At 35.7% G+C, this 72,089-nt stretch overlaps 1 long non-coding RNA gene across 1 annotated transcript; it reads left to right on the forward strand.

Moving 5' to 3' along the window:
- The first annotated feature begins 21,471 nt into the window (after nucleotides 1–21,471).
- Nucleotides 21,472–51,250, forward strand: LOC118891991. Its single transcript, XR_005019217.1, has 3 exons — nucleotides 21,472–21,558; nucleotides 39,113–39,233; nucleotides 51,159–51,250. It is a non-coding gene; the product is annotated as an uncharacterized LOC118891991 (long non-coding RNA).
- Nucleotides 51,251–72,089: the final 20,839 nt, after the last annotated feature.

Genomic DNA, 72,089 nt, shown 5'->3' on the forward strand with positions numbered 1-72,089 from the left:
TTAGTGGAATCATGCACTATTTGTCCTTTCGTGACTCGCTTTTTTCACTTAACATAATGTCCTCCAGGCTCATCTATGTTGCTGCAAATGGCAGGATTATCTTCTTTCTTAGGGCTGAATAATATTCCATTGTATGTATATACCACATTTTCTTTATCCATTCATTTGTTGATGGATATTTGTGTTGTTTCCACATTTTGGCTATCATGAATAAGCTGCGATAAGTATAGGAGTGCACATATATCTTTGAGATTCTGATTTCAGTTCTTTTGGAAATATACCCAGAAGGGGGTTACTGGACTGTATAGTAATTCTATTTTTAATTTAAAGTGGCCCAATAGGACCCACAGTCTTTGGCACTTGGTAAACTCTATGTAGAGACTTTTTTTTAGGTAGAAAGTGAGCTCTCACTATCTTCTTGTTTGTCTTGGAGAAAAGAATGTGGATACAGGAGGTTGAGGAGTTTTTTCCATACCATGTATATTTCTGAATCAGAACTATCTAATATCCCTAATCACACAAAAATAAGGGGGCATCTTATTCAAGCATGTTAATCTTTCCCTGGTTTTTTAACCAGCTGATTTTAGAGGTTGTATCACTCTAGTACAACCAGAAAACTGTTTTAGTCAACATCTAATTAAGCTTTAAAAGCTTCAAGGTGACACTCAAAAAATCTGGTTTACGTACTTAAAATAGCTTAAAAATAAAAAGCTTTTACAAAATTCCTTTTTTCCTGTCTTCTATCCTTACTTTCTACCTCCCTTTCTCTTTCATGATAGACATTCATTCTAACATGTTTAATGAGTTTCTTTTGGTTTATATGTGTTCTTGCTAAATAGGTGTTGTTGCTTTATATGCATTATTTTTGATTCATATAAAAGTAATTGGGTTACATTAAAAAATTTTGGCATTGTAAATTACTATATAATCTCCAGCTATGTTTGTCTATAAAGTGACAAACTGCAGTTAAACAAAAAAAAGATTTCCACCTTATTGAGGTGCAGTGAAGCTTAAACAATTAATCTTTATAAGAAGTTTTGACATTTTTCAATAGATTCATGGTCTTTAAAGAAAACTTTAATTTCTTCCATAACTTTCCCTTTCTTCAGAAAAGCATAATTGAATAAGCCCTAAATTTTTAGAAATCAGCTATTTTTCAAGTTTCTCTCTATTGATTTTAGAGTGAACATGTCTAGACTGCTAAATATATTAAATGCATATAAAAAATATGTAAAAAATTCACATAAGGGATTTTTTTCCTTTAAAGTCTCATAAAATAGGTCACTCAAATATTTGGATCTATGTACTAAAATGACAGGCAATAAGTTTAAAGATAAAGTAGAATTTAAATTTAATGTTCACTTGCTCTTAATTATTAATTTTAGTTCACTCATTCATTTCATAAGTGAAAATACTTAGATATAAAAATAGACATACTGTCAGACCATGCTGCCTAATGGATAATTATTACTCTGGAGGTATAATGAAAGATTTCCCCTGTGTCTTTACATGAACATTTTCTCTCAGTGACAGCACATATTCTGTCTTTAACATTCCATTTTTTGACTGTCATTTTTGCTGTCTTTTTTTTCCCCTCTGGTTCTAAAACACTCTGTCAAACATGGTTTCCCAAAAAAAGGACATGATCTTCTAGAAATAGAGAAGAGTGTAGTAAAAAAGGGAAATGAAGCATAATAGGAAATAAGCAAGGCAACACTGAAACATAAAATTGTAGAATAAGCTCACTTTGGAATATGGGTATAAATATACTGGATAAGTTATTCTCAGAGGGAATTTAACAGTATAAGACACAATTCTTTGTGACTTAGTTGGTTTTACCTCAGGAATGTAAGGTTGGTTTAACATCTGTGTGTTGAATCACATCAATAAAACAGAACAAAATTATTTTGGTGTTACTAAACATCATTAGAGAAAATTAAATACACATTCCTGAAAACACACATAAACATATTAAACTCCCTCTAGAAGGATTTTTAAGGTTAATAAGTAGTTTTCTCTATTAAATCAAATGAAAACATTAAATATAACAAACACTAGAGATATTCCTACAAATATAAGAACTAAATAAAGATCCCTACTATTAATATATTATGGAAGATTGTTTTAAAAATGCTAGCCTATATAATGAGACAAGAAAATTGAATAATAAGTAAACATATTGTGAAGGAGCTAAATATCATCTTTTTTGATGATAAAATTAGCGTCAGTGTGATTTTCATCCAGATGAATACATCCTTTCTCAAGTGTATTCCTAAGATGATGACAGGTAAAAGAATGAGACAATGACGAAATGCAGCTGCATGATTTTAACCACTGATTTGGCCAGGTATACTGGAAAAGATAATTTGATACTACCCCAGGTGCTCACTTTAAATGTTTTTATTTTATTTTATTTTAATTAATTTATTTTTTTAGTCTTCTTTCTCTCATAGTCTCACTTTGAGGAACTAATTGTTCCAAATTCTTCCGTACACTCTCTCCCACGTGATTCTGACTAGATTACATTTGGCTTTGTAACTACTTATTGCCATGACTCTATGAGGGTGGTGAGTGGGATATTGCAAGGAAATTGAGTGTACATATGCATCTCAGCCTTAACTGCAAACTTAACCCCATGGTTATTAACCTCTGTGTCTTCAACTTTCCTTATTCTTGTGTTTCAAATAATGCATTGCATTCTAATATTCTGAAGGATTCTCCCTATTTTATTTTTCCTCAAGATCTTGGTAGCATGCACACAGCCCCCAGATTTCATGGATTTTACATTCTCTTTCTTCTGCCTATGCCCAAGTACTTTACATTTGCTTCTAAAACACATTCCTATTTAGATAAATATTGCCCAGTCAACAACAAAGAGCCTCAGTGTACTGTATTATCTACCTCCTTCAAGCCCAGAGACTTCACATTACATTTCCTATTCTTCTAGCTTGATATCGTTTCCCTTTCAATATCGTGGCTTTGTACAGAATGAATAAAACTATGACTTGACAAAAACACTTAATACAATTCCAGACAATGTGAAATGGAAACTTTTTAGTTGGCATTGTAAATGTATCGATGTTATAACATATATTTATTTGTCTAAACATATTGAAATAGGTTTAAATAAACTCTCTGTCCCTTTCTCTGGGGGGTGAATGGGAGGGGAAAATAGAGGAAGGTGGACAAAGAGTACAAACTTCTGGTTATAAGATGAATAAGTTCTGGGGATGTAATGTACAGCATGGTGATTGTAGTTAACAGTACTGGGTTGTATATTTGAAAGTTACTAAGAGAGTATATTTAAAAAGTTCTGACCGTAACGCACCCCCCCCTCAAATTTTAACTATGTGAAGTGATGTATGTGTTAACTAACCTTATTGTGGTAACCATTTTACAATATATACATATTTAAAATCACTATATTTGTACACCTTAAACTCACACATTGTTATTTGGCAGCATATCTCAATAAAGCTAGAAAAATGTTGCTGAAATTGGTTAACATGGTAAGCAGTGGTAACAAGTAACATCAAATTTAAGAACTTCTTTATGTAGAAATTCAAGACTGATAGTTGTTTTTTTTTTTTTAATGATAAAGTGAAGAGTGAAAGAGACAGAGGTGGGAATAGTTGATGGATCAAGTTCTAAGAGATAATTGTAAGAGAAGAACATTTCTATTTCTAAACAAGAAGAGAAGTAAAAAGTAGATCTTAAAGGAAGATGTATTAAGAAGAAAGGAGCAATAGGAAGAGTAGCTTGTCAATTCAACTAAAATGTTACACAAAAATAGTAGTCGATTTAAGATACACACACACACACTCATATACACATTTGTACATTCTGAGTTTAGTCATAGATTCAAGCAAGTGATATCATTGTGTTCTCTATAGAGATGTTCAAGGTTCAAGTTGTTCTTTGTTGTACTCTAGGACTCCATGAATATCCAAAGATGTGCTAGGAAGGAGAGAGACAGAGACAGAGAGACAGAAAAGAAAGAAACAGAAGGGTTGAGGGTTAGCGAGTTTTCTCTGCATCAAGAGTAGTTCTTTCTTCTTACACACTGAGTTGCTTGTAAAATAGTTACTTTGAAAAAAGTTATCATTTCAAAAAGCGATGGGATAAACATTGTTCATTGTTCTTGGTTAATAGTTTCCAGGAAGATCATCAGGAGCTGGTAGTTGATTCATAGGATAAGAAAAAACCCTAATATAATAATATAGAATTATGATAAAGGTTCAGACATGTTATCACTGACAGTTCTTTCTGATACTTGCGGGTCTGGAATAATATGAAGTGGAGTCATACGAAGAAATATTTAGAACCCAGTCAAGGCAGATTATTATCATCCTATTGTCAGCAATTAAAGGAGAGAGACCCAGAGAAGATCTTAAAAGATGATGGCTCTTTGGCTCATTGTCATGGCATTAGCAAAGAGTGTACTTTTCACCCAATAGGGAGAAATAGCTCAGTTCCTCTGGTCTACAGTGGCCTCCCTACAATGGACTCCATTAAGCCAGTGGTTAATAAAGACCACAGCTGTGATCAGATGCACAGATACTGCCTTCGGTAGCTGTGAAATGATGCCGTATCTCACTATCTCTAGCACTGTTTTACACTCAGTTTAGGGTCTCTGAATAAGTGAATTTGGGCAGTCATTCAGGTCCTAAAGCAGAAGTCTTCATCTAGCAGCTCATTAGCTAGGTCTGGCCTGAAAGTTTAGTGTGACACACAAAATATATTTTAAATATGTGAATTCATTACTGGCATTTAAAAGTCAAGAAATTCACAGTCTACATTTCTTTATTCCTGTGGGAAAAAAAAATGTCAAAATACTGCAGTACCAGACCCTATTCCTACATGGCGGGCATCAACTATAGGTTAGAAGTTGCTGTTACCTGTCTGAACCTGCAGACTTTGAAGAGAGTGACCTCTGACTTTATGAGTGGCCCTAGTTGTGTTTCTGTCCTGAGACAGAAGTAAATTGAATCTGAATATGACTGACTATTTTTCTATACCGGGAAATCTCAAGAAGTTCCCTTGGGCAATTCTGTTCTTAGGCAGGAACAATTCTTTGTACAAAAATAAGTTATGACTAGAAGTGCTCACATATGCTTCACTGAGAGAATCAGAAAGTATACTGCATGAAATGTCTCCTGGATTTTTTTTTTTCCTTTTTGCTCAAAAACTGCAGTAGCTTTCCTGCAGAGAAAAATCACTTAAGTAGCATCGTTGTGATTATGCCTTGACTGTTCTTAATAATTATATCTCAAGACAGATGAACAAGGGTTTGAAAGTAAGAAAATAGTTGGAAATCCAGTTGTAATGGGATATTAATGTTCTGTGCTGGTGGCCTGAAACTCTGAGAACATTTGTTACCAAGAGATACATTAAAACTAAAACCCTAATAGAAACTGGAAGCAAAGGGTAGAGTAGGAATAAAAAGTGCTTCTTATACTAGGCCTTTACTTAGAAAAATTTACAAAGATCACTTTTATTTAACACAGTGGCATTGGAGTTTCCTGCACTAGTTAGTTCTCCTGAAGAAGGGCGTTAAGGTGGGAATAAAGCTATTAAGCCATTAATCTTAAATAGCCCAGTGGGACAGCTGTCAGAAAATCTAATTACCTGGCCTGAGACCAAATATTAGGGTACATGCAACTTAGGCTAAATCTACAGCCACAAATTATTTTGACAGATTCAACCAGGTGAATCAGCTTCATCAAAAACACAGTCAAATCACCTTTCAAGTTGTCTGCTAAAGAGCACCAAACTATTTTGAATGGAAATGGGGAAATAGTGTTGATAATGCTAATAGCTGGTGTTTACTGAAAAATGTGCTAAGCACTTTGCATATGTATCTTATTGAATAGTATCAACCACCCAATGACATAGGTTCACCACCCAATGACATAGGTTCTTATATTATTCCCATTTGAAATGTGAGAAACCAAAGTTTAGAAAAACTAAATAAATTGTCTGAGGTCATGTGGATAGTCAGAAAGAGATAAATCTGAGATTTCGAACTTATATATAAGTGTATGTGTGTGTGTAATATTTTGCTCTGTCATGTAGACATAGCCTGTGGTACTTACCTACAGTTGAGTTAATAAATACTAGAATTTTAAAATCATTGCTAATAAAATACGTTTTCCAAGTATGGGTTTTAGTCACCAACCACCATCACACAGAATGTGAAAAATGTGATGAACTTCGCATGCTTGCTCAGCAAACTTTTTAAGTAACTTTGACTTCTCACCCTAGTAGTAGAAAATAGCTCACCTTGTAGCACTGACGTCATCTCCTGTTGATAACTTATTTTTATCCAAAACAAATGTTAAGATCTTTTCTTATCAATGTAAGCATCTTACTTTTGCTGACACTGAGTTCTTCAATAGGCATTTTGCAAAGTGAGGCTCATTTGCGTTCAACCAGACATCACTCTGCACGGTGTAATTTGAATTTCTGATCTTGAGTATAATTTTCCATTTACTTTGTTGCAACATAGAACATAGTACTGATATTACTTTAACTTTACTTTTAATATAGGGCATAATTTAAAAAACCAATCCAAATTTCTATCTGAGTCTTGTGAACTGCTTTTTTTATAGGCATTCAGTTCTGTTATTTACTAGCTGCAGAATTAAAATAATTTATTCTCAAATCAGACAGACTTGTGTTTATGTCTCAGTCTTGATACTTACAAAATGTATCACATTAGGCAAGCAACTTAAATACGCTGAACTTCAGATTTCTTCTCTGTAGAATAAGCACACTAACAGATTCATGGCATAGGGATTTTGTGAGGATTAAATGAAATAATACACAAAAAGTACTTTTCCTAATAGTTGGCACATAGAAAATACTGAACACAGTCAGTTTGTTTCCTCTTTTTTTTCCAGCTGCAATTTTAATTTTCCTCTTGTTTTCTTGATTATTCCATCATTACTTTAGTTATTTTCACATTTTATATTAGAGAGGATTATTTTATGGACATAGACATGAATCCTGGAAATGGTCAGGGGACTTTGGCAGAGGAATCAGGTAACAGATCTCCTTGAGCACGGGAGAGTTCGTGGAGGAAAAAAGGGGCAATGGAGCCTCTGATCATCCCCAAGAATTATACCATTTGCACTGGCACTTTCACGGAATATTACTGATAATTGATGATACGGTATATTTCAGTTTACCTGTGACTAAAAATTAAAAGAACAAAAACAAAAAACAGGAGCTGACCTGGGTATGATGACACTGGTGATTTAGTTCCAGAGCCCATAGTTCTACTAGTGGTGGGGATTAAAATGAATGATCAGTAGTCAGGATGGTATTAGTCAGATGGTCAGGGAGAAAGCACAGAAACTCCCATATGAGGAAATATGAATGTGTTTCAGTTTTGGAAGATATCTAAGTGGACTTCAGAGAAGGTTCTTGTCTTGGGTATAGAATTAAGTAGGGTTACTTTGAGGTGCATGAATCTAGAAGAAATTTGCTTTGAGAGACATGAGTCCTGAAAACTACATAGTCTGGATAGAAGAAAGATTCATCACAATGAAAGCAGGCTAGACTCAATACTGGAGTAGATAGGACATGAGAATAAATTTCAGAAACGTCTTCTATTGTTTCCTGCTCTTCCATCCATTATAACGTACATGACTTATGCAATTAATACGACAAAAATAACAGGGTTTGTAAAAGTTGATATTAAGTATACATCTAGTTTACATAGGAAAACTTGAAAAGTGTTGTTACTACCATTATTGAAAATTATGAGGTAATCAGGAGTGTAGACACTGAAACCGGAATGTCTGAGTTTAAACCTTGTGCCACCACTTACTAGCTATGTGACTTTAAAAAAAAAAAAAAATTTATTTATTTTTTGGCTGCATCAGGTCTTAGTTGTGGCATGTGGGATCTTTCGTTGTGGCGCGCAGGCTTCTCTCTAGTTGTGGCATGCAGGCTTCTCTCTAGTTGTGGCACATGGGCTCCAGAGTGAGTGGGCTCAGTAGTTGCGGTGCACGGGCTTAGTTGCCCCGTGGCATGTGGAATCTTAGTTCCCTGACCAGGGATCGAATCGGCATCCCTTGAGTTGCAGGACAGATTCTTAACCACTGGACCACCAGGGAAGTCCCTTTTTTACTTCTTTGTATCTGTTTCATCTATAACATAGGGATAATCAGACTACCTACTTCATAGGCTTTCTGAGAGGATTAAGTGAGTTAATACATATAACATAGCTTAGAACAGAACCCAAGTGCCCTGTATTGACTTAATGTTAGCTATTACATCACTGAGTAAAGTGGTGCAAGTCATTCTTTATATTGCCATTTTTATTAATGCTATGATATAATATGTACCATATATTAAAAATTCCCCAAATATGTTATTTATTCCTAAAACTAGAGCTAAGAACATAGCAGAGAGATGCTCAGGATGTGTTTTTTGGGTTAATAAAGACCCATCTGAATGGTTATAATTTGAATCATACCTAGTAAGGAAATTTAATTTTTTTATTTAATGTGCATCTTATATATAGTCCTATTTATGACAGAATAATCCATTTTTTGGAGATTTGTGAGATACATTAAAATGAATCTCTTCTTCTGGTTTGCTGAGAAGGTCCCAAGTACTAGAAATAATTTTTAAATATACAGCTGACAAATTCTGAGCCACATCATCATCATGATCAATCCAATCAATGTATCATTCTGATGACAGTGGCAGAGAGGCACTGTGAAGGCAGGCAGCAGAAACCAAAATAAGGAAACAGTGTCCTATGCTGAGACAATCACATAACTCCAAGTATCACTGAAACTGACTGGATGGATCCCAAATTCACTCCAAAAATGCAGCATGCATTTTTAAAATAGTCATACAAGTAACCCATTTGCATACAGTGACCTTTCTGATGGAAATCATATTTAAAATTTGCAGTGAAAACATGTCCTTACTTGTCATTTTATAGCTTAATTTTCAGATGAAGAGTAGCGTACATTAAAAAGTTTGGTGCCTCCTGCCTGTTATCCTACTGTTAGCAGGTAATAATAAGAATTATTATTACGATGATATTTATTGGGTGTTCACCATAGACTAGTCACCATACTAAAGCTCACCTGTTATTATTCATTTAAACTTCCCAATAATGCTATCAATTATACACATTTATTATCTTCAGTTATCCTTAGGAGACTGTGGCTTAAATTAGTTATTTATCCAAGGGTACCCAGCTAATATGTGGCAGACCAGGTTTGAACTCAGGACTCCATTCTCAACCTCTGTGTAATCCTGCCCATATATGGTACGATAGATAGTAAGCCTATTCGTTGAAATTTAGTGAGAAACATGGTTTTTTCCAACATCTGAATATAAGGTATCATCTAATAGTTCTAAGCATATGGGATGCTCAACTCGGACAATATAAGAGAGTTTTAAGTGGTTTAGAGCAGTGGTCCCCAGCCTTTTTGGCACCAGAGACTGGTTTCATGGAAGACAATTTTTCCACGGACGGGGGCGGGGGCTGTGTGTGTCGGGGGTCATGGTTAGTTCAGGCGGTGATGGGGAGTGATGGGGAGCGATGGGGAGCAGCAGATGAAGCTTGCTTCCTTCCTTCCTCCCTCCCTCCCTCCCTCCCTCCTTCCTACCTTCCTTCATCACCTTGAGGAAAGGGAAAAAGCACTGTCCCTGCATCAGATCTCCTTATGGATTACCATCATGCCAGGCTCCTTTTAAGTCTCATGTCATGTCCCTTGCTCATTGCCTTCTCCTGACGTTTTGCAAGCATCAAGGCTGGCCCTTGAGATCATTTACTCTGACTCACCTGGTTTGGTTTCCTTCACAGTAGCTCTAAACCCAACAGAGTTTTCCTTTCCTGTCTTTTTTTTTTTGCATGCAAAGCCTTACCTTCTTGCTCAAATTGTGTTCTCTCTTCTTTCCTCTTTGCAATGATGAAGCATCACCGGAAAATGGAGGAGACTGAATAATTGCTGCATAAGCTTTCTAGTGCATGGAAAAACATTGAAGTCATTATTGTAAGGCGCATTGTGAATTTTAAGAAGGACTGTATGATATCTCATTCCTCCTCTAATTATCTCCAGCAAATAGTAACATGGGTAATGAGAATTGGAATTTTGGCCACAGGCAAGATATTAATGTGAACTTGCACTTTCATTTAAATAGTGATTAATAAAAAGGTATTTTAAAGGGAAATTAAGCATTTAGTCAATGTAAAAAAGTTAATATCACCAAGCAATTTTAAAATGTGTATTTTAATAGATGCCAAATTAAAGTTTGATTTAAAGCTGCCAGAAACATTTCTCTGTGTAAAGATTATTTAAATAACTTCAACGAAATGCATTATTTTTTCCACAAAAAACAGGCACAATAAACATCATATTTTTTTTATTTGTAAAGGCAAGTTCTTACCATTATGTTTTTTTTTTTTTTTTTTTTTTGTTTTTTTTTTTTTTTTTTTTTTTTTTAAAATTAATTAATTAATTTATTTATTTATTTTTGGCTGTGTTGGGTCTTCGTTTCTGTGCGAGGGCTTTCTCTAGTTGCGGCAAGTGGGGGCCACTCTTCATCGCGGTGCGCGGGCCTCTCTCGTTGCGGAGCACAGGCTCCAGACGCGCAGGCTCAGTAGTTGTGGCTCACGGGCCTAGTTGCTCCGCGGCATGTGGGATCTTCCCAGACCAGGGCTCGAAACCCGTATCTCCTGCATTGGCAGGCAGATTCTCAACCACTGCGCCACCAGGGAAGCCCTACCATTATGTTTTAAATTTCCATTGCAATTTTTTTTTTTTTCTTGAAAGCTTCTCTGAGGAAAATCTGATGAAGCTGTGATAAAAATTACTGCTTAAATTACACATGAAAGAGTTGGAAACTTTTCAAAATTTGAATAAGAACTATTTTATGATTCCAATACAGTTCTCTGACCTGTATTTTATTTTGTTTCTCTAAGTGATAGCATTTATTCTTATATAATTTCCAAAGCTGTTATCTGATTAGCTCTATTGAAAGTAATGTCTTTATAGATAGTGATGCCTGATTTTTAGGATTTAAGATACACGATGTCAGTTGGAGGAAATAAAAGAGATATGCCTTTGGGATTTAGTATCCATCATCTTTTTGGAAAATTTTCATTGCTCTGCATTAGCCAATGATATGAAACAAAATGTGAAGTGGAAGTCATAAGGTCTGCTGTAGTATTACAGGTTGGTTTGTGCTAATTACAGCATAAATGCCACATTGGTTTTCAGCAATTCATTCGCTAGACAGTTCTTCAAGCAGCCCGAGAAAGATGCTAGAGACCGTTTCGGCAGTGCTGAGACTCTTTAATTAAACTCTGGCTGATGTCCCATAACCTCTCTTCAGAGCCTGGGGGAATAATAATGTTTATTTACAAGGCACCTCTTACCCTAAGGCTTTCAGCTCTCCTAGAAAGGAAAACCAAGCATTCCGTTTGCATTTATAACACTTTTGTGCAAATGTGAATTTCATTGATTAACGTATTCCAGATTCCATTTTGTCTTTGATACCCATCAAAATAATTCTTTCTTTAAAAATGTAATGAGGAAAAAAATAGGACCCTTGCCGTTCCTGACTAGCTCTCACCCAAGCTCTCTTCATATGACTGTATAATTACAAATCTGATTTGGTAAACTAAAAATGCTCTTGAGAGAATTTAATTAATTTTCCCCAGTTTTTAATCCCATTTCTTGCATATTTAACTATTTACATGTAACTATAATTTTTCTCTCTCGTCCAACTCCCCAAACTTATTTCGTGAATATTTAGTGGCTTATTAGAAGGCATATAATAAAGAATGAATACACTTAAAACCAGGCTAAAAATTGAGGCAAAATAAGATATGGAAATAACATAGGGCCAGGTATTAAAATACTGTGTAAAATAAATGCCCTTTAACCTCACACACGACTTCACCAAAGAATATACATATATGGCAAATAAGCAAATGAAAAGATATTCAACACCATTAGCCATTAGGGAAGTAAAAATTAAAACCACGATGCAATACCATTTCATACTCATTAAAATGTCTAACATAGCCAATATCCGATATCTGTGAGAATATAGAGCAACTGGCACTTTCACATGCTGGTGGGAATACAAAATGTCACCAAAAAACAGTTTGGCAGTTTTTTACATAGTTGAACATACACTTTACTTATGACCCAGTGATTCGTTTCTTGGTGTTTACCCTAGACAAATGAGGTTATAATCACACAAAACCCTGTACATGAACGTTTATAGCAGCTCTATTTGTGATTGCCAGAAAATGGAAAAATCCAAATGTCCTTGAATGAGTGAATAGATAAACTGTGGTATATCCACACAGTGGAATACTATTCAGAAATAAAGAGGATGGACTACTGATGCATAAAAAATCATGCGTGTATCTCAAAGGCATTATGCTGAGTGAAAGAAGCCAGTCCTCAAAGGTTCTGTGATGGATGGTTTCATTTAGACAACTTCCTGGAAGAAAGCAAAACTGTAGTGCTGGAGAATAGATTAGTGGCTGCTAGAGGCCAGGGTGGAGGTAGAGTATGATTGCAAAGTGAGGTAGCATGAGAAAGTTTTCTGGATCGTGAAATTGTTCTGTATATTGATTATGGTGATGTTTACACAGATATTTACTTTAAAATACATAGAAATACATAGCAAAAAGTCAATTTTATCGCATGATAATTTAATAAATGAAATGATACCAAGAACACTCACACATTTAGAAGAATTAAGCCACAATTTTGCCTCTGAGTTCTCCCTTGAACAGAGAATATAATAATACCTATAGATAAAATCAAGCTAGCTACTCAGGGTCATATTTATTCCTAATAGAAAATATAACACATATGTCTAATATAATAAAATGTCTCTTTTACTAACCTGCAGTGTAAATCAGCAGTAAATCAAATTATACCTCCTGCATGTCTGACCATACCTTTTTTATCTTCTTCATGCCTCTGTTTCCTCTCTTTGCTTTTAAAGTATAGGTATTCTCCAAGTTGTATCTTCATCTTAATTTCTTCTAACTCAGCATCCTCTCCCATGGAAATCTCTTTCAGTCCAGTTGCTTGACCTAAAAACTCCTTAATGAAGATGACTTCTAAATCTGTACCTGCAGTCCTAATGTCTTTTTATCTCTATTTACAGTTCTTTGTGTAATATCTTCTTTTAAATATCCCACTAGTCCAAAAAAATCATATCCAAAACAATTTAATTAGTAGCTTTTCTGAACTCTAAGATTCTTCTGAAATCATTGATTGTTAAAGCTAGAAATGCTATCTTTTTAACCACCTCCTTATACTCTCCCTCATAAAACTGGTCACTAAATTTATTTGATTCTTTAAATTATACATTTTTTTCCATCTCAAAAACCTAAATTAAAGACTTGATCATGGGTACTTTGCAATGTTACATAGCCTTCTCTGTGGTCTCTCTGACTCCCATCTGTTATTTCTGTAATTCATTTTTGTACTCTTGTTAGCATTCGTTGCTTTATAAAAATTTTTAAAATCTTCCTCCTCCACCGTCTTGAATAGAAGTCTCATTTTCAAAGAAAAGGAAATCCAAATGTCATATGATATTCTTAACTGTCAATAATTTAAATCTCCCTAATTTTTATAATATCTTCCAGCACTGCAAGTATATCACCACTACTATCTACTTACCCACTGTCCACCTGGAATGTAGCCACATTCTATGTTTTGTTGTTCCTTGAAACCATCATAGTTCTGATCATCTAGTTCACTTTCTGTGGCCAATGCCCAGTATGTGTTTGTCTCCTCTGCCTGTTAGAATTCTGTGATTCCTTCATGTCTCTACTCTTACACCATATCTTTCTTTCTTTTTTTTAAAATTAATTAATTAATTATTTATTTTATTATTTTTGGCTGTGTTGGGTCTTCATTTCTGTGCGAGGGCTTTCTCCAGTTGCGGCAAGCGGGGGCCACTCTTCATCGCGGTGTGCGGGCCTCTCACTATCGCGGCCTCTCTTGTTGCGGAGCACAGGCTCCAGACGCGCAGGCTCAGTAATTGTGGCTCACGGGCCTAGTTGCTCCGCATCATGTGGGATCCTCCCAGACCAGGGCTTGAACCCATGTCCCCTGCATTAGCAGGCAGACTCTCAACCACTGCGCCACCAGGGAAGCCCCACCATATCTTTCTTTAAAACTTCCCCAATTCAGGAATTTGGAATTCATCTTAGACTCCTTTGAGCTGTCATAGAATGATTATTTTGCTTTGTTTTGTCATGCATGCATATAATTGCTATTGAGATTATAACATTCTTAAGAGAAGCAAGCATATATTAATCACATTTTCTTGCCTTAAATCCTTTTTGGATAAGGTGCAGAACATGTACATATATAAAGAAATGGTCTTCACTTTCTTGTTAGATCTGGAACAGTGCCCCTCACACATAAGATATACGATAGTTATTTCTTCTATGAATAAATGGATGAATGAATAGCAGGCAGATTAAGCAGGCTACGGAGTGTTGGAAATGTTATCCTGTGTATTACAATTATAGGAAGATTATTATTAGCAATAATGTATTATTACAAATACTATTCTGCATGATCAGATAATGCCAACATTTATTTATTGTACACCTGCACATACCACCCAAGGCCAAATTATTTTCATACTATCATTCAACTCCTCAAAATTCAGTGTCTGCCTAGGTACATTAATGAATGAATTTAAAGTTTTTTTGGGGGGGCTTCCCTGGTGGCGCAGTGGTTGAGAATCTGCCTGCCAATGCAGGGGACACGGGTTCGCGCCCTGGTCTGGGAAGATCCCGCATGCGGCGGAGCAACTAGGCCCATGAGCCACAATTACTGAGCCTGCGCGTCTGGAGCCTGTGCTCCGCAACAAGAGAGGCCGCGATAGTGAGAGGCCCGCGCACTGCGATGAAGAGTGGCCCCCACTTGCTGCAACTAGAGAAAGCCCTCGCACAGAAACGAAGACCCAACACAGCCAAAAATAAATGATAAATAAATAATAAATAAATTTAAAAAAAAAAAAGTTTTTTTTTTTTTCATTTATGGCATTTTTATTAGCTGTGCTCTTTAGCCAATAAAGCAACACACATATCTGAATATATGAATATTGTACTTCTCAATATTCCCTATGATTCTTTCTCCTCCTTGCATCCTTTCTCCCTTCCTTCCTTGCATCCTTTCTCCCTTCCTTCCTTCCACTCTTCTTCTTTGTTCTTTATTATTTATTTCTTCTCTGCTTTCCCTGTCACTGTCCCTCCTCCCTCCTGTACTACCTTTATCCCATCTTTCTCCTTTCCTTTATATCATTCCTCTTTCTCTTTAACATTTCTTATTGCTTACTGTCTACTGCATCTTGATCTGAAAATGCCACAGACTCTATGAAATAGTTACTGCACTTAAGGAGCTCACAGTCTAGGGTGAGCCTGGTCAGTGTTTTGTTCTGTTTTTCATTTTTTTTGTATTATGTGCTTCACTATCCTCAGTAAGAATCATGCTTATTCTCATTGTGGTACAACCCACCGTTACCTTTACTCAGCCTTCATTTGACATCTGCAGTAATGTCATTCTGCCCCCTCTTCATTCTTGCTTTCTCCAGAATGAACAAACCTTCCTTAACCATCTTTGTAGCAGATGTGAGCTCCACTACCTTTGCTGCTCTGCATTTCATTTCTCTAGTTGTGACTTATTTTTATAACATTATGCTGCCATTCATGTTCTGTAGTTGGTTGTTTCATGTGTGCTTGTCATATGTTCCTCAAGGCTATTGGGTAGTTTTTATAATAGTCCTCATTGTTCCTGGCATAAATCTTCATGGGCGATGTGCTTGAGCAATTGAACTCTTAAGGTATTTGAAAGAACCAATCAAGAAGAAGATAAAATGCCTTTTACATTGAGTAAAAACAAAAGTTTACTAAGGAATAGTTGTGATTTTTTGGTAAGTATTCAATAAAATTGTGTACAGTAAAGTCTAGAAGTATAGCATCAGATGTCACTAGTGTTTATCTATGAGTATAGGATTTGGGGGTCTTTTGTTCTCTTCCTTGAACATTTCTGTGTTGCACAGTTATATTTAAATGTATGTGTATTATTATTGAAATAAATAAGTTAATTTTAATAAATCTTAATAGTATATCATATTGTGTCCTGAAGTATACATGCCAACATAAAAACTTTTGCTAATGGATTTTGGATTTCCAAAGAAAAACTACAAATGTTTTACCTTCCAGAGAATGCTCTAGGTGATCAATAAATATATTGGAGACAGATATATATGACTGCTTTGTAAAAGACATTTCACTCTATTTCACCCTGTTCAAGGACCTTATTATTCACTTTTTAACAATAGAGGGCAGTAGAATAATGGCTCATAAATTTATTTTAGACAAGACTAACCAAATCCCTCATTCTAACCTCTAGAAAAATGATCAAAATAGTTCTAACATATTTATAAAAGAAGAAAAGTTAGTGTCATGATTTTTACTTTCTATTTGCCCAAAATAATGTTTTTCTTTTTTTTTTTTTTTTTTTTTTTTTTTTTTTTTTTCTGAGAGAGAGGAAAAGACAGCGTGGAGGTGTTCAGAATCTGGAAGTCTTTCTTTGACCCTGTGTTAACTTTTCTAGGCTTTGAAGTTTCCATCAGAGCTCTAATAAGCAATATTTATGTTGTCCATTGATCTTGTCACATAGAATATGTCTGTTCACAAACAAGTTTAGAGAAAAAGAAGAACAATCTGCTTAATCTAGCTACTAAGTACTGAATGGTTGTTGACAAAGATAACACCTTAAGTGACTGAATTAAACCATTTGTGTTCAAATGTGCTTATTTATATGGGTTATGTAAGAATCAGCTACTGCAAACTAAGTATCCTCAGGTGCGAGAGTGACAGAGTGCAAACCCAGGGAAATTCTGATTAAAGAGGCATCTACTGGTGCCACGTGGAGCCATGTAGAGCCTACGTTACAAAAAAATTCAGTATTATGATCCTGTCTTTATTTAGAATTTTGATGTTTTGTTCATCATGGATTTTCTTATGTTAATTTTAGTTTAAAACATTCACTAAAATATTACTTATTTTGATTAGTGTTCTATTTTTTGGCATCTCCTTGAAATCTGTCCCTAAGGAGGGGATCTCATTCTCCTCATCCTAATCCCAGCCCTGATAGCTACTCAAACCAAAATATTGTTGAGTCACATCACATCAGCATAAGAACAATTGGTATGAGGTGGGATGATAGAAATGGAAATAGAAGTTTCAGAGAAAGTATCATGAGTGTCCTGGTGTGGAGAATTCTTAGTCTGATACATAATGAAATGTATATCAATAAATTATGCTTCCAGACTATTTGTAATGCCTCTCTCACTACTTCAAGAACAAGTATGTGCTACTACCTTGATCACGTATTTTCTTTATATTATAGAGTGCACTGGTTTAATTGCTTATTCCAGAGAGAAAAACAAACTAGAGAGGATCATGTTAGATCTAAACACAATCCACAATTCATATCTTCTTTTAGTCCTCTTCTCCCCTCTTCAGAACATGGTTCACCATCTCAGACCATGTCTGTCCTAAGAAAAATGATATTAGTTCTCAAAGTATTGGATCTTCTGGAAAAACTCCAACTACGCTAGCCTCAAACAACCTGATGCTGTGCCATCTGCCTTTCCCATGTGTTTTATAAACAGCAATATAAGAAAGAAAGAAGGGAAGCGGGAAGGGGGAAGGGAGAAATTAGTTATCAACTTAAAATAGTCTTGGCCAGGAGTGGCAGTGGAGTGAATTCTAGCCAGTCTTGGACTTAACAGAAGTCCCTTAGAGTTCAAATTGCACACATTAGAAAGATGATTTTTCAGTGAACTGAGAGAAAAAATTTCTCTGCTCAAAGAAGTTGTGCAACTGCTGTGTCCTCTAGGAGAATCATATTAAAGACTCAGAAAAGTCCTGCAGATTCTCCCTGAAGGACTAACCCAGCATTTTCCAAACATGTTTGACACTGAAAGAAACTTCTCTTTTTAAATATAACACTAACACAAAAGTTTCACAGAATTAATATTCTGAGAAGTGCAATTCAGGGAATGTTGACCTATATTCAGAATATAGAGTTATCAATATACCTTGGCACAGGTTTAGGGAATGGTTCTTAATAATGTTAGAAATAGTAATAATAATAATAATAATAAACAGTAACTAATATTTGTAGAGTATTAATGTTTTTCTCTGGGTTGGGGCCTGTAAAGGACAGACAACTTAACTGGTTTACTTTTCCTTCCCTTGATCGTTTGTCAAAATGTTAACATTTTTAAAAATTTGCACATCACAAGTTAGAAAATATTTGACTTATATACCAAAATATATATGTGCAAAATATTTGTGATGGATGCCTGGGGAGTATGTGGGCATTTTAAAGCTAATAGAAATGCCTTCTTCATGACCTAAATTTGTATTGTACTGGACCACTTCCTCTTAGTTCTGAACATTTATATCTTCATATCATAGTTGTTACGAATCTCTTATCTTCCCCACTAGATTTATATAGTTCCATGAAAGCAAGATATTTGTTTCAAATGCATTGGATTATTACTACTATATTCCCTGCAGCTCTTCTTCATACCTGATACAATGTAGGCCTGCAGAAAGTACTTACTAAGCAAACAAATTTCTAGAACCTAGTTTCCTAAAATTTTAGACATTATGATATCTTTAAGATGATGATTTGCTTATTCATTAGATATCCTCGTTGCATTTATTCAAATAGAAACCTGTGATGCAAAAGGATGATTCAATCGATCTAAAAGTCAGTTTTACATTTATTAAAAGGGGTTTGTGCAGGAAGAGATTATCTTTTATTGTTTCCCATACCTCAGAAAGAGATTGGTTTTAACTTTGATAAATAAAACCTAAAGGTATCTATTTTTTTGCAATTTGAGAATCTTAGAGCATATCCCATATTATTGATACAAGTGACCAAGCAGTGTAGATAGTCAGGCTCTGCCCCAAATGGCAGAACCATCCTTTTACTTGCCTCAGACACAATTTGTTTTTCTGAAAAATCAAGGAATATGAGGTCATAATGTGATTGATTGACTATTTCAATATGTCTGTCAGACATCAGTTTGTATGGTTAAAGTATGATGGTTGAGTCTTTGGAAACTTCTAGTTGGTGGGACCTTGAAGTTTTATCTGTAGACACTATCTCTGGACCTATGAGAGGGGTCACAAAGATCCTTGCCAATACAGTGACATAATGATTTTGAGATTCTGAAGCTACAACTTTGGAGGCTATTGAGATTTTCCTTTTTTTTTTTTTTGTACACATTTTAATTTCTCAACTTTATTTTTTACAAAGGAACCACTACAAGATGACCTTTTCATTAGATTTTATGTAATATTCACATATCTTTGTCCATTAAAAATTAATGAATTCGCTATTCAGAATCTCCCATTCCAAACTGTAGAAAACCTAGACATATGATGTAATTATAAATTATGACTCAGAACTTACTGTCTTAGCTATTGTTCTAAAGCACATGAAATTTTGTGGGAACTATCTTTAAGCCCTTTTGTCTTGGTCTCAGAGCCCTGTGATATACACACTTTCAATTCGAAGCACCACAATCAGAGTTCCTCTCCTCTGTCCTGCTCCAAACACCCTCCCTATCTTGCTCCCTCCTAACAGTTTTCTTTGACTGTATTTTTTTTTCATCCTCCAAAATAAGTTGTATTCTCATTTACGTTTGGAAGCATTTTATTACTGAATTCCCCAATCTATTTCACTTCTCAATTAATCAAGACTACTAGCTGTTTTTTTGTTTGTTTGTGTGTTTCCATAAAGGCCATTTGGGTAAGTGGCTTTACCACCTCAGCACTTCATTCCTCCTTTACCTTCTGGGTACCCTTATGTGGGCAGTGCCCAGTGGAACACGACTTCTGTGGTTTCAGCAATGCTGCAGTTATCATGTGTTGATACCTGTGCAAGAGCTTCAGCTTAGCTCATTATTGTGAACATTAATAAGTTGGTGTGTGTGCATGCATGTGTCGAGGTTTTCCTTTTTTAACTCATTATTATCACCAAGTGTCTTATCACTTTTGATGATATTTTCTCTTGATGTGAGAAAGCATAAGCCTTGGGGGTTTCGTATAAATGTTTTATTTTTTTTTTCTGCTAAGTGACCTCATCTCACTCAAGTTAGCTTGGTTGCATGAATACATACACACACACACACACACACACACACACACACACACACACACACACTATAAATGTGTGAAATAAACCGGCTCACAATTCCACTCATGGATGTTAACCTACTTTGAATGTTCATTTTTTGAAAATAATTCTTAGTCCTATTTTCAAGAGGCAGTTCAGCTGTTTTAATTTATAGTTCATTAAATGTTGCTAGAAAGGAGCAGGAGAGTCATTATAAATATAAACTGCCTTATAACTATATTGACCCAACATCTAACAGCATTGACCTCCTTGCAGTGTAAATTTAATTAAAATAGCATTAGACAGAACAAAGTTAACTTCAGACAATAAACAAAGCAAATGGCTATAATAAATACAATTACCTATTACTATTGTTTTACATCATCAAAAGACTTTCATCAGTATCTTCTGGAAGATAAGTGCCTATAAAATTCAGGTGTAAAATATTTCCCCATGAACTTTTAATGTTTCCTTATTTTCAGGATAAGAATTGTGTTTTTAAATTTTTATTTAAAGGCTGAACTTCTTTAGTGTTATTTACAAAAGAGATACTTTAATGATTAAATAAATCTACATAACAGATAAATAAAAATAGGCCACTTGAGAAGATTTGAATTAAATTCCTTAAATTTGAAAAAGGCAGAAAAATCTGTTTTTAAACTTCCTAACAAGAGAGAATAAAAAATAAGTGTAGTTAGCATAGAAAGTATGTGTGGGTATAATCGTTGGGTATGAAATGAATACATTTAACAATGCAGCTCATTTGTGCTCCCTAAGGGCAACACTAAAGCAATTTGACATAGCTGCAACATTACATCAGCAAATGAATATAGCCAGAATTTAAGAGAAAAGGGATATAAGGAAAGCTTTTGATGTCGATAAGTTTTGGTGTCTTTATCTTGATGATAGAACATAGCCTTCTAGGGTTATTTTAAATGCCATAGTTCTTTTAGTTCATAAGCAATTCTGGAAAAATTCCGAAGTAAGTAAATTAAAACATGTATAATGTCACTTCTTCTGGGTTTGAGCATTTCAGGCTAGTGCTTTTGCTACTGCATAGAGTTTTGTTTATTTATTTTAGTTGAATATAGATAATTACATATCAGAATGCAAAAAGGTAGGCAATTTGGCCATTTGGTTGTAACTATTATAGAAGTGAACTAAATTTCACCTTTCAGAACAGAATGCAAAACTCTTAGTGTCTTAAAACTGTTCTTTTCACAGTTATTTTGGACCAGCTGCAAACAGGAGAGATGAGTCATCATCTGGAGCTCTTGAGGTCATGGGAGGATTCCAGATACCCTTCTCCAGTACACACTCAAAACATCCCAAGGTAGGGAACATACTCAATTTGGAAACATACTAGTATTATCAAAATATTTCTTTAACTATGTAAATTAAAACAGAAGTTACAGTATTAATCATTACACAGCATTCTAAAACTAAAGGTTTCAACATGGTGGAGAGTGGAATAAGAAACCAGGGTCTCTAGGAGCGGTTGGATCAGTGATAGAAACATCCCAACGTTAAGAGAAGTAATACTGTCTTCCATAGGGAGTTATGTCTGTTTTAACTGCTGAAAATCCAATGCCTATCATGGTGACTGACACAGAGTAAGCACTCAAAAAATGTTTGCTTTTTGACACCGTAACCTGCCATAATAAAATGGGATCATGGGCTAATGATTTCATGGATTCTCCTCCATGATATTTTGGTCATGTTCCACATTTGCCAGGAGGAAGCTAAAACAATGGTTGGCAAGGTATAAAAGGAAAAGGCTGAATCTAGAACCTGGACCTGGAGAAACTGAAGGAGGAAATAATAGTTAAAACGCCTTCAATTTCCAAGTAAAACTCTTTGTCTGGGAGATTGGACCTCTGTTATTTTCTTCTTTTCAGTTGAGAAACAGACCCTGAATAAGCTTCACTTGCTCATTGACAATTAAAACAACAATGATTATTACAAGAACATAGTGAGAATTATCTCTGATTCTAACACATAATATGTAGAATGAGTTCCTAAATCAGGTGGTATGACATACAGAAATCCTTCTATAATTGGATAGCTTTTTAGGCTTTCCTTCCAACTCCAGCTCCTGGGAAAGAGAACTGAAGAGTGCATAGAGCAGATATGAATAACATTTTGAAAATCTTAAACATCTGGAGTTACTACCTTGCAAGCTTCTCAACTGCTTTTATTTACTTTTTTAATGATTGTTTAAAATATCTTATTAAATTTAAAACCCAGCATGTAACTGTTTCTCCATATATTATTCAGATGCTTATTTTTTTAAATATCCTCATAATGTGTAATGCACAATAATTATATTCCTTACATTTATTCTATAATTATTTATTTTATTAAAAAAGTATATAAATTAACTTGTTTGTATCCAAATTTAAAAATAAAATTAATGTAAATGTAATGTGCATGTCACTAAAATGAGATGTTCTTAGCTGTTAATAGAAAATAAAACCACGTGGAAAACGATCTTTTTCACTTAGAAATATATAACATATAGCTCGCTTAGTGGGATGAGTATTTTTCTTCCATGTTGTTCTAAGTCACGTTAGCTGTTTGACCTCACTGGTTTGTTTTGAGGTTTACTGAAAGAAAGAAAGAAGGAGAGAACAGCAAACTCTGAATTTAGATACAGACCCCTCTCAGACATCTCTCCTTTAAAATAGAAAATGGCATGGGATTCTCATGCTTTATTCTACCTAGTTCTAAGCTCACTTAGTATACCTTTAAATTGACCTCTCTCTTTTTTATTATTATTATTATATGAGGGAATCAACCTTTCACGGGCAATGTGAACTGGAAATTCAAATGAATTCAGCTGAATTCATCCTTAAGCCTTCTCTAACAGTGTTCTTTTAAAGGATCATTACCTGTTTTGAATGCTTAATGACATCTGAAAGAACATCCTTTAAAAATGTGCCCAGATTCAAATAGCTTGGAAGATTAGATTATATCTCAGCTCAGCTACTTACTTGTGCAACTTTAGGCAAGTCAGTTTACTCTGCTCTGCCTTGGTTTCATCATGCAGATGGGAAATGATTCTTGAGCCACAAGTATGATGGTTAGATGAGACTATATTTTGGAAAGTACTTTCTAAGCTCTAAAGATGTACGCATGTGTGGCAGATACTCTTATTCATCTACTCAACAGACATCCCACCTGTCTTCTTTGCTAAAAGAATTTTAATTATGTTCTGCAAGGCAATGTACCCAGCCCCAGGAAATAACTTATTATTGATCTAATCTAGTCATGGATAGATACTAATTTCTCAGCATTGCTTGCACTGAAGGGTTTCCATGTACTCTCTTCTGGCTGAATAAACAGAACAGGAAGTCTGCTGGCATGTTAATGGGAAAGATCTTGGCTCTCTAATGTGAGGTGAGAGAAGATAAGGTCCTTACTTTCCTAGTTAACCACTGTTTTCTGTCTTTGAATGAAGACATACAGTCCAAAGTCAATACCCTTACTAAGAAAGGGAGAGAAGTTAGTTGAAAGCGGTTGGGTCTCAGGTGAAGTCATTGAGGAACTGAAGAAAACCCAGCAATTTCCAACATCTACAATTAGTTTTAAGTGAGAAAGACAAAACTATATTGGGTTAATACATATTAGTTGAGATTTCTGTTATCTACTGCCAAATGCATAAGACAGGTATTATTATGAATAGCCTTGTAGCCACTTTGGGAATAAGAAAATGGAAGCAAGATAAGTAGCTATGGAATTTTAACCAAGAGTGCATGAATCTCTGGGTTCTATGAACTCTGTGGAATTGTGTGCTAACCTGTGTGTGCGTATGTATACACTTTAGGAAATTGTTGAATTAATATTCAAATAGATATGTGATCCAGAATATCTTCTCCCACCTGCTGTATTGGTTGTGCTGGCACATGGAAGACACTCAATAAGTATTTGATGACTAAATGAATGAATAAATGAATAATGTCAACATTTTGCCTTTTATGTTCTGGATAGTTGCTAAAACCTTGAGATTTCAGGAGTGCCAACTCATGCTCCCACTCCTCAAAAAGCCTGCATTCTCAAAGAAAAACAAGGAATAGAAAAGATTTCTTTTTTTTGTAGTGGTACTTGATGAGGTAGATTTGTGCAAAGATGCTGTAGAAGCAGGGCCCTGTGCCCCCACAAAAAAAGCACAGTATACTTCATATACCCCAGACTTTTTCAGTGGTAAGAGGAAATCTACTCCAGAGAAATGACAAGAGTGTGAATTTTGTTGAACTATGAAGAAGAATCCAATACACAATGTAGCAGGTTGAATAATGTTCCCCCCAAATTTATGTACATCAGGAATCTCGTAATGTGGCCTTATTTGTAATTAGTTAAGATGAGATCATATTGGGTACTAGAAGAAGTCCTAATTTCAATGACTGGTGTACTTACAAAGAGAAGAGAGGACACATAGAGAAACACACAGGAAAGAGGACCATTAGAGAGGCAGGGATCAGAGTAATGCAGCTACAAGCCAAGCAATGCTAAGGATTACTGGCAACCACCAGAGCTAGAAGAGAGGAATAAAACAGATTTTCAAAGGCTCCAGAAGGAACTAACCCTGCTGGTGTCTTGATTTCAGACTTCTTCACTCCTGAACTGTGAAAGAATAAATTTCTGCTCTTTTAGGCCATTTAGTTTGTGGTAATTTGTTATGGCAGCCATAGGAAACCAATACAGATGTAGAGCCAACAGGAAGGCTCGGTAAAGTCCTCAAAAAGAAAAAATTATGAGCTCAATTTAGAAAGTATTTCAAGATTTTTGTATTACTTCATTCAAATTTAAAACAAAAAAATCCACAATACAATATCTCAAACCACTTCATATACTCTAGACTTTTTTAATGGTCATAAGAAATCCACACTAGAGTCAAAAACCGAAAACAAAAACAAATACTGCCAGAGTCTGAGCTTTGTTAAACTACAAGGAAGAGTTGAATACCAAGTGTTTCCATTCTTGCTGTTGAAGTACAAATTCAAGACTCAAGCTGATAACATTTATTAAAAAGCAAATTTTGTGCCTACTGTTGTCTAGAACCAGTCCTACAGTATAATTTTGACTCCTCTGAGCAGTTCAGCAGTGAGAGGGGGCTTGAAAGATTTGTACTTTTAAAATAAAATAAAATAAAATTGGGGCAATAATTATTGATATTTCTAAGCATTTTTCAAGAAATAGATGTATATACATCGCAGTGGATGTTTTTCTTCTGGTCAGCATTCATTACTCTCTCTTCTGGTAACCTCATTTTGATTTCCCTTTGTGGAACCACCATTCTCTCATGTTCACTAGACATGGTTTGAGGAATTCTGGTGTGCATACATGCAAGTAAGACAAATCTGGAACTTTTGCTGGAACTACCAGGAGAGAGGCAATATTTTATGCTAAGGTTGCTAAATTGATGAGCTAGGTGAGGCTAAGGGACAACCTGGCAATTCCTGGAAGTGGAGGAGTAAGAAGAAATGAAAAAGGGGCTCTCTTCTTTATCAAACATCTCTCATATCACAGGCAGTATGTGAAGTGTTTTACACAGAGTGTTTCATGTAATCGCACATAAATCCTGTAAAGCCAACGTTATCTCCCCCGTTTTCAGATGAGACTTAAAGAGGTTAAGTGACTTGTCTAAGATTACAGAGTGTCAAAGCAAGAATTTGAACTCAGGTCTGTGAGATATGGAAATGGGTTATATTTACCATTTCTTTCCAATCTGAGTATTCTGCTATCTTAAGAGTATACATATAAGTTTATGTACATGTTAAGGTTATCATGATGGGCTGAGATAAAATTACATATTATACGGTGGTTTTATGTCACATTTTAGCAACTACATCAATCCTGATAAGAAATCTCCTCTCTGGTCCCAGAATGCTTTTGGTCATGGCCAAACTGGTGACCAAGAAATATCTCCCTCTATGGTGTGCTGAGCCAAGTGGACATTGCTAGTCGTCTTCCATGTAAGATTAGTTGTGTAGCATAGTAGTTTATGACAACCACACTTGCGTTAAATGGAACCACCATCCATTCACTTGCTCAGGCCAAAAATGGGGTTCATCCTTAACCACCCTTCTTCTCTCATTGCCCATAGTCATTAACAGGTTGTGTCTACTTTACATCCGAAATATATCCTGGATCAATATTTCCCCATCTCCTCTGTCACCATTCTAGTCATGTTACCATTTTCTGTTAGTACCACAAATTTGTTTTCATGATCTTTTAAAAACAGAAATCAGAAGGTATCCCTTCCCTTCTTAAAGTGCTTCAAATGGCTCTGTACTGCAATTAGAATAAATTCCTACCTTAGTACCATGCTGTGAGACTCTAGTATCTTCCTTCTACCTACGCCTAAACTCATTCCCTACTATTGTCCTCTCTCCTGCACTCTAGCAATCCTAACCTTTACAAAAATATATTATTTCTTAAGTACACTGAGGCTATTTCTGCTTCAGGGATTTTACACACTGTTTTGTCTTCTTGAAATCCTTTACTTCTGTGTCTTTGCACAGCTAATGCCTACTCATCATTTAGTTGTCATCTCAGTCATCACCCCCTACAGAGGACTTTTTGAGCACCCTACCTAAAGTAGCCCCTTGTGTTAGTCACTTTTCTCCCATTAGCCTGTTTTAATTTCTTCATAGAATTTGTAACTAATTGAAATTATCTTATTTATGCATTTATTTACATTTTTATCTTATCTTCCTTACCTTCCACTTACTCAAGCTCTATAAACTTAAAGCCCCATGAGAGGCAGGGGCTGCTTCTGCCTTGTGCATACAGTAGTGTCTGGCATGCAGTATGTGCCCAGTAATAATTGTTGAATGAATGAACCAGAGTTGGAATAAAAGTTAATGAACCCAGTATGAAAAGTTGTCTTAAGTCCATTTATTAGTATTTATTTTTCTGCTTTTATGTATTTATTTTTCTGCTTTGGATACAAGTGGGCAACCAGCCAACTGCGGGAGCTACAAAGCCACTTCTACAAAGTGGAAATGTTATTGGATGGGAAAAAGACAATAAACTGCCCTACTTGTGGTAGTCCTCCCTCCTTGAACCCAAGCATTCAATATGAAAATAAACAAGAAAGCTTTGTGTTTGAAAATGAATTCCCTGCAGTAGAGATTAGCATGTTTTTGACATTTGTACCCAAATTCACTTTCCCAGAAATGAACAACCACCAAGGGTGAAGGATAAAGGGTAGTGTAATTTCCATCAGTAGCAGACACCATACTTAATTTTATTTTTGGCTCAGATACTCTGGTCAATTTTAGAGCAACGCATCACATAGAAAGTATACCCTGCCGCCAAAAGAGTATATAGAGGAGAGAAATAAATGTTTTATAAAGCCTAATATGCTGAGTTGTACCTTGCTATTTCCATAATGTCAGAGCACAATATTTCTCTATTTGTGGACTACAAATAAAACATTTCTTTCATCAGCAAAATGAGATTATTCATTGTAAACAGGGATCATGTTCATGGAGACAAATAGCTCGAAGTAAATTATAGGTAAATGAATCTGTTATAGGTAATTAAACTACTAGTCTGTTGGTTGTAGTACAATATTTACCCCAACTACTTGTGGAGTTTTCCACAGAAATAATATCATGAGGCAATTAGATACATGGTTATACCAGTGCTGCCCAGTAGAAGTTTCAGTGATGCTGGAAATGTTCTGTATCTGTGTTGTCCAAAATGGCGACCACTACACACATGTGCTTATTGAGCACTTGAAATGTGGCTAGTATGACTGAGGAACTGAATTTTAAATTTTATTTATCTTTAATTAATTTTAATGTAAATAGCCACATGTAGCTACTGGCTTTCATGTTGGACAGCATGAGTAGATAACAATATCCTTAATGGAACTAACTCTACATAGAGATCTGGACAGTATGAATTAAACTATCCAGAGAAATTCAGCGCCTAGCCAAAGATGATGCAGTTACCTTTTCCATAAAGCATTTGCCTTTTCACTGGTCTTCAAACCATTTTCTACCTTGGTAAGACCTGTGAGATAATCAGGTACGCTGAAGTGGCAGTAGGGAGAGTTTGGGGACAGGAGGTCCTTTTAAGATTAGTGGAGTCATAGACTAGGGTACATTGACATGATGTGCTAACTTTAGAATCTAACCTCTCACACCAGCTAATAAATGTCTTAAAATAACTTGAGATAAGGGCTTAATGTTAAAACTGGTTAAATTGATGTGTAAGGACAAACACTTTGCAATCCCCACTCACCCCAGCTTACCTCTACAGATTTCATCATTGCATTTAAAGCAGAGAGGTATATAGAATTTCTTTTGTTCTTTCCTTAGTTCAATGTTTCTCAAATTTTAGTGTGCAAACAATTTTCTGGATTAAATAGGGTACACAGAATTTTGTGTACTGTATTTTCCAGGTAATTTCAGGGCAATTTATACATAATTGATTTTGCCTTCTGTACTGACTTGACTAACTCCCGTGTGACTCATCTACCTTTCTCAGTGCTTAATCCTAGCTCTTTTATTTAAAATTATTTTCACCCAAGGTTGTGAAGCTGATCGATTCAGTATTGCTTCAATTACATTTAAAGCTTTAAAAACATTCATACCTACAGTTGCCTAAGTTTTCTAAGTATTTGCAAGCTCAAAGGCCTAATTGCTAAGAGCAGAGTTTGAAACAATCTAATACATTTCAAGCATCTGAATACTGAATGGTAATACCTATTTCCATATTTTTTTCATCTTTTCCAGGCCAGCAGAAGGTTTACATTTTTAGAATCTTTTCAGAGTTAGAGTCAACTCATGAAAAAATATTGTTTAAGGTTTTAATTACAGAAAACTAAATACTCCCTTTTCCACTCTTAGACTTTTCTAGATAGGTTTCTTAATATCTTCTTACCTAGAAGTCATATGAGATAGCTTCAGATTGTCCAACAATTAATGTCTTTATGTAAATTAGTAAATTCCTGAGCATCATACTAGAAACTGTTGTGGAAGCAAAAAAGATATCTAATAGTATTATCAATATTCAGGTATTTTACAATATAGTTGTGGTCACAAGATAATCATAGGTGAAATAAATGTGAGTGAGTAACATTTTAGAGCTTGTTTTATAAGTTACTACTTTACAAGTCAACTTGTGTCAAAGTATTTAAGTCAGCGGTTTCTGACAAGCATTGCATGTCGTGTAAAACCTGTCACAGGTTGGCAAATAAATTGTGATCAACACATAAAATATATTTGGTGCTTCTGAAACACACACGCATACACACAGGGTTTATGTTTTTCATGGGGAATGTTTTATTTTTATTCTTAGAGATGGAAGTTTATCAGGAACCTATATTTAGGAGAAATACCTAGGTAATGTATTAAGCAAGAATAGCCCAAGTCTTACCATCTTTATGAAACCAACAGTAATATTACAGTCCTATGTATTTAACGATGTCGGCATTTTTAAATTTGACACTGTCTTAAATTCTCTAATAGTGCCCTATGCAAATGTGCTCACTGTTTAACAAAAGCAAATCCTTCTTTATGTCTAGCTTCTATGACTAGACTGTAAGACAGGCAAGAGAAGGGACATAGTTCCTCACGTTCCTGCAGAATTCCAAGAAGAGTAAGTAAGTGATACAAATTGGGTCTTCCATGTCCTTCTTTAAATTCCTTAGCTACCCTTTCAACTCATTTTCAAATAAAATTGAGTTTGCTCTCCTAACTTCTTAGTTTAGGTCCTTTTCCTGGTTGCTTCACAATTCACTTCTGCAACTATTTATTGAGTACAGCCACCTTGCTAGGTACTTAAAACAGTCCTTGCCCTGAAAACGTTCATCATGTAGTGAGTAATGTTCTCCTCCCATTTACTCTTCTACAGTCTTATTTATCTTCTTTCTGACTTTGAGTTATAAGACTATCATAAATATTTATTGATCACTTAGTAGAAGCTCAATAAATATTTATTTGAATAAAAGAAAACATAAATGTGCAGGGCACTGTGCTAGGCCCTGCATTTTAAAAGATCAGTAACTGGCTGAGTGTGAAGTGAAAACCTGGAGCTACAAAGCATATTAAGGAGCAAAAAACTAATTTTGTCTTTGCTATAATATCAGAAAATATCATTTCCCCCTCCTTCCTAAAAAAGATGTAATCGTAAATCTAATGGAATGGAGCTTGGCTACGCTTTCAACAATCATACTTTTACTCAGAAGAGAGGCTGTATATCAGGTTATCAGGTTTAGCATCTAGAAATCAGATTGAACAAAATAATCACATCAACATCTCCCATGTTCTTTTGGCCCAGATAACTGTTGCACAGTAAGGCATCCCTCAGTGTGGCCCTACTTGTGCAGAATTACTGCTCCTTGAGATAGATTTAACCTTGATTGCTGGGATAAGTGCACTGTTAAGCTGTTCCAAGGGAAATGCTCTTCCAAGGGAACAAGAGCAGCAATGGCCTCTCTGTTGGCTGAAGTAGGAGAAGATAAAGAGGACTTTATGGATTTTTTATATCTTTGGCATTTTTTTAGGCTAGGGGAAAAACCAGGTTCTCAATGAAAAAGAATGCTGTGGAATACAGACAAGTATGTTTCAGATATACCTACCCTTTTCCTACCTCTAAATAATCCCACAATATTTCATTTGTACAACTGTCCCATACATCTTTATTGAACTGTAGTAAAGAGTCAAGCGTTGGGGATACAATCCTTCTTCTCAAGGAGTTCCTATTGTGCATGGAAGAAAATCACATGTAGCAGCATTACTGGTACCATAATTCAGATTTATGTAACTCAAAGGTGGAACTAGGCAACCCCTAGCAACTCTCTCATAGTCATTTGCATCCACTGACTTACATAAGGATAATCACTCAAATTGTGTCGATGACTAGGGTTCAAGCAGAACCCTAGTTTAACTATTGTACTGTGGACTGGGAAGAGGGGAGACAGTGGGATTCATATGGCAGAGGAGACAAGAGAAAATGTGGTCTGATTTAACTAGATTTCACAGCAGAACATTGTCTTCAGAAGCAAGCACATTTTGGGACATGTTATGGTGACTAATACTGCTCTGATCAAGAAAAATGATAAATGTTTTTTCATCTTGTGGGGGAAGTAGAGTTTGTTCATTAAAAGATCTTAATCATTTAGGGACATGCTGGCACCCTGAGCGCTTCACTGTGGGTAACTCATGGAGAGCATCTTTGTTTAATTAGAGATTGTTGAATTGTTGTGGAATACAGGAATCAAAGCATAAATGAGGTGCATCAACAGCATCAAAATCCAGAAATTATTTTTAAGTGAATATAAGTGCATGGAAACTTCAAAAATTACGTTGGACAGATTTTTAAAGGAATTCTGTATCCCGTGAGTAGAAAAGGGGGTTTGGAGCTAGTAGAAATTGAGTAGGATGTTCAAGAGCTAATGGGATGTGGGGACGTTAAGATAATATAGGAAAAATAAAGTATGACAATTAATTGGTTGCATCCTTATCTTCACATTCATACCTGTGAGTTCCTTTATTGTGAATTAGGCTAATCTGGGCCACTCAGGCCCCACTGTCTTCATTAGTAGTCTAATGACATTAGACATTCATTTTTGGCAAATGTGCCATGAATAATCTGAATCACTCCTGCTTTCCTGACCCACACCAAGAAACACAAAAGATCCAGACACAGACCAATGGGATAGGACTTCAGATCCTGGAAGAGAATTTTGGGAATAATGAACAGGAAGACAACAGATACAAGTGACAATGTTATACGAAGGAGAATCATGATAAAGGAAAGAGAGAGAGAGAACTAAAAAAAGGTTTTCTAAATGAATAATTCACTCGGCTCATAGAAAAATTACATCCAGAAAACACCTTGGTTTGATAACAAATTCATGGTAGTTGGGAAAAAAACCCAACAAGAATAACAAGTAAAAGTTAATATTCTAATTTCTTTCAGTGATAGGATACATTTACTATTTAACATATTTCAGATGTCCTTCAAGAATATAATGCTTTGTTTTCAAGTAGCATTTTGAGAAATATTTGGAAAATATCTGAAAGTATTAAGAAAAAATAAAAGCGACTATAATATTAAAGAATGTGTTTCTGCTACACAAATTTCCTGGTTCTTGAGGACCTACCAGGTTTTCCCCCAGCGGTCCTAAACTGAGGAATCCTTATGCTTACTCTGTCCTCTGTGAAGATATGGACTTTTTCATCTTTGTATATTCGCCACTTAATGCATCTTGGAAAATTAGTAAGCATTTCTTATTCAACAAGCAGTTGATGAGAAAGTTTGCTACTAAAACTTTTGGGTACATCTATATCTATTATTCTTAGAAACTCAGGGAAAAATATTTAAATCCCCTTCACTGTAAACTTGAAATTACTACTTTGGATATGTGTGTGTGTGCACATGTGTACTTTCTAGGGTAGTGAATCTCAATCCTAGCAGCACATTGGTAGCACCTGGGGGGCTTTGAGATAATACCAGGGTCTGGGGCTCATCTCCAGAAAACCTTAACTTTTTGTTTGTTTGTTTGTGTTGGGGTCTAGACATGAGTAGTCTTAAAAAGGCTCCTCATTTTTTTTTCCAAATACAGGACTTTATTAATAAAGTAATCATTATTATGATTTTTGGGAAAAAAAGTTTAAAAATGTTCAGCCTTCATGTTAATGTAGGTTAGGCCACCCAAAAGACAAAGCAAAGATAACATTAAGTCATGGTCCAGGGTTATACTTATGAGAAACAAATATAAGACTTATGGGACTTGATATGTAAAAACAACCAAAGTAAACTGTATTTCAAATTTGTTTGTATAAAAACATATTAAAGATCACTTTAAAATAGTGTCCATCTTTTCTTTAAATGGGAATAGACTAATCTGCAATCATGTACAAATATAGATTCAACTAACAGCTTGCTGAAGCTTTTAATACAAATACAATTCCTTGCTTCTTTATGCAACGCAACAAAATAATATAAAGTGAAGTCATTAGAAAAATATGGACCTTTCTGAATCTATATTGCATTTTTAATTTAAGTTGGAAAATACAGTTCAGATCATATGAAACACATGAATTTCAGATTTACAAATTAGCTGTATCTTACAGAATATTAGATATGGTCTTTATTTTGGCTGAAATGCAAAAATATGGTTAATTTCTCAATAACAGACTAGTTAAAAATACTTTCCACTGATAGCAGTGCTAGTCCTAGAACAAAATGTAAGCAAAACATATTTGTAAGTCATTTGTCTTTTCAGTGCCCCAGATATGCAGATCCTAACACTATGCATCTGCTTTAAAGATGACTGAAGGGAAATCTTACATGACTGAAAATCTGAAAATCCTACAAACAGTCAAAATCTGCTTTTAATAGAAATAAAATTCAAGTAAACATTGCATATTTGATTTAAACTAATTTAAATTAACTTATGACACATTGGATCATAACCACTAAATATGTAAAAGGATTTTAAAAAATCATCCGTATGCAAAGATGCAACTATACTATGTAAGCAGTGCAAGTTTAGTGACCACTAAGATGTAGCTGCTCTTTGGTCTGGCACAGTGACAGTGGTCAGATGCCTCAGGTACTGAATATTCAAGTAAGTTTGTACCCAGGTAAAACCAAGCTTTCTGTCTAATTTGTTTTTAATGGCAATGGCAAGACCTGAAATTCAACTTTATTTTCCTTAAATATTATCACAACTGTTCAAGTGTTTGAAGGAACAAAGACAGTACTAATAAATTTTGACAGGGCTTCATTGTGACCATTTCTCCCCAAAGGTTGGCAGCACTAATCAATACCAGATGAAATACCAAAGAGGCCGCCTTTCCCTGATTCCCATACCACTTGTAGGCCCTTGCCAAACAGTCTTTAATATGTATGACTAAACTAAGCCCAATATTGTTTAGAATGTGACAAATGTTGGCCATAAATTAATTAAACCAAAGGTAACTAAATTGAAAGCCTTCAGCTGAAAATTCCTGAAAAGATGTTTACTATGCTATTAAGATGATAACAGATACAGAAAGAACTGAAAAAGACAAAAACACTACAAAAGCACCCAAATAGGTTAAAGGGAAAATTAAGTTTCCTCAGTTGTTAATCAGGTGCATGCAAATCCTTTGACCTGAATGTAGAAATACCCACAAGAAGTACCAGGAGGACATTTCTGAAAGCAGTCACTTATGTTTAAACATTTACTATTGAGAAACACTGTTTTAGGGGAAAACAGTTTTCATTTAGCTTGCAATCCTTAAACCTTTCCTAGTGTTGATGAATTATATTTCTCTACACTTTACATTGTCAGAGACAAGGTAGAAAGAAGTCTCTGTATGATGAATGCCTATCTTAAACACATGCTATTTGTATGGAAGAATCTTTAAGCCTGTGAACATGGTCCACATTTAGTTCCCACGGGTCAATGTCAGAATAGTCTTTAAGTATGTCTGTCTCAATCATTATTACCATGTGTTAGCTTGAAAAGTTATTGGAACGTAAGTTGGTTCCCATGAAACATACCTTGATTTGACTATATTAAAGATTCATGTTTTAAAAAGTGATATTTCCATTTTATAATCAAGAAACTGAACTTAAAGCATATTGACTAGTGGCTAAATAATTCATCTCTTTAGACCCCACAAGGTTTCACTAGAACTGCTTTAAGACCTACTTTGCTGGAGAGGAACTAGCTTCATAGTGACGTAAACCAATAGGAGAGGCTGACATTGGGAGTGAATGTAGAATGTTAAGTAGAAAAGCAGATGGGTAATATAGGTGAGAACAGAAATTAAATGTCACAAAGCAAAACTTTCTAAGTTTAGAAACAGAAGCATTTACATTTAATATGACTTCTGCTTATGATTCTTAAATACTTCCCCTAATCACTTGTCTCTTAATACCTGATTGCACTTGACTTTTTAGTGCACCTTGGCTGATTAGCAAACTGGCTTCATCAGGAGGAAAATATGTGTGGTTTTCAGAGGAGAGGAGTTGCAAGAGCCTCCAAGAAAAAGAAAATATTGTTGCCGTGTTAATTTTCATGATAGAATGGATGAAAAACAGTGTGGACCAACATGGTCGAATTCTTCTTAGGATTCAGTTGCCTCACTCCTGCCTGTTCTGCTGGGATTCCAAAGGTTTCTCAATGACCTTTTCAATTTATTCTATTGGGATACTAGCCATTTATGAAAAAAACACTTTGAAAGTAGCTTTCTACTGTAGCAGCAGGAATTCTAATCCCACTCAAGGTGTATAAAGTTCATGAAACTCTGCGGAGAAGGAGAGCACTATTTCAGGAGAAGGAAAAGAAGTCTCCCTGAAGAATCCCAAGCAATTTACCAATGTTTAATAAGCCTTTTATTGTGTTTTAAATAAACTCTGCTACTTTATTACTCTTAATCACAAATAATGCATTAAAATTTATTTAAAAAGTCACAGGGGATGCCCTGGATTAGAAGCAAGTTTTGAAGTTTAATAGACTGTGAGTTCCTTTATTGCACTAAAAATATTAAAATATAACATCTTTAAGGATATAAATATTTGCTCATAGGGTGTAGTCCAGAAATAAATTTTCAGATATTTCATGTGTTTGTAACTACTTAGTTTTTCACACATTTAGAGGCATTGTATAGCTGGATTATTTTAGAGAAATCTCCGAGGGTGTATTTACATACGGGAAAAGATATCCCTACACACACCACACACAAACACACACACACATACCATGATACCATAGGGAGTTCTTCAATGTCCTCTAAAGTTCAAGAGAGTTGTTTTGTTGTTGTTGTTGTCGTCATTGTTGTTTTCTCCATGTTTTAGCAGTAAAATGATCTCTTCTGCAGTGGGTAGAGGAATAATCTGACAAATGGGAGGAGTTAGCGCATCAGGAATATTATGACAAAAGAAGGTAGCCAACCTTAAATTTGAGTTTATGGTCAACTCACAAACACTTACCATTGCTTTCCAATGGTGAACTGTCACACTGGCATGCATGGTGGGCCACGTAACATTTCTCTGCCTAGAGATCTGTTTTCTCTTTCCTGTAGAATATCACAAATTGCTTCATCAAAAATTCCATTAACCATATGCATCTAGCATAGCTGTTATTGTACTGTAAACTTAGTTGCCTTTCCTATTTTTATTAGTAGTGCCTTGAGTTTAACAACCTAATTTGATTTAATTTTCAATTCCCAATTTATATTATGTATTATCTGATATATTATAGGCAAGTACAATATAGGCTTACTGGTGTGAAAGCTGATTATTCTGTCTTCCTATTTGCAAGGAAAAGAAACTATGGATGATTTTAGTACAGAATAAATTTATCCAAGGATATCTGTAAGTTACAGGCCAGATATCCAATTATAAATTCTCTCCCTTGCTGCATATCTTCATTACGTATAATCTTTGGGGGACTTTTAAACCTATGCTCAACCGGCCAAGAGATGGACATGAAACCCAAACTCAGGTTTTTCTCCTGAGAAATTGAATCCTGAGCAGTTCATGGAAGGATGGCCTAAAGTGATTATCCAATTGTTTCTGCTCCCTAGTTCCTCAAGCTTCTCTTGTGCCTGCCCTTTATGAAGTCTGGTGCTTCATATTTTTTTCCTTTTTTATAATTCCCTATGTAAGTTTACTTTACTTCGCCAGAGTTGCCTTCTTCTCAAAGTTACCCAACAACCCTTTCCAAATGTAGATACAGTACATAAATATAAACCATGATGAAGAAAAATATCGCTGGTTTCTTAATCCCTTTGCCTCAACAAGCAAAAAAAATGATAAACAAATGAATACATGGGTTACTTTTGCATGATCACACAAAGCATTTTCATTCTGAAAGGTGACCTTTTATTTGTGAAAGACATAATCTTTTTGTTTTGCTCATCTGTGAATCTGGCTGACCTGATGCTGATGATTTTTGACTTTGGTTGATGTTAACTTTAAGTTCCTGGAAAATTACTACATGGGCTACTGAATTGTACTCTCGATAATCTAGGCCAAGTCTGTTTTTGAACAACTGTCTGATATATGATAAGCTCGGTGAGTCATTTAAAAAGAGGCAGCTGCTTAGAGTAAAACCAAACCAAAATTTGCTACAGGAAGGCCAAGTCTCCACATTCAAAAGCAAAGTGGAAGATCATTACAATAATTTATGTAGTTTATATAGAACTTATTTTAAAAATATGGGATTGTGCTTTGTTTTCTCTGCCTTAATGTGCCATGAGGGATAAAATAAGACTTAAGTCACTATATTTCTCTGATTGTGAATGTGGAGGGTTAGATTAACTCAAAATCAAAAGAAACTTTCATTTTCTAAATTAGTAGAGTTGGCTACTACCATATGTTCTAATTTCCTTTCAAGGAACACATTTCCTGCCATACTGAGTCTCATTTCTCTATTTCTGTGGACAGGTAGTTTCATGTATATAGTGCCTCCTAGAATCCAGTAACATGAATTAGCATGAAAAGAATGTTGGCTAGTTTTGCAATGCATTTTACTTTTGCCTGTGAAGCCTGTGAGGTTTAATTTACATTGCCCTTGAAGTAGGCGGAATTGTTGTCATTATACAACGATTTCTGTATCTGTAATTCTGTCCTAAGTTTTCTGATTTTCTTTGTGGCTTCCTTGGCTGCCTGAGGCTGGAATATGCCAGATTCATTCTGTTTCTAGGAAGTGTCCCAGTCTCTTTCTCTCTCACTCTTCTCGGGAGTTCTTGTTCCTAGACTGGTTGGTATGTTTGTTTTGTTTGCCCTAGAGGGAAAGCATGATATACTGCATTACCTATCTAATTATACAGTGTTTAAAGACTTCAGAAGAAATATCTTTAAAATATAGATGAGGACTATAATTAGGCCATTTAAAAAGCCCATTTTCCTAAATGTGAGCCATTATTTAGTCAGTTTGTTAAAGCATAAATTCCAGTATATGGTTGATGGATTGTTAGTGATTATTTGGCTTTCTTCCATCTGCCCAAAGAAAGATATATCAAGAAATTGAAAATGTCTGTGATACTTTTAAAAAGTTCTTTAAGTGGGAATAGCTTATAAATTTACCAAACTATAAGGTCATTTTCGTATTGCAGTAAGTCCATGTCATTTTTATTCCATCTGTCATGAAATGTCCTTTGGATTGAATGTGGAAGATACTTATGGCTTTAAGCCATATAGTAGCAATATCTTCAATATTCTTTTTGAGCATTGGTTAAAACAGCAATGGAATTAATGAGCTTTTCACAAATTAAATGTACATTGTATACTGTATAATTTTTTTGTGGATTGGAATATGAGATAGTTGTATAAAGAGCTAATTAATTATCTGCTGAATTTAATCTATCTGTGCTTGAATGCTTTAATTCAGAATCCAAATGTTTTTTCCTAGAGAGTAAAGTATATTTCTAAAATCAGTCAAATACTTGTATTTACAGAGGACATCTGCCTATTTATATTGTTAATAGAGTAACTTCCTGAGATATATTTTTAAGGATCTGTTGAAGGTTTCATTCCTGATTGTCCACTGAAGAAATATTTCCACATTTTTATTTTGAATATACTGAATAGAGATTTAGTGAAGAAACACAAGATACACATATAAAATATGGAGGAATTACAGAGTTGAATTTTCTCATCAGAAACAGAAAATAAGTGGGTAAAGAAAGATGGATGGTAGTTGGAAAGACAGAGTAGATAAAAACAGAAAGAAAGAGATAAGGTTTTTGTGTGGTGTGTGTATGTTTTTTCATAGTAATTTATAAAGTCAAAAAAATCATGCAATTTGGAACTCTTGCCCATTTATTTTTCTATAAAAAGATGTGTCTGTGTATAAATTCTGAAAGTATGATGAGAAAGCGGCATGTCTGCTTACCTAGATTCTCTTTATTTTCTATTCTTTTAAGAGAAGAGGTAAAACCATCCAATGCATAATGTGCCAACATCCGATTCCATAATCCTTCAGGAATTTTGAAGACAAAGAAGGCAAGGAAGGGATGATTACCTGAGCTGAGCTATAATATTTAGGTATGTGAAGATTTAATATTGCTCGTGGCAGTGCCATGCTTTGTATTTTTCAATACAAAGAGAAAGGTAAGCTAGTTTCTGTATATCTACATCTCGTGTCCTTTGTGCCTAATTATCTATTAGCAATTTTTTTTTCTCTCCTAGATCTGAAACCTCTCCTTCTGCCAACTTCTTCCTAAAAGAAAAATTTAAAAATCCTCAAATATCTATCAACTTAAACAAATATATATTCATATTCATATGTAATTTTCCCAATCTAATACCTCTTATTCACCAAACATTTAACACATGGTAATTTGTCTTCTGTACTTACCACTCCATTGAAAATGATCTCAAAAACCAAGATATGAACCGTTCTCCAAATGTTAAATGCAGTGACTACTTTTCAGGCCTTATTTGACTTCTCTACACTGTTTGGCACTGTTGAGAACAACTACTTCCTCCTTGAAACACGTCCTCTTGGCTCCTGTGACACTAGACTTGCCGTTCTTCTATCTCCTGCTGTGGGTAGTTCTTTGTTTCCTTTTCAGGGCCCTTTGACCATGTTAGTCTTTCCCTGGAGTCTGCATGAAGCCTGCTTTTCTCCAGTTTCTACACTTTCTAGGAAACTCCCTTACTCTCATGGCCTCAAACTCCAAGATTATGCAGATGATTCACAAATCTTCATCTCTAGGACTCTAGAGCCAAATCCCTAGTATTTACGCTCGGATATCTTTCTCTAAAATTTTACTTCCCTGCTTCCCCAGCCCTTCAAACCTGCTGCTCCTTTCGTGTTTTCTCTTTCAGTAAGATTGTCTCGTGCATACAGTTGGTGACAACTTGTACACATCCTTTGGTCTTATGTGGTATCTCGTCTTGGAACCTTTGCTGAGCCGCTGAATTTGAGTTATGTGCTCTCCTATGTGCTCCTATACACCCACACCAGCCTTTGCTGTCTAGTCTTATTTATCATGAAGCATGGTGTGCCTCCCTCACTAGACATAAAACTGTGTGAGGGTCTGTGTTGTTCACAGACTTGTATTACCGATGATAGTGTAAGAACCTAGCACATAGTGGACTTCAAATATTTCCTCAATGAATGAATGAAAGAGAAACAGGAGATGGACCGTTTACGGCAAGCCAAAAGGAAATCAGTCTTATCAGTAGCAATGGGCCTTTTCCAGATGTTGATTGACATGTAGTATGTGAATTTCAGATCCAAAAAAGCATGGTCATCAAGTATAGTTTTACTTGCAAGATTTTCTTAATTGCATAAATTGGAACACAAGTAAAAGTGACTAAAACTGAAACCAAACTCAATTAAGCAAAATAAGAGGCTTTATTGCCTCTAGTCACTGAAAAACTCCAGGTAGTACAGTAGTAGCTGGATCGAGGGGCTCAAGTGATATCAAGAGCCATTTCTCTCTCTGTCTTTTAGCTTCCTTTTGTGTTGGCTTCACACTCAGGCAAATCACTCTCCAAGCTCTAGGTCTAATTTAGAGTCTCTCTTCTTTATGGCAACAAATGTCTTGGAATTGAACTTCATTAGTCTGAGTTGGATTATTTCTATACCTGAACTAACCATTTATACTAGGGGATCATTTATGCTCTGATTTACAAGCCTTGGTCACATACTATCTCCTTGAACAAGAGGTACTGTCAGATAAATTAAGTTACATGAACTGAGGGCAGGGGAGATGATTCTCAAATAAAATACATTCTATTAACAGTAGCAGTGGGAATGGATTCTGAGCAGGCAAAATTGATAAATTAGTTACTTGAAGATGGTGGTACCAGCTATGTTCTTGATTATAATGTCCTATACAGGGGAAATTTAAAATCTCCTAAAGCTTACTTTTTTTTTTTTTAGTACAGCAGGTTCTTATTAGTCATCAATTTTATACACATCAGTGTATACATGTCAATCTCAATCGCCCAATTCATCACACCACACCCCCATCCCCCGCCATTTTCCCCCCTTGGTGTCCATACGTTTGTTCTCTACGTCTGTGTCTCAATTTCTGCCCTGCAAACCGGTTCATCTGTACCATTTTTCTAGGTTCCATGTATATGCGCTAATACACGATATTTGTTTTTCTCTTTCTGACTTACTTCACTCTATATGACAGTCTCTAGATCCATCCACGTCTCTACAAATGACCCAATTTCGTCCCTTTTTCTGGCTGAGTAATATTCCATTGTATATATGTACCACTTCTTCTTTATCCATTCGTCTGTCGATGGGCATTTAGGTTGCTTGCATGACCTGGCTATTGTAAATAGTGCTGCAATGAACATTGGGGTGCATGTGTCTGTTTGAATTACGGTTTTCTCTGGGTATACGCCCAGTAGTGGGATTGCTGGATCATATGGTAATTCAATTTTTAGTTTTTTAAGGAACCTCCATACTGTTCTCCATAGTGGCTGTATCAATTTACATTCCCACCAACAGTGCAAGAGGGTTCCCTTTTCTCCACACCCTTTCCAGCATTTGTTGTTTATAGATTTTCTGATGATGCCCATTCTAACTGGTGTGAGGTGATACCTCACTGTAGTTTTGATTTGCATTTCTCTAATAATTAGTGACGTTGAGCAGCTTTTCATGTGCTTCTTGGCCATCTGTATGTCTTCTTTGGAGAAATGTCTATTTAGGTCTTCTGCCCATTTTTGGATTGGGTTGTTTGTTTCTTTAATATTAAGCTGCATGAGCTGTTTATATATTTTGGAGATTAATCCTTTGTCTGTTGATTCGTTTGCAAATAATTTCTCCCATTCTGAGGGATGTCTTTTCGTCTTGTTTATGGTTTCCTTTGCTGTGCAAAAGCTTTTAAGTTTCATTAGGTCCCATTTGTTTATTTTTGTTATTATTTCCATTACTCTAAGAGGTGGATCAGAAAAGATCTTGCTGTGATTTATGTCAAAGAGTGTTCTTCCTATGTTTTCCTCTAAGAGTTTTATAGTGTCCGGTCTTACATTTAGGTCTCTAATCCATTTTGAGTTTATTTTTGTGTATGGTGTTAGGGAGTGTTCTAATTTCACTCTTTTACATATAGCTGTCCAGTTTTCCCAACACCACTTATTGAAGAGACTGTCTTTTTTCCATTGTATATCCTTGCTTCCTTTGTCATAGATTAGTTGACCATAGGTGCATGGGTTTATCTCTGGGCTTTCTATCCTGTTCCATTGATCTATGTTTCTGTTTTTGTGCTAGTACCATATTGTCTTGATTACTGTAGCTTTGTAGTATACTCTGAAGTCAGGGAGTCTGATTCCTGCTGCTCCGTTTTTTTCCCTCAAGACTGCTTTGACTATTCGGGGTCTTTTGTGTCTCCATACAAATGTTAAGATTTTTTTGTTCTAGTTCTGTAAAAAATGCCATTGGTAATTTGATAGGGATTGCATTGAATCTGTAGATTGCTGTGGGTAGTACAGTCATTTTCACAGTGTTGATTCTTCCAATCCAAGAACGTGGTATATCTCTCCATCTGTTTGTATCATCTTTAATTTCTTTCATCAGTGTCTTATAGTTTTCTGCATACAGGTCTTTTGTCTCCCTGGGTAGGTATATTCCTAGATATTTTATTCTTTTGTCATAGTGGTAAATGGGAGTGTTTCCTTCATTTCTCTTTCAGATTTTTCATCATTAGTGTATAGGAATTCAAGAGATTTCTGTGCATTAATTTTGTATCCTGCACCTTTACCAAATTCATTCATTAGCTCTAGTAGTTTTCTGGTGGTATCTTTAGGATTCTCTATGTATAGTATCATGTCATCTGCAAAGAGTGACCATTTTACTTCTTCTTTTCCTATTTGTATTCCTTTTATTTCTTTTTCTTCTCTGATTGCCATGGCTAGGACTTCCAAAACTATGTTGAATAATAGTGGTGAGAGTGGACATCCTTGTCTTTTTCCTGATCTTAGCGGAAATGCTTTCAGTTTTTCACCATTGAGAATGATGTTTGCTGTGGGTTTGTCGTATATGGCCTTTATTATGTTGAGGTAGGTTCGCTCTATGTCCACTTTCTGGAGAGTTTTTATCATAAATGGATGTTGAATTTTGTCAAAAGCTTTTTCTGCATCTATTGAGATGATCATATGGTTTTTATTCTTCAATTTGTTAATATGGTTTATCCCATTGACTGATTTACGTATATTGAAGAATCCTTGCATCCCTGGGCTAAATCCCACTTGAACATGGTGTATGATCATTTTAATGTGTTGTTGGATTATCTTTCTAGTATTTTGTTGAGGATTTTTGCATCTATATTCATCAGTGACATTGGTCTGTAATTTTCTTTTTTTGTAGTATCTTTGTCTGGTTTTAGTATCAGGGTGATGATGGTCTTATAAAATGAGTTTGGGAGTGTTTCTTCCTCCGCAATTTTTTGGAAGAGTTTGAGAATAATGGGTGGTAGCTCTTCTCTAAATGTTTGATAGCATTCACCTGTGAAGCCATCTGGTCCTGGACTTTTGTTTGTTGGAAGATTTTTAATCACAGTTTCAATTTCATTACATTTCAGTTTCATTACACAGTTTCAATTTCATTACTCTGTTCATATTTTCTATTTCTTCCTGGTTCAGTCTTGGAAGGTTATAGCTTTCTAAGAATTTGTCCATTTCTTCCAGGTTGTCCATTTTATTGGCATAGAGTTGCTTGTAGTAGTCTCTTAGGATGCTTTGTATTCTGTGGTGTCTGTTGTAACTTCTCCTTTTCATTTCTAATTTTATTGATTTGAGTCCACTCCCTCTTCTTCTTGATGAGTCTGGCTAATGGTTTATCAATATTGTTTATCTTCTCAAAGAACCAGCTTTTAGTTTATTGATCTTTGCTATTGTTTTACTTGTTTCTATTTCATTTATTTCTGCTCTGATCTTTATGATTTCTTTCCTTCTGCTAACTTTGGGTTTTGTTTGTTCTTCTTTCTCTAGTTCCTTTACGTGTAAGGTTAGATTGTTTATTTGAGATTTTTCTTGTTTCTTAAGGTAGGCTTGTATAGCTATAAACTTCCCTCTTAGAACCGCTTTTGCTGCATCCCATAGGTTATGGATCGTCGTGTTTTCATTGTCATTTGTGTCTAGGTATTTTTTTGATTTCCTCTTTGATTTCTTCAGTGATCTCTTGGTTATTTAGTAACGTATTGTTTAGCCTCCATGTGTTTGTGGTTTTTACGTTTTTTTCCCTGTAATTGATTTCTAATCTCATAGCATTGTGGTCAGAAAAGATGCTTGATATGATTTCAATTTTCTTAACTTTACTGTGGCTCGATTTGTGACCCAAGATGTGATCTATCCTGGAGAATGTTCCATGCACACTTGAGAAGAAAGTGTTATCTGCTGTTTTTGGATGGAATGTCCTATAAATATCAATTAAGTCTATCTGGTCTGTTGTGTCATTTAAAACTTCTGTTTCCTTATTTATTTTCATTTTGGATGCTCTGTCCATTGGTGTAAGTGAGGTGTTAAAGTCCCCCACTGTTATTGTGTTACTGTTGATTTCCCCTTTTATAGCTGTTAGCAGTTGCCTTATATATTGAGGTGCTCCTATGTTGGGTGCATATATATTTATAATTGTTATATCTTCTTCTTGGATTGATCCCTTGATCATTATGTAGTGTCCTTCCTTGTCTCTTGTAACATTCTTTATTTTAAAGTCTATTTTATCTGATATGAGTATTGCTACTACAGCTTTCTTTTGATTTCCATTTGCATGGAATATCTTTTTCCATCCCCTCACTTTCAGTCTGTATGTGTCCATAGGTCTGAAGTGGGTCTCTTGTAGACAGCATATAGATGGGTCTTGTTTTTGTATCCATTCAGCAAGCCTGTGTCTTTTGTTTGGAGCATTTAATCCATTCATGTTTAAGGTAATTATCGATATGTATGTTCCTATGACCATTTTCTTAATTGTTTTGGGTTTGTTTTTATAGGTCCTTTTCTTCTCTTGTGTTTCCCACTTAGAGAAGTTCCTTTAGCATTTGTTGTAGAGCTGGTTTGGTGGTGCTGAATTCTCTTAGCTTTTGTTTGTCTGTAAAGCTTTTGATTTCTCCATTGAATCTGAATGAGATCCTTGCTGGGTAGAGTAATCTTGGTTGTAGGCTCTTCCCTTTCATCACTTTAAGTATATCATGCCACTCCCTTCTGGCTTGTAGAGTTTCTGCTGAGAAATCAGCTGTTAACCTTATGGGAGTTCCCTTTTATGTTATTTGTCATTTTTCCCTTGCTGCTTTCAATAATTTTTCTTTTTCTTTAAGTTTTGCCAGTTTGATTACTATGTGTCTTGGCATGTTTCTCCTTGGTTTTATCCTGTATGGGACTCTCTGCGCTTCCTGGACTTGGGTGGCTATTTCCTTTCCATGTTAGGGAAGTTTTCGACTATAATCTCTTCAAATATTTTCTCTGGTCCTTTCTCTCTCTCTTCTCCTTCTGGGACCCCCATAATGCGAATGTTGTTGCGTTTAATGTTGTCCCAGAGGTCTCTTAGGCTGTCTTCATTTCTTTTCATTCTTTTTTCTTTAGTCTGTTCCGCAGCAGTGAATTTCACCATTCTGTCTTCCAGGTCACTTATCCGTTCTTCTGCCTCAGTTATTCTGCTATTGATTCTTTCTAGTGTAGTTTTCATTTCAGTTATTGTATTGTTCATCTCTGTTTGTTTGTTCTTTAATTCTTCTAAGTCTTTGTTAAACATTTCTTGCATCTTTTCGATCTTTGCCTCCATTCTTTTTCCAAGGTTCTGAATCATCTTCACTATCATTATTCTGAATTCTTTTTCTGGAAGGTTGCCTATCTCCACTTCATTTAGTTGTTTTTCTGTGGTTTTATGTTGTTTCTTCATCTGGTACATAGCCCTCTGCCTTTTCATCTTATCTGTCTTTCTGTGAATGTGGTTTTTGTTGCACCAGCTGCAGTATTGTAGTTCTTCTTGCTTCCACTCTCTGCCCTCTGGTGCTTTCCTTTTTATAAACAAAGAAAATATAAGCTGTCGGGTTTTTAATTGTTTTCCTATTGTGTATAACTTTATATTCTAATGCCAGTAAACTCATCATTTGAATAAGGACTTGGCATCTATAATTTATATCTGAATGTTTGAAGAAACCAAGTACTATTAATTAAAAGTTAAAAGAAATTTTTAATCACTTTTCTAGCTTGCCATGGCCCATAAACCTTGAATTTTCCTCCCTTCTCCCAGTATTTTTCAACTGAGCAGTCACATATCTATAAAAAGAATTACCACATTTGCAAAGCTACATGCTGAAAGTGTAGTGGTACCTGCTGGTCCAGTGCTTAATCATTTCTGAAAGTCACAAAGCACATTAAGTGAAATTTCCCTCCTGGATAGGGGGTGTCTACATATGTAGCTTAGGAAATGCAAAGCCAGCTACAAGGTATTTCTCCCACCTCAAGGCAAAAGCAATTAGTATGCTAAGAAGCACATGTCCTTCTAGGTCATTTTAGTTGCAAAGCTGTCTTTTTAAAGATAAACTGGGCTTTCTTGTGAAAAGAGACAGCAACATTCCTTTTAGTTTCTGATAGAGACACACACAGACACACACACAAGCAAACTTGGAAGTTAGAAAAGCAACACAATTTGTAACATTTCTGAATCCCCAGATTATCATTTGTTCTGAGATATCTTTTTCTAACTAACTGTAAATTGATATCTGTCTTTGGAAATGTAATTGTGAAACACCACTTTAAAAGTGCACTGTGCTTAGGCTATAATTTGTAGGACATCTAGGCTAATGAACATGTGAGTATCATTCCAGCCTTTGAAAACATGCTGTTTAGAAAAGGAGTAGTATCTTCATTACTTAGACTCTTTATGGTTTCCACAAAGAGTCAACCCCAGGTTGTCTTTGTTGCTGTGGATTTATAATAAGGACACAGAGAAAGGAAAGTAGCATGGGAAACAGCCTTAGTACCTTAACATTTCTTCTGGATCTCACACTTCATATGTAGCATAGATGGTCTCATGGAGAGGTGGAAGCTGAGCTCAGCATTATTCAAAGAATTCAGTCTGAGCTCCAGTAACCTGCTTCTTCCTGGGCACCTAGAATTTGTACTTCCTGGAGTGTCAATCTTATTAGGGTAATGTGCCATCTCAGAGGGTATCAACTTTCCTCATATCCCGGTCTTCACAGAGTGACTTTGGCTTGGGCACTAACTAGTCACTGTTCCCACCAAAGAAAGCCAGGGATGTTTTGTTGATGCTGCACACATGACATGAGCAATCCTCTTCAGGAGAAACCACTTGGAACTGCTTTCTTGCAAGAAGCATACTGTGCAAGATGATAAGCTCTGAACTTAACTCAAAATTACTCAACTTTTTTCCCAGAATTACAACTTACAATATATTTTGGAGTCTCAGAGTATTAATTAGGGTTGGCTAGGTTATGTTCTGGTAACAAATAAGGCCCCCAAACTTAGTGGTTTAACACAACAAAGATTTATTTCTTGCTCATTTAATCTGCTGCAGATCAGTGACTCCAGGGTAGCTTAATGCCACATATAACTCAGCAGCCCAGTAGGATTCAATCTTGTGACATCATCATCTCAAGCGATAGCTTCCAGGGGAAGAAAGAGGTAAGCAAACTCACACCCATTCTAAATATTTGGATTAGCACCAATCAATTCCAAACATAGTCCATGGTCCAGAACTACTTACATTCCCCTGTTTCCTACAGGAACATTGGGAATTGTGGAGAAATGTACTCAGTGAGTATGCACTTTTTCTTTCACACTCAGTTTCTCATCTATAAAATGGGCATGCTCACAATAATGCATAGGATTATTACAAATTAGTGCTATGTAGTAATCTAGGACCACTATATAACAAATTAAGTTATAAATCTAATGTACTTAGCACATGTTTGTTATAGAGCAAGTACTAAAGAAATAATTATCCTCATTGTTATTTTTCTCTCAGAAAAGGAGCTATTGGTATAGTCATTACTTACATGTTCATAGACTCTTTCTATAGTACATTATAACTTTTAAGATGACCTCAAAACATTTTCGTGAACTTTAGATATGTTTTGTTTTCTTTCCTCTGTCTTTTCTTCTTAGTCACTCAACTGAAACCCCATAGTGAGATTTTGACAGTAGTTTGAAACACTTCAACATTGGATTGAATTATAATAATAACTGAGAACATATTTTTTTCAAGTTGGAACTTACTTTAAGACTACAGGTACACACATATTAGGATTGGCTCTAGCTGTTGGGGGTCAGAATACATTTAACCAAAACTTCATGCTCTTTCCACAGATTAAGGAGCCAAATTCAAATTCATTCAAGGCAACATGTTTATTTTGTGCATATAATTGTACTATGGGAGCTAAGGATGACTCAGATGTATCTGTGGTTTCAAAATCTTAAACTATTGATGAATACATAGAACAAACATATGCATAATCATAATACATGTAGATTAAGCTCTAAGTATCAGCAATAAAATATAATACCCCGTCAGGCAGCTGGGGAAGGTGACCTGAGAGAGGAAAGTTTTTGAGATGATATCAGTGGATATGGAGTATTTTAGAACGTGGAGATGAGGAGAAAGGCAAAATAGGCAGAAAGAAAAACACAAGCAAGAGTAGAGCAGGTCCTAGTCTATAAGTAAAGAATGTTGTGAAGGGCACTTTAAAAAATAGATCAAGCTCATGTATAATACTAGGGGACCTTGAAGGCTGTAATCACAAATACTTCTTAACCTACTCAATAAAGTGGATCTGCAAAAGGTTCATTTAATTTTTCCACATTATAGTCAAGTTATAGATAGGTGAAATTTTCCCTGCATTCTTTAGTCACTAGAAAATTTTTCTTGCATTGGGCATCTGTTCCATATAAAAAATATGAAACTTTGTATCTTTAAAAACTTATTTGACCTTGTGCCACTGTCTTTCTTTTGAATACTTTTTCAGTTAACTTTTAATCCATTTGAAACCTGATAAAAGAGACGAAAGAATATTCCCCAATATAGATAGTAACAGCTGATATGTATACAAGTTAATGCAGTAGATTTCCATTTTCCATTCTTAGACTTTTAGGAGCTTTGGAGGAGTGAGAAAAAAAATCAAATAGAAAATTTTTTTTTTAATTCATCCATCTATTTATGGCTGTGCTGGGTCTTCGTTTCTGTGCGAGGGCTTTCTGTAGTTGTGGCAAGCGGGGGCCACTCCTCATCACGGTGCGCGGGCCTCTCACTATCGTGGCCTCTCTTGTTGTGGAGCACAGGCTCCAGACGTGCAGGCTCAGTGGTTGTGGCTCACGGGCCCAGCCGCTCCGCAGCATGTGGGATCTTCCCAGACCAGGGCCCGAACCCGTGTCCCCTGCATTGGCAGGCAGATTCTCAACCACTGCGCCACCAAGGAAGCCCAGAATTTTATTTATTTATTTATTTATTTATTTTTTGGCTGTGTTGGGTCTTCATTTCTGTGCAAGGTCTTTCTCCAGTTGCGGCGAGCGGGGACCACTCTTCATCGCGGTGCGCGGGCCTCTCACTGTCGCGGCCTCTCCCGTTGCGGAGCACAGGCTCCCGACGCGCAGGCTCAGTAGTTGTGGCTCACAGGCCTAGCCGGTCCGCGGCATGTGGGATCTTCCTGGACCAGGGCTCGAACCCGTGTCCCCTGCATTGGCAGGCAGATTCCTAACCACTGTGCCACCAGGGAAGCCCGAGAATATTTTTTTGAAAATTGTCAAGATTTTCCATGTAGAAGTTGAAAAGTATTTTCAAAAAATTAATGGAAGGCTTGATCCTTTTCATGTGTAAGAAAGTTTTCAGAAATATTGCTTTACTTGTTGGATCTATCAGAGAGAAAGACTATGTAGATAGTATATTCAGCCTTTATAGTTGGAAAAATGAGAGGATTAAATAGAACAGGACAATAGTTTGAAATTATATTTGAATGATGTGTCCAATGTTCATTTGTGAAGAGTACTATCACTAGAAACATCTTTGTTAGAACTGGAGAAACGAGGCCACAGAAAGGATGCTTTTCAAAGTAACTTTATTTAATTAATATGTTCTTCATTGTCATTAAGCCACTTGGGAAAAATCAGTTATAGATTCATTTAATAATTACCTTTTTAAAAAATGTGCTGGTTGAAAAATTTTTTAATTAACTGTTGATTATTCACAGCAGTGTCCTGCAACAAATCATAAAAGTGTGTATTTTTAAAATCAAGTAGTAACATAAATTATAAGAAAGTCTTGTTATATTTGCATCTGCCAAAAAAAATAGGCAACTTAGGATAATTGTTGTCCTTTAATCTGTTTACACATGTTTATAGGTGCCTGGAATAAGTGCTCAGATGAAAACATTATATCTAAATGTGTCAGGCTTTACACACTGATATGATGCTGTAGGAACATAAGCAAACAGGATTTTTTGGTTCATTTTTTTGCAGTGGGTTATTTTCTGCTATTTATTTGTCAGAGGCCTATAATAAAATTATATTTTTGGCTTCATTTCAGTACAAAACTAGAAATAGTGATTGCTTCAGAGCCACATAAAGACATCTTCCTTAGAAACATCATGCTCTTGCCATTTTGCAAAATTATGTCCGAGAAATGAAATGATTCTCAGCATTCTTGAATATGTGAAGGAATTTCTACTATTTTAAGTTAAACAACATCAAGTTCTGTTGGTGCCCAGTGTAAATGCAAACCTAAAGATGGTGTGGTTGAGAGAAATCAACCAGCATACTATATATTATTAGGTAATATCTATGGAATGGCTTTTTTGTAATTTATTTCATGTTCTTAATAATTTTTAAAAACTTTTTTTTAAACCAAATGTAGGATGTACCTACAATCTGAGATATTTTATATTAATAATTGTCAACCTGAGGTCAATGCAAACACTTTTTTTTTCTGAAAGTGACTGTGTAATGGGAACGGGTACATTAATTCCTATCTCTTTTTCTTTTCTTTGGTTCTATATCTAGGAAACCAATGCACTTCTCAGACTAGAGACTTGGCTTCCCAGAATGGAGCTTTGAAGAAAGAAGGAAGCCTGAAGAATAAACAGTAATTGCAGGGGGATGCCGTCAAAGATGTGAACTATTTGGTGAGTTCAAGATGTATAGTACCAAAACCAAGATGAAAGAATGGGATAAGGACCCACACACATTTTTATTATGTTTGATATTATTTTTAACAATAGCAACATATTGAATTTTGCTATGTTTTACTCAATTTCTGATTCTTATAACAATCTATATTAAGTTGAATTGAAATGACTCCTTTATTTTCACATGTTGTTGCTTCCTTTTCTAGAAGTTCTAATTCTTTTCATTAAGTTGTAGGTCAATTCTTATTCAGTGCTATACAGTTTAAATTACTGTAGGTTTATAATGTGTTTACTTTTCAGTGAATATAGGCTGTAATACACTCTCTCTATTTCTTCTCTTCCTTTTCATAGAGCCTCTTTCGCTCACCTGCCTATTCCAAAGCCTGATATCCAAGGTGTGACAAATCTCTTATATTCACAGTAAGCCACTGGGATATACATTCCCACCCAGACAGCTCCCATTTGAGTGCTGTGAGGAAACCCCATCTCTCTGACCATCTACACCTTTTCCCTTCATTATTTCTTACACCTGGTCCAACATTGATGCCTCTTCAAACCCTTTCCTTCTCCCATAATTCTCAGCTCAGGATGGGAATGTCTTGTTCTAATAGGTGTGAGCGATTAATTGAGAGGAACAAAAATTCATTAGAAAATTAAGCCAGATGAAGCTAGAAAAGGGGTGGAGAGCAGAAATATTTTATCTAAGTAATAGGGAAGCAAACATGAAAAATGTAACACAAAGCAGACTAAGTTTCATGTCTGTATGAATGACATATTTATGACTCTGGTCTTCATGACCAGTAATTATCATAAGGAACAATGTCAGAAAAGTCCTTAAATCTCCTCTTTCATGTGTAAATAAAAACCTTTGTTTTCATCTAAATGCAATAACCAGTAGATACTCATGAAAACCTGCCAAATATACTTTTCTCTCAGATATCATACACATCTATTCCTTTTTCTTCCAAAACAGCATTTTCTTATGAAGCCACATTAGTTGTTGACATAGTCTGTGTAGCATTTCTTCATAGGAAGAAGTTATTTGAAATTTTGCTGGTAGGCTTCCCCAGGTTTGTGCAAAGAATTACCATGCTTATACCTGTAGGCAGTTTTTCCTGTCTAATATATTTTATTCAAAACAATGATTTCCAAAAACTTATTTGCATATCAGAATTCTCTAGGGAGTTTTATAAAAGCTGGACAAACAGCTCTCTAAGCCTAGTGAGTCAGAATATCTGGGCTGGGAACTGTAGGTTGCATTTTTACCAAACGGGCAAGTTTATTTCCCTGAATCTGGAAAGCACTGTTTTGAATATTTTCTGTATATGCATACACTGAACACCTTAGATGAACAGATCTTAAACCTGGCCAGTTATCATAATCACCTTGGGAGCATTTAAACACTTATAGTGACAGGTCCCATCCACAAAAATGTGATTATGTAGATCTTAAGATGGGCAACCAGAATCTATATTTTACAAAAGCACCTCGGATAATTCTTATCAGAGCCATACTTGGGAATGACTTTCTAAAAACACATTAATATCAGCCTCATCTTTAGTATTCTACAGTTTTGGAAATATCTGAATATTTGCAATCATCTGATTTTTTTTTTTTAACTCTACCAGAGTTAATTAATATATTTGACTTCTTAAATGCCTAAACATGGAACTACCCTTAATTATTTTTAGACTCCTTAAAAATTAAGTTATTAAACTCTAGTTTTTTAAAAAATATGCTAAAGTTTTACTGAGATAATCAGTAAATTTTGTATATTACTCATATGTATATGTATACAAATGAAATATCTAAAGTGGCTCCCCTCCTTAGTTACCATATTGTCTTATTCAATCCCTTATAAAACATCAATTTTAAAAATTTATTTGTTTATTTTATCTTCTGTTAATAGAATGTTAATTCCATAAGGATAAGAACTCTGTATGGTACATTCACCACTGCACTCCTAGGGCCTAGAATAATGGTTGGTACATAATAGGGGTTCAGTACATATCTGTTAAATTAATAGATAGGGTATTATATACATATACGCTATTTGTGTATATATTGTTTATGTAAGCCATATGTCTGTATGTGAGGTTGACATATTACCCAATTATGTGCACACACAATCCATGTGTAATATCTTAGATGCTAGTAAACGTGCATTTTATTAGTGATGAAAGTTCTTTTATTCAAAGGCATAGGAATCTCCTCTAAATCCCAAATAAAAAGGGAGTGGTAGTCTTGAATAGATAGCCTCATCCCTTTCATTTGAAAGGGACCTGGAGGTCTTGATTTGGATATTCCATTAACATTTCTTTTCAGGAGGGGTCATGCCACTCCTCAGGTGTTGTGAATCACTCTCACTTAATGTAGGTGAAAAGCAGCTGAATCATACTGAAATCACATTGCCCCATGAGGAATGTGTCAACTATTTGCCTTCATTCACATGATGAAAAGTGTAGTTAATGATATTGTCACATTGAAAAACTTTAGAATCAAGTGGCTAAAGATACTTTCTTACCATATAAGGGAGTGAGGACACTAAAAGCTTACCTTTAAAACTATTATTAAAGGATGAGGCTATTATAATTGCATCTTTTCTGTCTGGGGTAATAGCCTTTTCAAGTGAAGAGTGCATTTCAGAGGTGTTCAACATAGCAGTTCCTTGGATCCTCAGCCAGGCTGTAATGCTGAGTGTGGTGCCTGGGAAGTCTGGTGGATGTATGGCATATTCATTATGTTGTTCATTTATACAGTCATTCTTTCAACAACATTCAATCTAGTATTCTTTGTGTTCCAGGAACTGTGTTAAGTACCCTCTAGAAGGTGAGAGAGAATAATAATGATGGATTCATAGTACAATGTTATATATGCTATGATAGTGGTATATATGCAGACTGCTCTGGAAATCAGAACAAGGACATCTACAGGCAGATGTCATCAAAGATAGCTACCTGGAGTTCCAAGTACTTATGCTGAGTCTTGAGGATGTGTTGCATTTATCCATTCCACAGATATTTACTGAGTGACTTCTATGGAACTCGGCTACACTCTGAATATACTATGGGGGAACAAGACAGGCATGAACACTGCCAGTCATGAACTCACAGCCTGTGAGGGGAGACAGACATAAAACAAATAATCCCCAAGTAAAAATACGTGATAAGTGAGGAAAATTTAATAAGACAGCATTGCAGATAGACCAAAATCTTGATAAATTGCTCGGGGAAACCCTCTCTTGGAGAAAATCATATTTGAGATGACACCTTAAGTGGAGTAGAAGTTAGCTGAGCAAAGACAGAGAGAAGAGCATACCAGGTAGCAAAAGCAAGATTCCCTTTATTTTACTCAAAGAGTTTTCCTCTAAAAAAAACACCCCCAAAAACCCCAAAACAAACAAAAAACTAAAAAAGAATTTTTAAAGCATTACCTTCACTGAACATTATGCTAATATAAAAATTTCAGAACACCGTGCATAGTTACAAAAAAAATGAAGACTAAATTTTTTTGTAACAATGCATGTTGATAGATGTTAACTAGACTTATTGTGATCATTTTGTAACATATACAAATATCAAATCATTCTGTTCTATACCTCAAACATAATGTTATATGTCAATTATTCCTCAATTTAAAAAGGTATAAAAAATTTCAGAACATGACCAAAAGTGATGGTTTGGAAACTCCTAGGAAAAGAGCCTGAAATATCTTTTTTTTTCCTTTTTTGATTTCTTTCTCTGTCTTTCAAATTTTTTTCTTAAAAGAGAATAGAAGGTATTTTAGAAATAGTCATCAGAATGTTTGAATTTTATTTTGTTGTTGTTTTTAAGTTATACAGTAACTTCTGATTTCATGGTTTTATTGCTGTTGGGTTTTTTGAATTTTCAAATGTCAGCTTATACTTGGCTCATTGCAGCCGTAGAACACTGTAAAATACACAAAGACCCAACGTGGAGTTACTGCCTTTCTAACTTTTCACTCTCCAACAAACTTTTCTGTTTTTTGCCCTCTGGCCATAATAACTCAGTCTTGTCAGATTGTATTCCTCTCTTCCCATCTCCCATTTTCAGTACATTTCTATTCTCACTCAATATTGGTTATACTGCAGTATAGCACATTCATGAGATCTGGGCTTCTGGTCTCCAGTGATGCAAATGCTTTCTCATGTGCCATGAGGCAAAGGCTTTCGTTTGGTTTTAATCTAACAGGGCATCGGGTACATCAAAGTCTCTGAACCTTTACTCCAAGACTTCCTTGAGGAACTGACATTTAAATGGAGAATTAATGGAGTTGGTCATGCGATAAGAGTGAATAAGGGAGAGATAGGAATTCCACGAAGTTAAGAACTGGCATGTACAAAGACTCAGAGAATTAAAACATTGTAATCCATTCAAGGAACTACTCTTAGCTGTGTGAGCTACAGTGAAGTGTAAATACAGGGGAAGAAAGAAAGTTTTAACAATTTTTTTATTATTTAGAGAGAGAAAATGGAACAAAGGTAAAGGGAACATTTGTGGCTTTGGTCTCTCCAGCACCCCTTCCTGCTTCGTCCAGCGATAGTGTCTTAATCCAGTTTCCAAGACATTCAGCCTTCCCTTTAGCCCCACTGGTTTGAGTAAGAACTCAGTCCACCTCTGGATCTAAGCATGCTTAACAATCTGCTGGTTATATCTCCTTCACCAAAGTGACTGGTTCAGGGATTGACTTATTTACCCAATCAGGGTAAGCAACCTTAATTCTAGAACCTTTGCCCAAACTCTTGGGAAGAGAGTATCTCTCTTTCAAATGGGATGGGAGGTAGAAACTATAAAGGGTGGCATGGAGAAGGCCAAACATAGTAAATCCAATAGGGAGAAATACAGATCTTAAAGATGAAGAGAAAACTGCCAGCACATAAAGACATTGTTTGAACCTCTGGGCACAGTCATATCCCAAGCTATATGCCTTTCAGTTACAGGAGCTACATAAAGTAAGCTTTATATAAAGTAAGCTTGAATTGGATGTCTTTTGTTGCAATGAAAGCATCCTGAATAATATACAGTTTAATATACAGTTTATTGTTGCAATGAAAGCATCCTGAATAATATACAGTTTAATGGGGGAAGCTTTACTTGGCCTGAATCTAAAACATGAGATCATGTTAATCTGGGGCTCCTCAGATTAATTTCAACAGCACGCCACAGGTAGCTTTAGTTGTAATGAACCGAGTTGAGAGTTTTTCATTATATTTGACTTACCATTTTTTTAGTTATAACAGGAAAATACTCCCATTTATCAGCTTCCTAGTATTTTTTTTTCTATCTAGAACTTATGTTACCTCAGAACAAATGTATATCCTATATTGGAATGTCATTTCTGTCCCAAAATAATGTGTAGTAAACTTTTAGAAAATTACTTGCTGGGAAAAAATTTATTTCAGTCACCATGCTGTCCCACAGTAGGTATTTTATTTTTAGCATTATCTTTTTTGGTTATTTTCTAAACATTCTTATGTCTTTCAACTTATATTCCAGAATGTTAAGCAATTTTTGCATCTTTCTAAAGCCATTGGAGATTTAACTCCCTCAAATGATTGCCTAGATCCTACATAATCTCCCTTAAATCTTCCAGGTTATTTGATCTGCCATTTCAAATGGTTTCATCAGCAATTTTTTTTTGTACTTTATCGATCTGATAAACTAACTGGAACAGAAATGGGGGTACTAATGTAGTCACAATAAGGAGGCTTAACGAAGCAGGGCCTATACTGAGAGTTAATAGACATTTTTTTTAAATAAATGCTCCATTTTTTAATTAATTAATTAATTAATTAATTTTTGGCTGTGTTGGGTCTTCATTTCTATGGGAGGGCTTTCTCTAGTTGCGGCAAGTGGGGGCCACTCTTCATCGCGGTGCGCGTGCCTCTCACTATCGCGACCTCTCTTGTTGCAGAGCACAGGCTCCAGATGCACAGGCTCAGTAGTTGTGGCTCACGGGCCTAGTTGCTCCGCGGCATGTGGGATCTTCCCAGCCCAGGGCTCGAACCCGTGTCCCCTGCATTGGCAGGCAGATTCTCAACCACTGCTCCACCAGGGAAGCCCCAATAGACATGTTTAAAGAGATTTTTTTAAAAAGCTTCTGTATTACATTCACAACTTAAATGAAACAAACCAATGTTTCTGTATATTCACAATCTAATCCAGATACACAATTCATCTCATTTCCCTTAATTCCACACATAGTTTGAGATACAAAGGAGAATCCTAAACCCAAATGTTATGTGGATTTTTTTAGAGGTACAGTAGAGTTGGTACATTTGAGGTAATGAGAGTTGCTTTGCATACAAGACATGCTAAAATGGGTTGATGAAAAGGGGAACTCTGACACTGTCAAAAGATCCAAGTCCTTGTTTCTTAGAGGGACATTTGGGCAAATGGCCAAGGTAACAGGCCAAAGTCAGGCTTTGAAAATGACAAGGATATATGTCAGTTGATGGGGGAGAATATAGGGTTATTTATTAAGAGACTGGGCTTAAAAGAATTAAAAAATTAAAAAAAAAAAAAAGAGAGACTGGGCTTAGTTGACAGTCATGGAAATTGAATCTTGAATCCATAGCTGAGTGGTCTTGGTCAAGGGATTTCACTTTGAACTTGGACAAGCAACTTCTGAGAGCCTCAATTCTCTTATCCTGGCAAGTGGCTTAACTGCAGGTGTCAGTTTCTTCATGTGTGTGAAGAATAAGAAATTAACATTATCGAACTGTTGTGAAATGCAATGAGATAATTCATATAGGGCTCTCAACAGAGCGCCTGACATATAATAAGAACTCAGCAACTGTTAAATATTATAATGATTAGGATTAAGATGGTGATAGCCAATTGTGATTTAGAATTCTGGGGGTTAAGAGAATGTGAAGAATGAGACCCAGGAAAGAACTAGCACTTGCATAATTCTAATTAGACAAAACTTTAGGGCCGGGGCTTAGTCCTAGAAAGACATTATGGTTCTCGAATAATTCTGCTGTCAGCAAAGTAGGGATCATACAAAGATGCTAGGCCAATATGGATGGGTTTTTGAGACAGAAAAATATTAAAACTTTCTGTGTCTATTCTACTGCCTACAACAAATTGAGGTTACCAGGAAATTCAAATCAGGCCATCAGTAGATCCAGCTGTGACCACTGGAATTGGCAGAGATGGGGAAATAAAATTAAATAATTCATGTAAAGCACTTGGCACAATGCTCCATAAACAGGATTTGTAATTGTTGTGTTTTCCTTGAAATATTTTCTACTCTTGACATCCCTGATAACACAGGTTGCCAGATTTAGCAAATAAAAAATAAAGGATTCTCAGTTACATTTGAATTTCAGATAAGTGATGAATAATTTTTAGTATTTCTCCGATAGTGCATATATTTAGGAGCTTTACTAATCAATAACCCACTCTTTTTTCCCTGCTATACCTTCTCAGTCTTCCCTGGTGGCTTCTTGAGTTACATGGACCTTTTATGCCACATGAGAAACTTCTTACTACCTTGTAAGGGTTGCATATTGTATTCTCTTTGCCTAGAAAAGATCATTCTTCTACTGTTGGCCTGGCCATATGATTCTCATCTTTTAAGTCTTGGAACACTCAGATTAAACCCCAGACTAGGTTCAATTCTTTATTGTGCAGTTTCACAATACACTTTGTAATGCATATTACACTTACATTTAAAGGATGTCTGTTTCCCTTTCTAAACTAAACTCCATGGGGCAAGAATTATATTTGACCTAATCTCTACTGAGCTGCTCAAACCCAGCACAGGAAACCCACTCAATAAACATTTGTAAAATATGGAGGGAAAAATAATTGTTGTTGTTATTATTATTTATCTTTTAAAAACAGTTTTATTGAGGTATAATTTACATACAGTAAACTCCATATTTAAAATGTACAGCTGGCACATGTACACACCCATTGATCATCACCATAAAGTAGTAAACATATCCATTACCCCAGAAAGTTTTCTCATGCCCTTCTATAATCCTTCCCTCCTACCCTTCCCAGTGCCCGACCTCAGCTTTTTTTTAACCTGTAGATTAGTTTTCATTTTCTAGAGTTTTATATAAAATAGATCATCATACAGTATTACTTTTTAAAAATCTGATTTCTTTCACTCAGCATAATTATTTTGAGAGCCATCTGTGTTGTTGTATGTAATATCAGCCTATTTTGGTCAAGAAGGTTCATTTAACTGTTAAAAAAGATGGAAGTTCCAGTGATTCATGATAATTTTCTTCTCCTAACAGGAGAAAGCTCAAAATTGTTCTTTTCTAGAGTATTTCTAGGGAAATATTGCTCAGCACTAAAAAAGAATTAACCATTGATACATGCAACAACAACAGATGATTCTCAAAATAATTATGCTGAATGAAAGAAGCCAGAGTATGATAATTTTTAACAAGCATTAGCTTTTGCTTTGCGTGGCAGATTTAGTCAATGTATTTCAAAGACACTAAGAAGCCCCCTCCTATGACACACTAATAAGATACTAATCAACAGTAAGTTTCTATTGGGTAGTGGTCAGTTCTAGTTTCTAGTGTAATAACAAACATTTAATGAGCACCTGCAATGTCCCAGGTGTTTTTGGAGGTGCTTAAAATATCTAATTTTATCCATAGCCTACTCTAATCATATCAATACTAGCTCAGAGAATACTAATGATCCAGAATGATAGCTGCTTAATTTTATATTTGGCAGGTTACTGATATTTGGAACAAATTAATTATTAACAAAGGACATCACTCTATATAGGTAGGACCATTCAAGAATGAAGTAACAAAACAGTTTTTTGTTTTTTGTTTTTAACATCTTTATTAGAGTATAATTGCTTTACAATGGTGTGTTAGTTTCTGCTTTATAACAAAGTGAATCAGTTATACATATGTCCCCATATCTCTTCCCTCTTGCATCTCCCTCCCTCCCACCCTCCCTATCCCACCCCTCTAGGTGGTCACAGAGCACCGAGCTGATCTCCCTGTGCTATGCGGCTGCTTCCCACTAGCTATCTATTTTACGTTTGGTAGTGTATATGTGTCCATGCCACTCTCTCACTTTGTCGCAGCTTACCCTTCCCCCTCCCCATATCCTCAAGTCCATTCTCTAGTAGGTCTGCATCTTTATTCCCATCTTGCCCCTAGGTTCTTCTGACCTTTTTTTTTTCTTTTTTTAGATTCCATATATATATATATTAGCATACGGTATTTGTTTTTCTCTTTCTGACTTACTTCACTCTGTATGACAGTCTCTAGGTCCATCCACCTCACTACAAATAACTCAGTTTCGTTCCTTTTTATGGCTGAGTAATATTCCATTGTATATATGTGCCACATCTTCTTTATCCATTCATCTGTTGATGGACACTTAGGTTGCTTCCATGTCCTGGCTATTGTAAATAGAGCTGCAATGAACATTTTGGCACATGACTCTTTTTGAATTATGGTTTTCTCAGGGTATATGCCCAGTAGTGGGATTGCTGGGTCGTATGGTAGTTCTATTTTCACTTTTTTAAGGAACCTCCATACTGTTCTCCATAGTGGCTGTATCAATTTATATTCCAACCAGCAGTGCAAGAGGGTTCCCTTTTCTCCACACCCTCTCCAGCGTTTATTGTTTGTAGATTTTTTGATGAGTAAAGGAAGTTAATGGAAGAACAAAGAGACAACGTCATAAGGCACAAGTATTTGATATTTTCTTTTCCAATACAGGGAGTTAATGTCTGTCTAGCTAATGAATATTACAGTTATTAAAATCAGATCACACTTTTTATTGACTGGAAATTTCTACTTAATATCTTATCTTTTGTTTCACTTAGCCATTAAAAAAAATGACTGTAATAACTCATCCCACCTGAAATATTACAATTTTCTAAATATTTCTTCCATTTTACATATTTTAAAATGACAGTATATATATTTAAGAACCGCTGAAGTCTTATAGATAACTTAGATACAAATTATTTATTTGTTGTAAATAGCTTCCATAATGAGTAATCTAACCCTTGCTATGTGGATTTTTATTCAGTTTCTGCAAGTGATATCTCCTACCCTTGTTTCCAATGCTTGGGATACATCCTTTTTGAGGCTTTCAACTTCCTGTTCACAGATTACAAAGTGTTTTGAATTATTCAAAGACAAGAGAAATTATTATATGAAGATATAGTTAAGACGTTATCATAGTTACTGGACTATTTAACATGCTTTCATAAGAAAATCAAGGCCACACACAGTCAAATTTTATATTATTTATTTTATTTTTAACACACTCTTAGTACAAGTTTAATGTATTTACATAAAAGTGTATAAATCATAACTGTATAACTTAAGAATTATCACAGTGTGAACATACTTTTGTAATGTACCCTACAGATCAAAAAGTAAAATATTTCCAACATACCAAAAGATACTCTCAGGCTTCCATATCACTATCTTTACCATACTCATCAAAGAGGAAAACTTTTCTTGTAACAGTTTAGTCTGGCTTTATGAATTCCAACGTTTGTTCAAGCCATTACGTGTTTGGTTTCAATATATGGCAGAACAATCTATGTGGCTTTCTACTTCTGTGTCTTATTCTCTCTCTGCCTCTTGCTTCTCATTTCAGCATTAAAAATTGTAACCATCTCTGAAGATCTTCAAATGTTTCCTGCTCCAGAGTCATCCCTTTTTGTCCTTTCCATACAATCATACATGAAAGTGACCACTCCTATTCTAAAATTCAATAAAGACAGTCTCTCTCTTATGACAGGATTACATCCTAGTTGCATTAAAATTAATTTTATACATGTTTAACCAATGCCGCTAGCTTGAAAACAACATGAAGGCAGGGACTCTAATTTATTTTGTATTAGCACAATGACTTTTAATTCATATAAGCAATACATATTTTCTGAATAAAAAATAATTATTTTATAATTACAATCTCAGGTGAAGTCTTTTTACATTCCATGAATAAGGGTTTTTGATCAACTCATCCCTAAAGACAATTCCTTTAAGAACTGAGCTGACCTCCATGTACTAAGTTGAAATGGCTTCTTAGTATTTTTGGAATACTATAAAACAGAAAACAGAGGTTCAAAATTTGTCAATGTTAAGAAAAATGGTTGATGTGATTATAGAGCCCCTGCAGTTGGAAGGCTATATCAAGGAATTAGTGTCAGCTGGGCTTCTAGTCATAAAAGTTCACTCTTCACATTAACCCATCTGTTGATTCACATAGTAGGCTTGGTGTTGATGACATTCTGATTGTGCCATGGGAAAAATCAGTGAAAAAACTTAAGGTAATTTAAAAGAAACCAGATTTTAGTTGAATCAGCTAAATATCTGTATCTTCTCTCCATGTTCTGTTTTTTTTTTTCCCCTTCAGAGCATTAAAATATTTTTATTACAGGAAAGTTTTGTGGGAGGGTTATGCTTGGTTCAAAAGATGATTTGGTCTTTTCTTAGGTATCTTTAACAAGTCAGAAACTACTGCTCTAAAAGCTTTCATGGATGCTGTTCTTTTTCAGAAAGGGGAGTCTCAGTTCTTAGAACTACCCTTTAGGGCAGCTGCTTTCTCATGTTAAATTATATAAAGGTAGAGGTTATAGAGTTTCAGTTATCCTGTACAATAAAAATGCCAACATTTCATGAGATTTAGAAGAACCATCTTTAAATAAATTGGTAAATTTTTATGTAAAACTAAGTGAAAATTGAAAAAAATCTAGCACCTTAAGCATCATTGTGACAATTAATTAATTACACAGGAGCAAAACGACGACACACGATCTGTGAGGGTATATGCATTCCTAATAGTGTGCTACAGCCAGAAGGTGCAGTGACTGTTAATCTGTGACTGCTTAGATAATGCTGTTTCCAGTTCTTGAAATTTTGCAAACAAAACTGTCATCCTCCTTTACACAGAGGAAATGTGTAACCTTCCACAGTCACTTAACCTTTCTATGTTTTCTCATCTTGAAAATGATAATGTCATAATCAACACAACTCCCGTGTGAGGCAATGTATATTTTCTTCCTCACTTTTGAAGACGTTTTATGTAAAGCAGTATGAGCTCTGCCAAGCATGCTGTGGTATAATGAGAATTTTTAATTAGAAGTCATAGTGAGAGGCTAGTTAGCTGACTTAGAGCACAAGACATAGAACTTGGATTGAAGGCTGCATTCCTATGTGAGCAGACACATATCCAGTTCTGTGAAACGTGATCTGTTCTCTGATCTCAGAAAGCCTTTTTAAAAATGACTGTCAAGGGTAAAGAAAAAAATGATGAGGAATGACAGAGATTTTAAAAAGAATACTGAAAGGAAGGTCTTTGAATCACCCTCTACTTTGTCTGCCTAAGCTCTTTGCTTTGTCATATTTCAGAGCTATGCTTATAGAAAATCAATTTGGCATTAATTACTTATATTTAAAATAATAATTTAAAAAATCCAAGCTACAACAAAAAAAATCATAATGTGTTTGACTAATAGCTCATCTTTTCTGAGACTTTGAAGCCCTTTATAAATTGCCCTTATAGCAGGGCAGAATCTTAGTGGGATATACCTCTGAAGTTCTTGATATTCATATATAAATCTGAATTTTAAGAAAAACATATTATTTTTACAGATAAAAATTTGAAGAAAACATATGTACTTTCACTTGTTAAATTACTTTCCTTTCAGTTCTAGAGAATGGATCTAGAATAAACAATAAACAATGAATAAACAATCCTCCCTAAGTTTGATATCAGAGCTAGTTTAACTGGTACTGATTGACAATAAGGGACAGTTGTCAAGAGTGACTTTGAGGTCAGTAGGCCTGAATGGGAGTTTTGGTTTTACTTACTTGGTACATCACCAAAGCTTCAATGTAATTCTCTGTAAGGTGAGAGTACAGTGGGTATCTATTGTTTTAGTCAGCACAACTCCATTTAGCTCTCTTCCAATGACAGCTTCCTGAGTTTCTTCTGTGAACTAACCTCCCTTAGATTCAGTGCTCATGTTTCAGAGGATGCTGAACCGGCGGTGTGGCTTCAGAGGTAGGCAGATGATTTAGGCACAATCACAGAGTATCAGTGAGCAAGCAACAGCCCAGGATCTTAGTTGGAATTACTAGAAAATCTACTAGGATGGCAAATCCAGAGGGGTGATTAAATGTTTTTTTTAAAGAATGTGCTTCCAAATAAAGTCAGCAGAATGGAAAACAAAACAACTGGAGAGTAAAGAGAATTCATGCAGTATTGTTTGGGCATCTGAATCTTGCTGTGCCGGAAGCCAAATCCCCTCCTTACAATTTCAGTTTCATGAACAAATAAATCTCATTTATTATTATCATTATTATTTTTATTATTATTATGAAAAAAGTGTGTTGAATACACAGAGTAAGATTTGTAATATTTATATTCTTCTTGTAGGAATTTTGTGCCTATAAAGTATGTTTTTGCCATAGTGACTGGCAGGTAAGCGCTCAGTGTGATTTGTTTGTGTGTTACCTGAGTCAATCTAAATCAGTGGCTGAACCTCACTGACACTATAAACTGAAGATTGAGGGACCATGACAGTCTTCTCCAGAATATTCTCCTAGCACTAATGAGCAACTTGGTGAAACAGAACAGATGATTTTGAAAAAGTTAGAACCAATTATCTTGAGCAACTTCCCTGGGATGCCTTTATGGAGCACATTCCATGTATCAGACGTGTATTCATGCTCTTAGCCACCATCCGTGCTCCTATCTAAAGTCAGACTCTCCCTTGACAATATCAATACCAAGACTCTATGGGACAAATGGCATAAAATTCATAAGAGGATATTAACCCATGTAAATAATACATATTTTAAAAAATCTGGATCACACAAGAACTAGAGACACTGAATCACATCTATTTAAAGATTTTCACCAGTATCTTTGGAAGGAGAAACTGAAAAATTATCTAAGTTCACTATTTGAGTCCAGCCATTCTTAAAATTTTTTTTAACTTCCATCATTTCCAGAAACTTCTACATTTAGGGTACCTTTAAATTTTATTATATGCAGATCTGGACCAGGAGGCAGAGATCCTATCTGAGTATTTCAGATCAATATTCTGGTTTCCAGAGTGGGCACACCTGCATAAGCAGCACACCTTGAAGAATGTTACCTTAAAATTCTCAGCCATCTGGATCTATTACACTGTAGATATCTGCATGCAGAAAGAGTCCGGGCATCTATCCCAGTGTTCCTGTGCAGTACTTCTTTAACATGGAGAATTTGGCTTCAGAAATGGCACAAAAAAATTGCATTCTTAAGAGTCTTATAATAGAGCTGTTAACATATTAGCAATCTGTTAGCAGTCTGGACTGTCATGAGCAAGAACCTACGCACAATATGAGCCGTCGTTTATTTTTGACCACAACGAGAATGTACAACATTTATTTTAATAAACTAAGACATCAAAAAAAAAACAGGTTGAGATGCACCAAATGGGGTACTGAGAGACAACAAAACGTTGTTGGTGCTTTATAAGGACAGAGGACAGACTAGGAGCTTGCAATTTGTTTTTAATTCTCACAAATATAGTCAAGCCATTCCCTTGGTCACTCTAGGAGAAATATCAATTACTGTGTTACCTTTTTTTAGTGGCGATTGGTCAACACCATTATTTACAATCCACAGGAATTGTTTTCCAGAGAGATACTCCATTGGAAACATGCCACAGTATGCTTTTAGCTGGTTGCTAAACACCGAGTTATTTTATTCCTCTTTAGGGATAGGGAGGTATGAGTCTACATGTACTGGTACATGATTCTGGCAAGACATTTTAAATGGGAAACTATTTAGGGTGAATGTATGCGTACCAGGGTGAAAATTGGGATTTTCCTGCAGAATATTAACACACATTATCTGACCTCTGGAAGTTAATATTCTGAAGGGGAGAAGCCCATAATCTTATTATACATAATGCACATACAACTATGGAGGTGCTATGTACACTTAATTTTTGAATTTTGGTCTTCCTCTTGGAATCAGAGGAGGAAAATTACTGATTGAAAATCAGAGGCAAAAGAAAACAGAATCAGGGTTTTGGTGTGAAAGCAGAGGCTTGATGTACAGTGGACAGATTGCACTTGCATAAGGATTACATATTTTAAGTGGATTTTTCCAAACTCAAAATATAATGTAATCTTTGCAGAAGAATGTCCATCACAGATGGGAAGCACTTTCAGGCACAGTAGCTTGCTCGATAGAGAGGTGGGATGAGAGTTAGGGGCATCATTAGTACAACAGAATACTGTGCAAGGTGAGAACTGTAGCAGTAGAGCAGTGATCTTCATGCAGGACAGGTGATTTTCCTGTTCTTTTTTCACGTCATAGCTTAAGTAAGAAAATAAGTTACTCTTTTTCCTTTCTTCTGCAAGTTTCTTTTTTGCAGACGTCCATAACCCACAACCATACCTGACTCTTTTCCTGAGAGTCAGCTATTGATCCTGTTCTGTCTGACTGATACGAAACTTGGATAAACTAGCCTTGTTAGGATGAGTCCTGAAGAGACAGGACAGGTAGTGGGAGTGCTGTTGGTTCACAAATGGGCCCCCCATATGAGAGGGCAAGGAGATAGTGAAGAAAGAGGGCGACCACTCCACACTGATAGGTGGCCACGTAAGCCGGCTGCCTGATGCACACAGACGCCAATACTATGGCACAGGCTTTTGAGAGAAGAAAAAGCTTTATTGCAAGGTCGGCTGGCAAGGAGACAGGAAGCAAGGGTCATACCTGTCCAGCTTTTATAAATCAGGGGAGGACAGCTGGTATGTTGGAGTCCTGGCGGTGCAGGTTCTGACTGGAAGGCTCTGGAACATGGCCATTTATGGAAAAGCGTGGGAAAAGGGCTTCAGTAGCACAACCTCCCGGACAATGGACCCGTCCTTTTTGAAAGGGTCCCGGCGTTCGGGTTCCGGCGTTCAGCTTCCGGTCATGCCCTGGTTCTTTGGTTCCGTGGGAGGGGGAAGTTTGGTTCCGGGTGTTGAGGTCAAAATTTTCTCCTCTGCGCATGCTTCGGCTGTGTGAGTTTCGCTTTTGTTCTGTTACCGCTGAAAAACAGCTCAGTATCTTGTTAGAACCGGGACAGGGCCGGTGGGGGACTGGTTCTGCGGTTAGAGCAGTTTACTAAGCCAGGGAGCTTACATATGACGCTTGTCTTGGGCGGCCGCAAAACGAGGACCTCTCCGCACCCGCCTGGCAGAGTCTTAAAAGTTTTAGAGGCCTCAATGGAGTTAAGTCGCCATACCTTCCAGATGGTCTCAACAGCACATTACTCTCTCAAGGCTACGTCCTTGAGACGGCTCCTTGTGTGGGAATGATGGTCAGAATATACATTCCAAGGACAAGGGAGCCTCCAATTGCCTGGATCTAGCTTGAGGGTCAACCAGTGGCACAGCCTCTCGATAGCCTCTTCCAACAAGTGTTTCTTATGATTGCAAGTTCACTCAGCCTGAGGACAAGTATGCAGTTTCATAGAGTACAGGGGCTAGAGTTCAAAAGAATGTACTTGTGAGTTTTAGAAACATGTAGCAGGTATCTGGACTGCGGTACTGAACTCTACAATTATAGAAAAAGGAACGGTGACCTTAAACGGTGAACTGGTGAGTAAGTTCTGGCATCTAGACTTTTTTAGCAAGCTGTTTGTTGCATGGAAGGGATAAGTTAATTTAAAAGGCATAAGGTATAACTGCTTTTAAGAGTGTTAGAAACACAGCTGTGAGTAAGGAAATACCATACTGGCTCGTGGTGCTTAAAATCTCAGTCCAGTTCTTATTGATGAGATATTTGTTTCTCTCAGGAAATGATGTGGACATGAAGTTGATTATAGTGGCACAGGTATCAGGTTAAGTGCTTGTTTTAAACAGGTCAAAGTATTATAATAATTTGCAGTAAAGGACTTCAGTTTGGTCTTTTCCAAATTTATCATGAAAATACTCTGATCACATGTTTTCAGCAATATGTAGATTTTTAGATTGTATAAAATGATTAATTTTCTTGAACTACATTTAATCTTCTGGAGATAAACTGAAAAGATGACTCTTTCAATTGGCAGGACTGGTTGCTCATTCATCTCTCTTGTCAACATTTGGAAAAAGAAAAAGAAGAAAAGACTCCTAAAGGTACTTTGTAGAAATGGATCTCTTTGTTTCAATGTGGTCAGTAGCCACAGGTTTATTTAACTATGGCTATTGACCCAATTAAACCAATTAGACTACCCTTATGGTTCTTGTTTCACTAGGAATTTCTCTCCACTTAATATTTCACCTCTCTGTAGCACCTCTGCTACTTAGATTACCTATATTGACTTGCTTATGTGACTATTTGCACCTTTGGCAACTACTAAGATAATTTCCAGAGATAACCACAATTTTTTATTATAAAAATATAATTCAGAGGAATATTAGTTTTTGAAACATGTAAGAAAATACAATATTTTAAGGAATAAATTTGTTGTTAACAGTATTAGTTGTAATATCCAGTTTCAGAATATCAAAAACAAGAACTACTCCTGTCATACTAAGTCATGCAGTTCATACAAATAGTTAGTTTTGAAGAGTATGATTTTGCATTTTGCAGCTTGTCAAAAGCATTTCTCAGTTTGTTGGAGAAGCTGATATTAAACCTTTCAGCGAGAGGACTGTTTCCACTATTGCCCATTTATATACAACTGCTTAACCGGCTTTCCTTTGTTTAGACGTCTTTGAGAGCCACTATTTTAGAAGGAACTAAGATGAATAACTTAGCAATTATGTGAGAAACTGGAATTAGTCCGGTGAACCTTGTGAAAAAACTTATTTAATGGGAGTCCCAGAGGATAGAAAATAGAAATGCCTTGTTCCTAAGTCATATACCAGCTTTTCTTGGTTAAGGCATAGGTATTAATCAAAGAGTCTCCTCTGAGTGTAGGAAACATCCACTTCATTGAACTGATATAATAAGATTCACATCGGCTATGGCTATGGGGAACTATGTATGAATATATCTTACCATTTACCAGCTGCATAATCTTGGTTAAATTACTTAATTTTTTTGTGCTAAAGACGCTTCAACTGGGAAACGGGTATATAAAACAGTATCTACTTAATTGAGTCATTATGCAGATTAAATGAGTTAATATTGTAAAGCACTGAAACACCACCAACATTTTAGAAGCACCTCATTGTTTTTGTGCTGTACAAAAACAATTACAAAGGTACCAGGATGAAACAATACAGTGTCTCAGTGCTTGGTGCACACTAGTTTTCATTAAATATCAAATTCCTACTCCCCATTCCATTTTCCTATATGGGAAAAGAAATGGAGTAGACAATTCTCTTCGAAATGAATGAGAAATTTTAGAGTGTGTCATTGGTTGTCACACTCACTGCCTAGGTTCAAATCCTGACTACTGTGTACTTGTGTGATTTTAGGTAAGGGCCTTAAACCACACTGTGCTTCGTTTTTCTCGTTTGTGAAATAACACGTGGTACGTACCACATAGAGTTTGCTATGAGGATTAAAGTAATGGCTGATAAGGGCTTATTCATTACAATGCCATTGTAAATTTTCAATGATGATGTTTTTATTATTGTTAGTTACATGTAGACAGTTGAGTAAAATATTAAATCAATATACGACAGAAGGGTAACATTTTTTCACCCAAGTTGGACTGGTTAGTCAGTTTTATGTCTTTTGATTTAAGGAATGGTTTCCCAACATTTTTTCCTTATTGGCACACCTATGAATTTAGTGAATAGTGTGAAAGAATTAAGTAAAACGGATGTGAAAACAATCTAATAAGTAAATTATTTCTTCCCTGATCATCTGAAGACTAATATCATTGTATTTAAATATATAAAATTGGGTATTTTATTACCCAGGTGATTTTCCTACTATTTGAAATTGTTACTTGTCCTGATATGAGGTATATCAAAGTGTGATTCTAAAATTTTGCTATCAGACTGCAGAGCTGGTGAAGAAGAGCTGTGAAAAACAAAATGGAACAAGGTAGAGATATTCAAGACATGAAATGTCCCCAGGGGGTCTTAACAGAGTCTGGGCTGGAAAAGGGTTTTGTAGTTCTACTTTCATGAAAAATATGGGTTGGAAAGTAGTAGAAAACCTGCCCTTCCTCCTCCACTGATTTCCATTTCAGTATTGAAGTATCTCAGTTCCCTGGAAAATAAAGTATGGTTGCAGATGATAGATGGCTTTCCAAAGGCAATATTGCTCTTCAGCACCATTAGTGTTTTAAGTTTACACTGAAATAGCAGGTGGGACTTTTATGGTGGTTTTGCCTGAAGGGCAATGCTAAATCCTGAGAAATAGAGAAGCCCTTTGAAGAACAGCACCCCAAGCTCTATTCCACAAGCTTGCTTTGATGGTAGATGAATTATAATGGCAATTACTCTACTTAATTCCAAAACTTAAAGAAACACCTACTTTCTTTCAAGTTTTGCTATAGTATGCAACGTTTTTTCAAAGATACTCAAACTCATTTGTTGTTTGCCTCAGATTTTGCATGTATGGCTGACCCTTCTAGAACTCTAAAGTAGGTCTTTCTCATATGCACTCACCTGTGGTATGCAGGTGTGCTTCCTACCACCTAATCGTTCTATCCTCCAAACCAAAGAGTGTCATCCTTCTCTAATGTTCTGGACCCCTGAAAATTGGATGCTTTATTTTCAAACACAAACAAAATGTGGTTCTTTTTGTATTTCTCTCCACAGGGAGGCCATTTCATTAATGTGTTCAGCTCTTCTGAGGGCTCAGATTGTTTTGGTGGATGCTTTGAAATGTTTGGTCATTATAATTCAGTCACCCAAGGCCTTTCATTTAAAAACTTTATTTATGGAATAGTTTTGATGCCATAGGAACAAAATTAAGCAAGCTGTCTGCTATCATTGGGAAATATTGCAAATGCTTATGCATACTGGGAAGAATCCAGGGGCAAGAAAATGAGCCATACTAGGTCAGAATAATTTATTATGCTGTTGTTAATGTCTTCTTAGTTGTTGAGGGGTTATTAATTTTTATTAAATACCAAGAAATGGGCCACTGAAATTATTGAATTCCAGTTGTTTTGGTGAAAGATATAACATGAAAATTAAATAGTAGCTAACAGTTTTTGACAGCTGATTGTAAGGGAGGAAAAATAAATTTTTGTCTGCTCTTTTGAATTTTTAGCTGAGACCCCTGTAATAAAAGACTTACTAACAAGAGAAAAACAAACAGAAGTTTATTAACATGTATATCTCATGTACATATGGGAGATACCCAGGGAAAAATTAGTAACTCCCTGAAGTGGCTTAGAATTCATGATTAAATACCACCTTAATAGGGAAAAGGGAGGGGAAATATAGGCTTCTTAGAGGAGAGTGAATGATTTTTAGGAAGGGTTGAATGGGGTCTTAGAAGAATAGATGGGAGGTATGACAGTTTGAAACAAAGTTTGTCTGGCTGTGGTGTCAATGTCTAGTCTCGTCTCCTGTGATAAGAGTCTATCTTTCTTGGCTGATGAAACTCTAGGGGAGGGGATCTGTGACAGCTGAGTTTCTTTTGGAGGATATGTCTTTAGGCAGATAAGGGCAGTTCAGAGAAAGCCTCCCCCTGCATTTGCTGCTGCATTGCTAGTGCTTGCAGTTCAAAATAATCAACATACCAAAGTGGCATATTTTGGGGTAGTATGTCCTGAACTCCTGCAGTCATGTTTTGGGGTTGTATATTCTGCTCCCTTTCACTGATCATTGGTAAGATTCTGTGTTTAGGACTCTATTTAAAATTCTTCATTTAATTTTCACAGTGAT

Source organism: Balaenoptera musculus, chromosome 3 (genome assembly GCF_009873245.2).
Source record: "Balaenoptera musculus isolate JJ_BM4_2016_0621 chromosome 3, mBalMus1.pri.v3, whole genome shotgun sequence".
NCBI lineage: Eukaryota > Metazoa > Chordata > Mammalia > Artiodactyla > Balaenopteridae > Balaenoptera > Balaenoptera musculus.